The sequence below is a fragment of the Lactuca serriola genome, chromosome 4, assembly GCF_051521515.1.
Source record: "Lactuca serriola cultivar US96UC23 chromosome 4, Lser_US96UC23_V15, whole genome shotgun sequence".
Classification (NCBI taxonomy): Eukaryota; Viridiplantae; Streptophyta; class Magnoliopsida; order Asterales; family Asteraceae; genus Lactuca; species Lactuca serriola.
In genome coordinates this window covers 352,430,087-352,488,660 of record NC_136411.1, presented here as the reverse complement: position 1 = coordinate 352,488,660, position 58,574 = coordinate 352,430,087, and the positions used below count along the sequence as shown (strand labels likewise).

The following is a 58,574-nucleotide window of genomic DNA, read 5'->3' as shown; positions in this document are numbered from 1 at the left end:
CCATGATGTATTATGCCATGAATTTACTTAATGTTAGATGAAGGTTCAATGCTTAAGCTTAGCAAACTATATTATTTTCAACATGTCTTGATAACTGAATCATAGTCACCATTAATGGTACTATACCACATTAATATTTTCAAAAAGTGATAAATGGAGACATGAATAAGTTATATCCTCGATATAAAACCATAAATATTTTGTTTTACAGATAATGACTTAGAATTAGAAGGGTGATGATATTTGGTTTGTGAACAAAAAATATCATAAATATTTTTTGTACACCTACTAACAATTTAGGCTAGTGTCTGTAACATTCCAAAATTTTAAATATTTTAGGATGTTATAATAAAGCAATATAATGCTTTTTAACTTGATAAGTTAGGATAAAAAATCAAGTTTCGTTAGTTTCGAGAATGGAGACTATGAAGGTGTATGTGTGTAGATGGGTTTTATAACCTAGTTCCAAATAAATTAATATTAATTATATAATGTACAAAGTTCTTGAAGGTTAAATACAAGTATAAAATGCATGTAATGAGGATATTGAAGTTAATGAATGTTAATAACAAGTGTAGAATGACAAGTACCTGTGTTTATGGAATTGGAACTATGGAATTTAGATTTAGAAGAAGAATATATTTGTTTTGAATATTTCAATATGTAGTTGGTGTTTTGGTTAAAAATGGTAAACTAATTTTGTAACTAAATTAGTAAGCGTAGTGTGATGTTTTTAGGTATGCTCCGGTTGCACGTATTTCTGCTATTAGATTGTTGATTGCCTTGGCAAGTATCCACAATCTGGTTATTCACCAAATGGATGTGAAAAAAACACTTTTTAAATGGTGATCTTGATGAGGAATTTTACATGGAACAAATAGAAGGTTTCATTATGCCCGGTAAAGAGCATATGTTTTGTAAACTTGTCAAATTTTTGTATGGGTTGAAACAAGCGCCTAAACAATGACATCAAAAGTTTGATGAGGTTATTTTGCCTTCTGGTTTTCAAGAGAAACCGATGTGAAAAATGTGTTTACAGTAGATCTGATGATGTTACCAGAGCTGGAGTGATCATTTGCTTATATGTCGATGACATGTTGATTTTTGGTACCGACCAAAATCAAGTAGATGAAACAAAGAAACTGTTATCATCTAATTTTTCCATGAAATATTTAGGATAAGTTGATTTAATTATTGGAATGAGAATTAAAAGGATGAACAAAGGTTTGGTAATGACTCAAAGTCATTGTATTGAGAAAATTCTCAAGCTGTTTAATTTTACCGATTGTTCTCTTATGAGTACTCCTATAGATCCAAGTGTGAAATTAATGCTAAATAATAGGGTTCCTAATTCACAATTGGAATATTCTAAGGCTATTGGTAGCTTGATGTATGTCATGACAAGTACCAGACCTAATATTGCATTTGTTATGGGCAAGTTGAGCAGGTACACTAGTAACTTAGTGCTTAACATTGGCAAGCAATGAATAGAGTGTTTAAGTATCTTAAAGGAACCATGGATTATGGTTTGAGTTACTTGAGGAGTCCTTTGGTTTTAGAATGTCATTTAGATGCAAGTTGGATAACCAACATGGATGACCATTCCTTAACTTCTAGTTGGGTATTCTTGCTTAGGGGATGTGCCATTTCTTGGGCTTCCAAGAAGCAATCTTGCATTACAAACTCCACAATGGAATATAAGTGTGTTGTGTTATCAGATGCTGGTAAAGAAGCAGAGTGGCTAAGGAATTTAGTCTATGAGATTCTTTTGTGGTCTAAACCGATAACACTTATTTTTATCATTTGTGATAGTGCATCCGCTTTGGATAAGGCATATAGCCAAGTTTATAATGGTAAGTCTATACACTTAGGTGTTAGACATAGTATGATTAGAGAACTACTCATGAACGATGTGATTTTGGTTGAGTTTGTGAAAATCGCAACAAAATTTTGCAGATCACTTGACTAAAGGTCTGACAAGAGACTTAGTGTACAAGTCTGTAATCGAGATGGGATTAAAGTCCATTTAATTCGATAATGGTGAGACACCCAATTCCCTCATAATTTAATGTTAAGAGTTGAATTCAATGTGGAAAGCTCACACTTATAGATTAGAACACATGAAGTATTCATCCCAAATATGTGTTCGGTTCAGCAAGTTAGCAAGGTTGAAGTTTAACTTCTTAATAATTTATTTGATAAATGTATGTGCAGATACATAGAAAGGAGTTACATACGTGATTGTGAAGTGTAGCCGCATTTCAATCGTTTCGTTATTTTCATTATGTACTAGTTTGGTGTCTTGATATGGTTATGTTTGTTCAAGGGTTACACTAAAATAGGGGAGGATTGTTGGTGATTTTAGTGTCACCATGTCATTTTATGTAATTAAAACTAACATGTGAGCTAAAGGGATTCATAATTTGTACTCTAACATATATATGGGGTTGTGCAGAGTGCACACATGTATAAGATCGAATTAGAAGCCGGTTCGACAACAAGTCGGGGGTCTGGGAGCAGCGCCCCTGGGTCCGGGGTTTCCAAAGGGATAGAGCCCCTAGCGGGGTCCAAGGGCCAAAGCCCCTGGCTGGGGTCCCGCTACCAGGTCAACAAACGGGGTTGAGGGGTAGCGCCCCAAAAGGTCTCTAAATTTTACATATGGGAACATAGTGAGAAATTCAAATTCTTGAGGGTGATTATGATGAAACTAACGAAACTCGTTAGTTTTGGACTGTGACATCCCCAAATTCACGGTGATTTTAAAAATTTTACTTATGCTTATTTTTAAAATCAGAGTATCCATTTTAAAGAATAACATTGCGGAAATTGTTGCCAAAAAACATGATAAATACATTATCAAAGCATTTCCAAAGAAATGTATTTTGTTTATATTAAAACATTGGGATGCCATCGTCAATACAAAAACATAAGCATTAATAGACCTTACATTCATTTACATTAATGAATTATATCCCCTTTAATCTCTCAGTGTAATGTATCTTCGCATCGATACCTGTGATACAGATAAACCGAATGAGTCAGGTTAGGAAACCTAGTGAGTACATAGGGTTTTCAACCCATAATAATATAATTATTATGTTTAACAATTAACCAGCTTCCAATCCCCATTATCTTCTTTATTCTTAAGGATCTACCCTAAGAATCATCTATTATTCATTCGTTCGTTCCTAATGATTGTCCTAAAGAATATGTAACACCTGGTTCCTGGTACGTATTTTTAAAATTAAGTGTCTTGCATTTTGGCCTGAGACTCAGCGAGTTGGTGGCCCAACTCGTCGAGTAGAAGCGGTTTGGACACGGGAGTTAAGTGGATGACTCGGTGAGTCAGAGACCGGACTCGACGAGTCCGTGCTGTTTGGACAACAACCCTAAAATGAGGGTTTGCACCCTATATGTTATTAACTCATCCTCCATTGTCCCTAACACTCTCCTAGAGCTGCATATCGAAACCCTAGCCGTTTGTGTGTGTATTAAGGCCATTTTGGTGCTTTTGTTGACTTGTGAAGCTTGGAAGGAAGAAGAGGAGCTTGAGTATTCGACGTGGGGCTTGCAGATCAAGAAATCTCATTCCACCTTCAGCTTAATCAAGGTAAAATGCCCCTTCTTTGGTCTTTCTTTTAGTGGTTCATCTTTAGATTGTAGATCTTGGGTGCATTTAGGGCTTTTCAAGCCATTTTCGGATTTAAGGAGTGTTATATGGACTCTAGCTTCAGATATGGGTTTTAAAAGGGGTCTCATGGCATAAAGGTGCCAACTTTAGGGCCATGAGAGCCCCATGCACCTTGTAGGACACTTTAAATGGATTTTTGAGCTAAAAACCCCATGCATGTGCATCAAGTTTGGAACTTTTCATATAAAATGGACACTAGGAGGCAAGATCTATGGTTTTGGTGTGTTAGACCTCATTTAAATCGATTGTATGGAATTGGTCAAGGTTGGACTCGGCGAGTTGCTCTTGGCACTCGACGAGTCGATGACCATTGTGCACCAAACCCTTTCTGTGAATGGGTAAGTGTAAGGAGGGAAATCCCTTGTGGGTTTAGACACGAAAAGGGGCCTGGAAGTCATGAGACTCGACGAGTGGTATGAGCGGACTCGGCGAGTCCATAGCAATCTCCCAATCTTTGAAGATGGACTCAACGAGTTGTTCATACAACTCGGCGAGTCATAGACTGGAAAAGTTCTTAAGTTGAAAATGAACTTGACGAGTTCAAGGAGGAACTCGGCGAGTCGGATGAAGATGGACCCGATGTTATGATTAAAGGAGAACCCGTCGAGTTTTGCTAGACTCGACGAGTTGGTAGGCCAACTCGACGAGTCAGGTCAACTGAATGTTGACTTTGACTGAATTTGGACTGAACCTGTTTAGGGTTGTATGTGATGTGTGTTGACTTGAAGGTTGTCGTGTAGGGATCGAGGAGTCGTAGGGAGTTGACTTGTGCGTCGAGGCTAGTTTAGACATTGCACGACATTGAGGTGAGTTACCTTCCAGTATTGGTGGGTCTACAGCCACAATGTCGGCCCACCAGTAGGAGTTGTATGTTAGATGATTGTTTTTGTGATATCATCTAGATTTGCTACTACCTGATATGTTATATGTTGGCATGATATGTTATATGTGATAGTGATAGAGTTCGGTCGTTAGGACCGAAGGGTAGGTCAGGCACCCCAGATATGTCTGACAGTTTGTGATTATATGTTATATGCTGACATGATATGTTAAATGTGATAGCGGTAGTAGGAGGGGAATAGTCCCCAAGTCCGGTTGTTAGGACCGACGGGTAGGTCAGCACCCCATAATGGCTTGACACGGGTAGTACGACACCCCAGAATGGCTGCACGGGTAGGTCGGCACCCCAGAATGGCCGTACCGTGTAGGTCGGGCGCCCCATAATTGCCTGGCAATATGTATGTTATGTGATTGTATGGTATGTGGTACGATGGGGGAACTCACTAAGCTTTGTGCTTACAGTTTTCAGTTTTGGTTTCAGGTACCTCTTCATCAAAGGGGAAGGAGCTGGCGCGGTAGCGGCGCATCATACATGCACGTTGTTTTCCGCACTATGAGATTATTCTGGGATTTGTACTTTGACATTATAGGTGATTTTATGTTTTGGTTTGCAGACACAAAATATGTTTTAAGAAATGAAATGATCGAATGTTGTTTATTTACAAATGTTTTACAAAGTGTTTAATTAAAAATGAAATTTTTGGACTTCAAAATTGGGTCGTTACATAATAGGTAAGAAGTCCATCGCTATCAGGGTTTATCCAACAGACACTAAGTTCATAGCTGCCGATATTATATATTAGTCATACCTGCCAATATTATCCTTTAGACACAACTGTCAGGATTATGAGGTTATCTATTAGGCATAACTGCCAGTATTATCCTTTTGGCGCAACTGTTAGGATTATGATGTTATCTATTAGGCACAACTGTCAATATTATCCTTTAGGCGTAGCTGCCAGGATTTTTAGAGTACATTTGGTGAACACGTAGTTCAAAAACACATACAGGTTGTGGCGCAACTGCTAATGTTCATTTACATCATCTTTAATCTCTCATCATTCAGCTACCCATCTTTACCCAATATTCTTATAGGTATAAAAATACGTATACAATTTAAATCAAGTAAAACATGTATAAATCGTTCATTCAACATAGATATCAGGAACACATGTAATAAGCACATATAACATGTATTAATATTAAATACTTCATATCTATGTGTAAGATGAAAGTAACTATGCACTCACTTGTTAAAGTGATGACTTGAAATTTAGGCAACGCTTTGCTTCTAACAATCGTCTTTTCCTTCGACGAAACCTAGCATTATTATCACTAAGTTTTTAGTTTAATATTTATTGCGACTAATTATTAGTCTAGATTCATCATTAAATCAAAGTCTACTTCAAGATCTATCATGTAAGGAACAACCAGGTAGGATCATATTGAAGGTAAGGTCCGTTTGGTATACGAAGTATACTGTTTGGAAAACTTTAAACACCTCACTAAATCACAACCTATACATCATCCTCGTAAGTAGATCAATCTGTGTAACTACTTGGAATCATTGATAAATCTTGTTTTAGGTTCATAACAACGACAATGAACTTAAACATAAGTTATACTTAAATTAGGGTAAACATAACTCACTTACAAGGGGTTTTAGCGAAGAACCGGGCTTTGCGATGACAGAACTTCTGAGCGGAAAGCTCTTCTTCTTGAAGCCTTATGGCACTCCGGGACTCGCTTCTAACACTTAGGAAGTGCTAGGGAAAGGGGAAGAGGGTTTGAGATTATTTGGGAGGGAAGTTCAGAAAAAATGTGAAGAGAAATGAGGAAAAACGCCTCTATTTATAGGCTGAGGATTGCGCGTACGCGGGGCATACTTGAGATATACGCTGGGAGAACCAGTATGCGGAGCGTACCAAGCCTTACGCTGGGCATACGCTGACATGTGTCGAAATCGTATGCGAAGCCGTGGGGAGGAAGGTGGGGATGAGATTGTGCCACGTGTCAGCTTCACATCTTAACCCATAATTTAATTATCTTCTAAATTTCGTAACTTTTGCATACGAGCTCCGTTTTTAATGTTGTTTATATCCACATGTAGGTAGCGACGCGATCTACAACTTTCTTCGTCGGCTAATTTTGACTTTATTTTAAAGTTATATTTTAATAGACTTAAACAGTTAAAGTCCGTTAAAAATTCATAAATTTGTCATCCGATGTCTGTTTTCGTCTGTCTTTATATCGTTGAGCTTATATTAATGAGATATTCAATTCTCATTTAGATTGTGTCGGCTAAAAATCGATCGATCTAAAATTTGATTTTCGGGATGTATATTGTTATGCTAAATCTTAGAAAAATCATAACTTCCTCATATGAAGTCAGATTTGGACGTTTTCTATATATACGCTCTCGATTTAACAGATGCTACGATTTTGTTTAGGTCGCCAAGGCTAAAAAGTATTTCGTTAAAAATTCACTTTTCACGATACGCGGAGCCGTGCCGGTTTTGTCTCAAAACTTTGATGGGTCATAACTTATTCGTTATAAGTCGGATTTCAGCGTTCTTTATATGTACCAAGTCCGTGTGACATATACTATACTTTGGTTAAGATTATTTATTCTAAATATTCTTCTATCAAAAAGTAAATTTTAACGCTTATTGTCTCTAAATTGACTAGCCCGAATCTGCGGGCGTTACATGGAAACCCTAAATCCTCATTAAAATTCGGATTTCCATGGCTTGCTTCCTAAGCAACCCATGACGACCAACCTTAAGAGGCAAACCCTAATCTCGTTTATATATAAACGAATATTCTCTTTGAGAAGTAACACACGAAAATCATTAGCTCTCTTCTTTTTCATACGAACATAGAATCCTTATTGCAATTTGGATGACAATTTCTGTGCCTAGATTTGTAAGTATCATCTTGAATTATCGTAAGCTGAATTTATTGCAACCCATGTATATGATAGAAATATCAGTTTGGAAAATATTCACACGATCCAAGGGGTATCCAGATCTCTAACATGAACCCTTTTCCTCCTACATTTACAACTAAAACGAAATATTCACTAAAACTTATACTATTTTAGTACAAATATAATAGAAAAATATAATGACAAAAATATTGATATTGATGTTGTGGTTAATAGTTTTTATTCTCTAATTTTATAGAAAAACTAATGAAATTTACGAAATTATAATCAACATTTCAAAAATCACACTTAAAATGTATAGAATCGTAATCAAATTGACAGACTTTTATTGTTAACATAAACAAATTACTAAAGTTATTGGTCAAACAACAGGAAATCTTAGATGGCTCTTAGTCTACTATTTCAAAAAAATTATAAAAAATCTTGTTTTTTATACTTACATGTTATAGAGTTGGATATGAGCCGATTTCATGGTCCATTAAAAAAAGTGTAGACTATATAACTAAATTTGTTGATGGCCGAAATTATTTGATGAAAACCCTAATTATTTCAGCTAAAATTGATTAAGTCATTAATTTTTTTTTTCCGGCTTTGTTTCGGCTAAAATTAATTAAGTCATTAATTTTTTTTTTTTGGCTTTATTTGTAATTTCCAAATATTTAACTATTAAATTGCCGAGGGATACCCAAATCTAATCGAATTGTATTGATATGATCACCGGACATACCAGCCCATACGCATCACCGGGCGTCGCGTCACACCTCTTCTGCCCTACAAACCTTCAAGCCATTCAGGTTCACAACATCTGCTCCGGCGACGGTAAAACGTCGCCAATCAGCTCCACCGGAGACCGAGCCAATAACTATCTGTCTTGATACCTTGCTTTCTGTAAGGCTAAAAATCCATGGCTTATTTTCTTTGATTTTCATAGTTAAACACACATTTAAGCTCACTTTGAAACCCTAATGATTGACTGATGTTTATAGAAACCTCTATATTGACCATTATTATGCATATTGATAATGATAATTTTCATTTCATCATCGTGTTAGGTAGAGCTCAAGTTTAAAACATACGTGATTTGATTAAGTAGCATTTCTGTATCAAATTTGAGTTACTTTGCGTAAGAGTTTACTTTTTACTTCATTGTTCACTTTGTTTATACCAGTGATGTTCATAATTCAATTGGAGGTACTAGAGCCTTGTGGATTTTCGGATATTAATCCAATTTTCATACAATTTCCCTCTTTCTCTAGTGGCTTTGGATTTTGGAACTCCGATTGCACTATATTTTTCATTCAACTTACAGAATATTTGCAATCTTGCAACAAATCTGGATAAACAATTAAATTCATTTGCTAGCAAGTTATTATAATGCTGAACTCTTTGTTTTATATAGGTAAGTAAGAAGGAACAAATGGCTTACTCCTCATCTACTCAATTGGTAAATATATCTTCCTCTGTTCTTTTAGTAGCAATTGTCATTGAGATAGTAATGCTATAATGGAAGCTAACTTTTAGCTTCCTAAAAGTGACATTTTTAACCTAATTATCTATTTTTTCTACCCAATTAAGCTGTTTACAGTTTTACACAATCTGTCATCTTATGTTTACACTGATATTGTTTTTTCAATTGTTGTTTGTTCATAAGGTATTGCACTGGTTTCCATCTAAAGACTTAGTGGGAAAATGTTCTGAAAACTGTAAGTAACCTTTTGAAATATTTGATCTGAAACAAATGAAAGTAAGATGCTGTTATAAACAAATCAATGAAAGTACATTGCTATTTCTTGCTTTTACTTTTTTTTTTTAATGCTTGGTGTTTTTTTTTATGCAGATGGCATTCAACAAAGCCTTATGTTTGATAAAAGAAAAAGAGCCCATTTGTCTCACCGGATTTTATATCAGGATGAAATCTTTTCTTGCAAAACAAGTCATCATCATAAATTGCATAATTTCTGTAAAGTAATGAGATCTGTGATAGTTAGATCAGAAATTGCTGGAAATGGATCCACTTCAGCTGCATATCATTTGCCAGGTATATTCCTATTTTCCTTTCTGGGTTACAAGAAATTGCAATGTACTTTCGTTTATTTGTTTATTATATCATCATAACTGTAATTTCTTCCTATTTTGTGTTTTTTCCAGATTAAATCTCAATTTTATTTTCTTCCTTGAAAAAGACATTGCATTTTATCATTTTTTTCGATTTTGCCCTTTTTGTCTTTTTTTTTTTCTTGAAAAACTTGTAAACGCGAGGGTTTTTTTCGGAAAAAAAAATAAAAAAGTGTTATGAACTTACTGACTTGATAAATAGAACACAGTAATGACAACAGAATCAACTTTCTATCACACAATGTTCAAGAAACAACAGGGACAATTAAGAACAATTGGAAACAAATGAAGAACAGGATAGATATAGCGATTTGAGATGCTATGGTCTCCTAAAAGAAGATGAATCTTCTAAAAATATTCTGCCTGCCTAAAATGCAATGCTCTGCCCCCCCCCACTTCTTATAACCGCACTGCCCACTTTGGCTGTTAATTCCCAATATACCCCTGCTCTTCCTCCACCTCAGCAGGATCACTGTGATTGGTAGTGGTCCCCTGCCCTTTGAGCATCTTTTTCTGTTTTCTCCTTTTGTACGTGAATTGTATTGGTGGGTGCACCGCATTACTCTGCCCCCAAAGAAGGACCTTGTCCTCAAGGTCAAAATCGGGAAATGTGCCATTAACAGTTTGGAAATCCTCCCAGGTGGCGCCAAAATAAGCTCATAAAGACCTTGTCCCGGTCCAAGACAATGGAAGATGGGAACCCGTGCAGGCGAACGATTTCTTTAATGAATATTGATGCTATGGAGGTGGCGGTAAAGGGATGCTTGATTGCTATAAAGTGAGCGTATTTGGTGAGGCGATCCACCACCACCAAAATAGCATTGTAACCGTGCGAATTAGGAAGGCCTTCTATAAAATCCATGGACAACTTGTCCCAAACTTGGGTTGGAATGGGCAACGGTTGTAGGAGACCTGCTGGGTGGGTTGTTAAAGCCTTTTGCGTTTGGCACACGGCACATGTCTGGATATGCTTTTGGACACTCTTTTTCATTCCAGCTGCTAGCCTGTGATACGTCCGAAGTTCTCCTGCATGTCCGCCTACTACGGAGTCATGGAATTCATTTAACAACTTAGGAATCAACTCAGATTTTTGGGGTATGACCAACCTACCCTTATACAACAGCCTTCCCTTGTCCACGGTATAACCCATGTGATGTTTCCTGTTATGTCTTTTTTAACTTGTTGAATGAACGAATCTTCCGCTATTTCTTGATTTAATTCATCAACAGGGAAAGTCCAACTAGAGATAAGATTGTACATTTTCATCTTTGATTTTGTACATTCTCGTGATAGAGCATCGGCAACTCGATTGGCAACTCCTGGTTTGTACTGAATCTCAAAGTCAAACCCCAAAAGTTTATACATCCACTTTTGGTATTCTGGGCCTACCTCCCGTTGTTCCATCAAGTACTCGAGACTGCGTTGGTCCGTTCGGATTTTTGACAGCCAAGACAATGGCCATCAGCTCCTTTTCATAAATTGATTTCAATCGATTTTTAACCCCAAGAACTTGGTTGTAAAAGGCAATTGGATGTCAATCTTGTAACAAAACTGCCCCTAAACCTTTTTCAGACGCATCTGTTTCAATGATGAAGAGTTTGGAGAAATCCAGCATGGCTAGGATTGGTGCTTGGAGGTGGGCTGACTTGAGGTTGTTAAAAGCCTCTGTGGCTGGTGGTGACCAATCGAAGCAATCCTTGTGTAACTGATCCGTCATTGGCGCCGCCATGCTAGCATAACCGGTGATAAACTTCCGGTAATATCCGGTGAGGCCCAAAAAAATCCCTGAGTTCCCGTAGAGTTTTTGGGACTGGCCAATCTTTTATCGCCTTGATCTTCTCCGGGTCTACAGCCACTCCATGCATTGAGATGATGTGGCCCAGATATGCTATTTCTTTTCTGCCCCATTCACATTTATCTGGATTCACATAAAACTCGTGTTGTTGTAATGTTTTCAATACCGTCCACAAATGGGAAAGGTGTTGACCTTCATCACGACTATAAATTAAGATGTCGTCAAAGAAGACCAACACAAATTTCCGAAGATAGGGTCGGAAAATTTCATTCATGACTGACTGGAAGGTGGCGGGGGCGTTGGTAAGGTGGAAGGGCATGACCCTAAACTCATAGTGTCCTTCGTGTGTTCTGAAGGCTGTTTTTGGGGTATCTTCTGCTTTCATGCGGATTTGATGATAACCTGACTTCAGGTCTAGCTTGGAAAAAACTTGTGATCCATGTAATTCGTCTAGCAACTCGTCTATCACCGGTATTGGGAACTTGTCCTTAACCGTGACCTTGTTAAGGGCTCGGTAATCCACGCAAAACCTCCAAGAGCTATCCTTCTTCTTCACCAACAACACCGGACTGGCAAACGGACTACGGGATGTCTGGATGATACCGGAAACGAGCATATCCTGAAGCAGTTTTTTGATTTCAGCTTTTTATGCATGTGAATATCTATAAGGACGAACAGAGATAGGTTCTGTTCCTTCCTTAAGGTTGATAGCATGTTGATAATTTCTTAACGGGGGAAGTCCCCCCAACCAAGAAAAAACCTGGGCAAATTCTTGTAGTACTGGCATCAAGAAAATGGGGCAATCCTTTGCCTGTTTAGCTAGTGATTGTCCTTCCAATTGGTTGAACCGAACCAAATAGCCTCCTCCCACTGACCCAATAGCTCTAATCATGGTTTTTAAGGACACCTTGGCTCTCTCAAGGGAGGGATCTCCCTTTAGAATCACTCCTTGCCCACCCACTTGGAATTTCATAACTTGGGTCTTCCAATTTGTTGTCACTGCCCCTAACTTTTCCAGCCACTGAATACCAAGAATAACATCCGAATTTCCCAATGGAAGAGGTAAGAAATCCTCCTGAATGGCCAGCCCCTGAATGTGTAGTATCACTCCTTTGCAATTTCCCTGTCCCGTTACCGATTCCCCAGTGCCCAGTGACACCCCGAACCCCGGAGTTGGGCTAACAGGTATGTGGAGTTGCTCTACAGTTGCCAGGGAAAGGAAGTTATGGGTGGCACCAAGGTCAATGAACACCACCACCTCTCTATCATTAATCATTCCTTTGAGTTTGAGAGTTTTTGGATTGGTGTATATTCCGGATAGCACTGGTGATTCCGGAGTGATTAGAACAGGTTCATCATCAGTTTCGTCTGGTCTATCCCCTTCCTCCAAATCCTCTTCCTGAATTAATAGCACACTGAGTTCTTTCTTTTTGCATCTATGCCCCACTCCCCATTTTTCATCTCATCGAAAGCAGAGCCCTTTGGCTCGTTTTTGCTGCAACTCCCTGTCAGTTAACCTCCTCATCTCTCCACCCAACTTGCTGGTAGTCTTTGGCTCAGTGGTTGCGAGGTGGGAAGATGTTGGTGAAGAGCGAGAAGAAAAAAAAGTTGTCTTGATCGGAGTGTTTAAGGGCGTGCCGGTTAGGGTTCCCGGAGAATTGTTCCGATGATTAGTGGTGGGAGCGGATTTCCGATTTTGCTGGGATTGGAGCTTATGCTCAACCTTAATGGCCAAGGCCATGGCGTGGTCCACTGTGATTGGGCTCAAGAGCTGGACTTCCGACCTAATGTCCTCCTGTAGCCCATTGATGAATTGGCCCAGAGTAATATCATCGGGTATGTTGTTTAGCGGGGCAAGTAACTCGATAAAGGATCGCTGATATTCTAAAACCGACCCGGTTTGTATTAGGGCTAACCATTGTTGGTGCAACGTACCTGCATTTGTTGGACGGAATTGACGTAAGAGAAGGGACTTCATCTCTTGCCATCTGGTCACCGGACGTCGTTTGTGCTCCCATTGGAACCACAATAGAGCGTCGCCCTCAAGGGCTACCACCGCCGCTTCCAGCTTATCGGCTTCAGAAAGTTTGTAAAAGTTGAAGTAACGTTCTGCTCGTAAAATCCACCCATCCGGGTTTTCGCCGTCAAACAATGGCATATCCAATTTCCGAAATCGCCAATTCGTCACCCCACCATACTCGCCTCCCGAAGTTCGGCCGCCTCCGTCCCCATGTCCACCGAATCCTCCCATGCTGCCCTGTCGTGAACCCCCGCTATCATCCTTCGGTGTCTCCAACACGGAGAAAACGGGCTCATCCACAATCAAATCTTCTCCCGTTTTCTTTCCTTTGATGATCGCACTCAAAATCTCTTCAAACTTCTGGTCCATCTTAATCTGCATCGACGCCAGGGAGTCCGCCTGATGTTGGATCTGATGCCCTTGTGTCTCCATTCGATCATTCAGGTGCCACAACTCTTTTTCCAATGATTCCACCCGTTTGAGTGGAGCTCCTCCCGTCTCTTTTCCTCCAGCCATGACCCCAGGGAAGGGCTCTGATACCAATTTGTTACGAACTTACTGACTTGATAAATAGAACACAGTAATGACTACAGAATCAACTTTCTATTACGCAATGTTCAAGAAACAACAGGGACAATTAAGAACAATTGGAAACAAATGAAGAATAGGATAGATATAGCGATTCGAGATGCTATGGTCTCCCAAAAGAAGATGAATCTTCTAAAATATTCTGCCTGCCTAAAATGCAATGCTCTGCCCCCCCACTTCTTATAACCGCACTGCCCACTTTGGCTGTTAATTCCCAATATACCCCTGCTCTTCCTCCACCTCAGCAGGATCATTGTGATTGGTAGTGATCCCCTGCCCTTTGAGCATCTTTTTCTGTTTTCTCCTTTTGTAAGTGAATTGTAGTGGTGGGTGCACCACAAAAAGTTGAGGGTTTTTTAGGAAATAGTTAGAAGGATGAGGGTTTTTTTTGTAAAAAAAGGGTTAGTGTCAAAAAAGACCTTATATTTTTGAGTTTTTTCTGGATTAAACCTCAATTTTTTTATTTTTTTTTCTTGAGAAAGACCTTGTATTTTTTTTATTTTTTCCTATCTAAAACCCTTTCAGTCATTTTTTTCCAAAAAAATTATAAAATCTGAGGGTTTTTTCGAGAAAAACTAAAAAAGTTGAGGGTTTATCTGGAAGCATTTGGAAAGTTGAGGGTTTTATCGGAAAAAATACGAAGTCTTTTTCAAGAAAAAAATAAAGCAAAGGTTTAATCCGGAAAAAACACAAAATATAAGGTCTTTTATGACATTAACCCTTATCTAAATAAATACAAAGCAATTTTCACTGCTATGATAAGAAAAAAAAATAATTCAAAATAGAATACAATAACTTTAGTAAAATTTCCAAACTACATTGCTTCAATAAGAATAAAAAAAACCGAAAATACAATGATACAAAAGCACATTGCTATTTCTTTCATTTAATAATTTATTTTTTTGAAAATTCCTTTGTATGCAGAGTTCCAATTGATCTCAAAAGTTAGAGGGGTTTGCTTTTATAGCGTGACATCAATTATTGCTTTATTTTTATTTGTGTTAATGGTGATATCACATCCATTTGTGGTGTTAAGAGATGGATACCAAAGAAACTTTCATCATTTAATTGCCAAAATTTGGGCATGTATGAGTGTTTATCCATTTTTTAAAGTAAAGATTCAGGGATTAGAAAATCTACCCCCCAAGAATTCTCCAGCTGTATATGTCTCAAATCACCAGAGTTTTTTGGACATTTATGCCCTTCTGACTTTAGGCAGAAACCTCAAGTTCATTAGCAAGACTGCAATCTTCCTTTTTCCTGTTGTTGGGTGGGCCATGTTTTTAATGGGTCTTATTCCCCTTAAGCGTATGGACAGCAGGAGCCAATTGGTATTATTATTATTATTATTTGACAAAATTACGCGATTGGTCCCTGTGGTTTACCGGATTTAACACATTGAGGACAACTATGGTGGTCTGTGGAAACCTCTATGCACTTGGTTTACATTTTGTTACCAAAGTGATCTGAAATTGCTCTTTTACCCCTAATTTGATTTTTTTTATTAATGCAGAAAAGTTCCAATATTTTGGGAAATTTTTTGATAGTCTTTTTTCTGAACTGAAAAGTCCAGATTATTTAATATTTTGCCAAAATTAACGAAAAAGTCATTATTTTTATTTTAACAAGAAATGATAGACTATTGTGTAAAATTAAATTATTGGGAGTATCTTGTTCAAAAATAAATTAGGACTTTATCAAAAGATTTCCTGAAATAATGAGACTTTTCTGTATAAAACCCTTTTATTATTATTATTATTATTATTATTATTATTATTTTTGGTTTTAAATTAATGTTTTATTTATTAGAAAATAAGCCCATCCGCCATCTACCACCACGAGGGGGGTTGGGTTTATTTATTTGTTTTTCAATTAAATTAAAAAAAGATTTAAATTAAATTAAAAGGGTACAACAGTCATTTTACATGGGTAAAGGACCAATAATGCAAGAAAATGAAACAACAGGGACTAAGCGTGTAGACGTTTCCATAGTTGTCTTCAGCATGGTAGATCTGGCAAACTACAGGACCAATCATGTAATTTTGTCTTATTATTATTACTTTTGAATTATGTTTAATTGATTTTTTTTTTGTGAGCATAGCAAACTTTAAAAAGATGCATGGAGCTTGTTAAAAATGGTGGATCCGTTTTCTTTTTTCCCGAGGGTACTCGGAGTAAGGATGGACGTTTGGGCACATTCAAGGTGTATAATTATAGCATCTTTTTTGTTTATGTGTAGAAAAATAAATAAACAGAAATGATTTTTATATTTTTTTGCATTTAATTTTAATTCTTAAAACTGATGAAATTTTTTAAACCTTTTTTTGTTTATGTGTAGAAAGGTGCATTCAGTATTGCAGCAAAAACGGGAGTACCGGTGGTTCCAATCACTCTTGTTGGAACTGGGAAAATAATGCCAGCTGGCATGGAGACAATATTAAACCCCGGATCAGTGAAAATTATCATCCATCCATCTGTACAAGGAGATAACCCCGATACACTATGCAGTGAGGTCAAAAACGTAATTACAAACGAGCTTATTAACCAAGCTTAAATTTTCTCATCTTCTTCTACTGTCGAACTAAAAATTGTACTCTATTATTTTCTTTATTTCAAAATTGAGAAAAATATATTTGAGCAAACGTTCTTTAGGTTCCATTCCTTTTTTTTTTCTGGTAAAATATATCTGTGCAAACGTCGTTTTGTAAGAATTTATAGGCGATTGTACAAGTGCTAAAAGTAGGAGTAGAATGTGTTAGACTGACATACATTAAAATTGTTTCTAGTTTATCAAGGATAAGATAATGAAAAGGGTTGATCACAATTTTCCTTTTATCTTTGTGGTCTATTGGTTTTTATGGATATAGTTTACTAGTTTGGTTTATAACTTTTGGATTCCGAAAATATAGTGTCATTCTTTGAAATCTTTTAGATGTCAACATTTAGCGTATTTGATAGATATATTATCGAAGGAATCAGGTCTCACCCTAATATTTTGGAAACCTTGAGCGAAAATCAAAATGAGGCCACATAACAAATTTATTGTAAAATATTATTAAGTAAATTTGCTATTGTTAAATTCAACACATAAAATTTGTAACAAAAATCTCGTAAATTCACTGTCATCATATCATATCTTTGTTGGAACTTTGCTCTATAAAATTACAATATGGGACTTATCCCACATTGGTGGAAGAGGAAACCTTTTCCCACGTTATAAAGCTTGTCCCACTCATTTATTCAAATGGACCAAGTAATGGGTTAAGCAAAGTGGGTTTGGGTTGTGGTGTTGGACTAATCTAATTGGGCTAGTAGTAGGCTTGGATTATTAAATATTAATGGTCAAAGATAGGGCCTTGGGCCAATGTGGATCATAGTGAATTTCGACAGATTCAAGATTTGTTCTTGAATTGGATGATAAAGCAGGCCTCAATCATCATCAAACAAGTATGTTTTTTGTAAATTTGATTCTTGTATATTGAATATATCTGAATTTAGTTTGTTTTATTTCATTACTTTGTTGATTGTGTACTTATGTATTAACATTCTAAGACAAAAATCAAAGAGTGAAGAATTGATCAAAATTCCATCATCAAAACACATGTGGAAAAGCCTGAGAAATTCAAAGGCTCAGATTTCCGGAGATGGCAACAGAAGATGTTGTTTTATCTAACAACTCTTCATGTTTCCAATGTTCTCACTGATGACTCCCCCTCTCCTCCTGTTGGTATAACCACTGCAGAAGGAACAACACCACCCAGTGAAGCCCAATTGACAGAACATCAAAGGGTAGTGGAAACTTGGAACATAAATGAATATAATTGCAGAAATTATATTCTGAATGCCCTGGATGATTCTCTCTATGATATCTACTCTACCATGACTACTGCAAGAGAGATATGGGAATCACTGGAAAAGAAATACAAAACAGAAGTGGCATGTTCCAAGAAATTTGTGATTGGAAAATTCATGAATTTCAAGATGGTGGATACCAAATCTATCCTCAAACAAGTGGAGGAAATTCAAGTCATTGCACATGATCTTGAAGTTGAAGGTATGGGTATAAACTCTAACTTTCTTGTTGGTTCAATCATTGAAAAACTTTCTCCTTCTTGGAAGAATTTCAAACTATATCTTAAACACTTAACTGATGACATGAGTTTTGAGCAACTTGTGTTGAGAATTCGTGTGGAAGAAGATAACAAATTGAACGAGAAGGCAGATGCAAATTCCTTGGAACCAAGTGCAAACTTTGTTGGAGAAACAAGTACTTCAAGGACAAAGCACAACAACAAGAAAGGGAAGCAAGGCTCCAAAAACTCTTCCAAAGATGGCAAAAATCATGGCCCTAACAAGAAGAATTTCAAGAAGAATTCTGGTCCATGTTATGTTTGTGGCAAAATGGGACACAAGGCCAAAGATTGCAGATTCAGGAGGGGTCAAGGAGGAAACAATGGAGGAAATAATGGAGGGAACAATGGAAACAATGGTGGCAATTCTGGTGGAGGAAATTCTGGTCTAGCCAACATGGTTGAATCACCAAATCAGTTTGTTGCTGTGATTCAAACCAACGTGGTTAGCAATTGTGTGGATTGGTGGATTGATACTGGAGCCACAAGGCACATTTGCAACTCCCGAACCATGTTTTCTACATACCAGAAAGTCTCAGATTCTGAACCAATGTTTATGGGAAATGACTCTACTGCAAAAGTTGAAGGAAAGGGAAAAGTGAAGCTACAACTGACTTCTGAAAAAGAACTCATTTTAAGTGATGTTTTGCATGTTCCTGAAATTACTAAGAATTTGATTTCTGGTCCTATTCTTAGTAACAAAGGTTTCAAACTTGTATTTGAGTCTGATAAGTTTGTTCTCACCAAGGGTGGGGTGTATGTTGGAAAGGGATACCTTAGTGAGGGTCTCTTCAAAGTCAGTGTCTTACCTTTGTACTATGGTGTTGAAACACCAAACAATGATGTAACCAATGATAATGTTAATGCAATAATGGGCACTACTAGCCCCTCTTCTATGTATATGCATGATCCTTCAATTTTGTGGCATTCTCGTTTGGGACATGTCAATTTTCGTTCTATTCAAAGAATGGCAAAACTTGGCATGTTACCAAAATGTTCATTAGATAAAATTTTAAAATGTGAGGTTTGTGTAGAATCAAAATTTTCACAACATCCTCATAAATCAGTTGAAAAATCTAATGAAATACTTGGCTTAATCCACTATGATTTATGTGATTTTAGAGCAACACCTATAAGAGGAGGAAAGAATTATTATATATCCTTTATTGATGATCGTAACAAGTATTGTTATATTTATTTGTTAAATACCAAAGATGAAGCCTTGAATTATTTTAAGAATTACAAGGCTGAAGTTGAAAATCAACTTGACAAAAAGATCAAAATTCTAAGGTCTGATCGAGGAGGAGAATATGAATCCAAAGACTTTGCTGAATTTTGTTCTTTAAATGGTATTATACATCAAACAACTGCTCCATATACTCCCCAACAAAATGGAGTGGTAGAAAAAAAAGAATAGAACATTGAAAACCATGATTAATTCAATGTTAATTACTTCTGGAGCACCATATAATCTGTGGGGATAAACATGTCTTGCAGCAAATTCAATACTTAATAGAATTCCTCATAAAAAGAGTGATAAATCACCCTATCATCTATGGAAAGGGAGGTTACCCTCTTATAAAAAGGATGAAAGTGTGGGGTTGCCTTGCTAAGGTACAAGTACCTCTTCCTAAGAGGACTAAACGTGGACCAAAAACCATAGATTGCATCTATCTTGGCCCTGCCATGAATAGTGCAGCCTATAGGTTTCTTGTGTTTAAATTACATGTTGATGATATCCATAACCAAACAATCATGGAATTAGCAGAGGCTGAATTCTTTGAAAATATTTTTCCTTTTAAGGATAAAGAGAAAGAGGTTACCTGCTCTAGGAAAAGACCTCTGGATGATGGACTAAATGATACCATTTCAGACAAAAGTTTACAATCAAATGAAGAGAGTTCTTCTAAGGTTCAAAAAGAGAACTTAGAACCCAGAAGAAGCAAACGGGGCAAAATAGCCAAAGATTTTGGACCTGATTACATGACCTATGTATTGAATAAGGAACCACAAACCTACAAGGATGCTATGGATTCGTCTGAAGCTCCCTTTTGGAAAGAGGCAATCAAAAGTGAGATTGATTCCATTGTGCATAATAACACTTGGAAATTGGTAGATTTGCCACCTGGGCAAAAACCAATTGGGCACAAATGGATATTCAAGAAGAAGTTTAGACCTGATGGTACCATTGAGAAGTACAAAGCTCGTTTAGTGGCTAAAGAGTATCGTCAAAAAGAGGGTCAAGACTTTTTTGACACTTATTCACCTGTTACAAGAATTACATCAATTCGCACATTAGTAGCAATTGCAGCCATTCACAATTTAGAAATACACCAAATGGATGTGAAAACTGCCTTCTTGTATGGTGAACTAGATGAAGAGATATATATGAACCAACCTGAAGGGTTTGTGGTTAAGGGTCAAGAAAACAAAGTTTGTAAGTTAGTTAGATCACTTTATGGACTAAAACAGGCTCCAAAGCAATGACATGAGAAGTTTGACAACACATTACTCTCTAATGGATTTAGAATTAATGAATGTGATAAATGTGTTTATGTCAAACAATACAAGAATGCTTGTGTCATCATATGCTTGTATGTGGATGATATGCTTATAATGGGTACTAATTTGGATGTGATCAATCAAACCAAGAAAATGCTACACTCCTCCTTTTCCATGAAGGACTTGGGAGTAGTAGATGTGATCCTTGGTGTAAGAGTTCAAAGAAGATCCGATGGTTATACTCTAACTCAGTCCCATTATATTGAAAGTGTACTTAAGAAGTTTGGACACTATGATGACAAGCCGGTAGTCACCCCTTTTGATCCTTCAAGTCATCTTAAGAAGAATAAAGGTGATAGTGTAGCTCAGTTAGAATATACTCAAGTTCTTGGTAGCTTAATGTATATTATGAATTGTACTAGACCGGACTTGGCTTACAGTGTAAGTAGATTGAGTCGTTACTCCCACAATCCTAGAAAAGATCATTGGTATGCACCAGTGAGAGTGCTTAGATATTTAAAGCATACAATGAATTATGGACTGCATTACACAAAATATCCTCCTGTTCTTGAAGGGTATTGTGATGCAAATTGGATTTCCAATACTTCAGAGGCAAAATCCACAAGTGGATATGTGTTCACTCTTGGTGGAGCTGCTATCTCTTGGAAATCATCTAAGCAAACTGTGAATACTCGTTCTACAATGGAAGTAGAGTTCGTTGCTTTAGACAAAGCTGCTGAAGAAGCTGAATGGCTTAAAAGCTTCCTAGAGGGTATTCCTCTGTGGCCTTAACCTGTTACTGCCATTGCCATACATTGTGATAGTATGGCTGCTCTTACTAGAGCACAAAGTCATATATATAATGGCAAGTCGAGACACATTAGGCGCAGACATATTACAATAAGAGACTTGCTGAAGAATGGAATTATTTCCATTAGTTACATAAAGTCAAAGGAAAATATAGCTGATCCCTTGACAAAAGGCCTTAGTAGAGAGCAAGTTCTCTTCACATCGAGGGGAATGGGCTTAAAGCCAACACAATGAGTCACCACCAGGCGGAAACCTAACCTAGCAACATTGGAGATCCCATGGTCTAGGTTCAATAGGACAACTAGTTGGGGAAGACTCAAAGAACCACCAACACCAAGGTATGCTCACTCCTATGATATCTATTTTGTGTTTTTTCGTTGATGATATAGGGATGAATTCTTTATTCTTAATAATGCTGATAGCTTCTATAGTGGAATAGTACGGATTGTTCCAGATTAGCATTACCTGTGTGAGATGGATGTGAGGTCGCATATTTGGGAGCTGATATGGCTAAGCTCTCTAAAAGTCTCATGAAGAAAGGATTGTTCACGACCGAAAAGAACACAATGGTAAGAAATGAACCATGCTTAGATATGATATGTGTGATACTTCTTGTTTTTGATTCTACTATAAAAAGTAGTTAGTTTAAGACTCTAGTTCACTACCCACAAAGTAGATCCAAGTAGTACTCACTATGAAAGGTTCAAGTTTTCCAACACCTATTCAGATGCATGTCATATCTTACTTCCCTTATTTGAATATCAAAGTTCACTTATTTTCTATTCAAATGTGGGGTATTCATGGAGTTTGAATAGAAAATGTGGGGTATTGTTGGAACTTTGCTCTATAAAATTACAATATGGGACTTATCCCACATTGGTGGAAGAGGAAACCTTTTCCCACCTTATAAAGCTTGTCCCACTCATTTATTCAAATGGACCAAGTAATGGGTTAAGCAAAGTGGGTTTGGGTTGTGGTGTTGGACTAGTCAAATTGGGCTAGTAGTAGGCTTGGATTATTAAATATTAATGGTCAAAGATAGGGCCTTGGGCCTCTTGGGCTCTTCTTGACTAAATAATATTTTTTAATATATAATTCGAAATTAATTAGTCCTTAATTAATCTTTTTATTAAATCAGTGAAAAACAAATTCTGTTAAATAAAGGATTAACTGCAGACAGTTTTTGGCAGTTAATTTCGGTTGGTGGTTTACAACCACCATTAGAAGCCTATAAATGAAAGGACCTGGACAGAATTTGGAGGCTAATAAACATACAATCTTTCTCTCAAAAAATCGTCTATCTTTCCAAAGGGATCATGGTGAATTTCGACAGATTCAAGATCTGTTCTTGAATTGGATTGTTGTATCCTCAAGACAGACCCATCCCAGAGAAATTTCTGTCTTAGGACACTGCTAAAGCAGACCTCAATCTCTACAATTTCGTGGTTATATTTCTGTGTAATCATCAAACAAGTATGTTTTCTGTAAATTTGATTCTTGTATATTGAATATATCTGAATTTAGTTTGTTTTATTTCATTACTTTGTTGATTGTGTACTTCTGTATTAACAATCTTCACTTATTAATACTTTTCTAAAAAAAGAGATAAAAAGCCAGCACATTAATATTTTCTAAATACCGACTTTCTAGCATTTTAGAAACAAATGTATCTATTAAACTTTTGATAATCAATATTTTCAAAAAAAAAAAAAAAACTCCATCCTCAATAAAGAATCTGATCTCTATTCAGGCATGGTTGAGAGCAAACAAGATTTTAAAAGCTTTAGATTTCAAAAGTGTAATAGGAACAATCAACAATATTTTTGCAATAATTTCAATTTGTTGAATAAATCATCAACATCGATGTGTGAGATATAGCTATTTTGCAACCTATTTTCAATATATTTTGCAACTTGCCTTTAACTCAATAATATTCACCTTTAACTCACTAATATTCAGTGACTTCAAATTTTCTGTTGTGAATAAGAAACCAAAAGTGTGTGATATTATTTGTATGATTCAAACATTCGCTCAAATTAACCCATAGCTTAATGAAATATGTACACAAAATATTATGTACATAAAATATTGAATCCTGAAACATATTTGTATTTTTCTTTAGATATAGATAATTTCATTAAATTATTGTTAGATTTTAGAATTTATGATTAATTTTGATTTTTTTTTTCATAATTCAATTGACTTCAAGATTGCAACCAAATTCTACAATGTGTATATAAGAAACTGACGACCAATTTTATTTAATGATAACTCATAAAAAATATTTATGAATACAGAATATACCAACTTCATAACTATATATCTGTCCTAAATTTGGAGGCCTCTTAAAATCGGAGGCCCCATACAACCGCACATCCCCAATGCAACCACTGAAACGAATCAAAAAAGAAACTTTTGTAAACCGTTAGTTCTTGAGTTTTAAAAAAGAGGAGAAAAAAGAAAATAATGAAAAGAAAAATAAGATTTTCTTTTGTGTTCCGAAGTTGAAGAAAATTGAAAGAAAAATAAAATTTTTGTTCTTACTTTCCAAGTCATTTTTATTTTTCGGAAACGCAAATTACTTACTTTTTTTTTTTTTTTTTTTTTTTTTTCAATTCCATCAATTTCCTTTTTTAATTGAACTCTGGATTAGAATATTAATTAAACACTAATGATTCATGGGCCTTGAAATTGGGATTAAGCCCAACTTGATTTTATTAACCGGTTCATTACATATCTATGCATCTTTTATCCACAGCCGCGACGACAGAAAAACGAACACTTGGTTGTGAATTTTGGTTCAACTTTTAAATCCGGAGGAGAATAATGAAAGCCGGCGGTGGATTGGTGTTTGGAGCTCCACGCGCCGCTGCTCTGCCTACGCTATTTCTCAGTCGCCGCCGCAGTGCCACATTTCGATGCTACTCTTCTTCTTCTGGTATGGTGATTCCTGCTCTTACTCTAAGCTCAAACCATCTATGAATCATTTTCCTGATAATGTGCACATCGGAGCTATAGTTATCGTTTCTATCAGCGTTTCCGAAGCTTTTACGATCGATAACGGAGTTTGTTAGTTTAATTTATCATACTTGTCATTGTTGGCGATTTGTGGGTTGGAAGTTTGGAATTTGCATTTTGTTTCGCCATACTCGTTACTGTTTGCGAATGGAGATTTTCCAATACAAATTTCCTCAATAGAAGTAGTGATATTTGATATGATAGTTAACAAGAGGAATGATTCTTCCATTCATGTGGTTTATGTAGTTATTTGATATATATTGATCAGACTCAGATTCTGATCATTAATTGTCTTTTTCATCCAAGTATATAATTGATTCGTATCTAGTTATCAAATCTATGGTTCATAATGTTTTCTTGTGAATAAAATGGCAAATTGGGAAGACTTCTTTGATCATAATTTTTATCCCAATTCAAATGTGCAGACCATGTTTCGTTTATAAAGGACATTGCTGTAGCTCAACCTCCTGAACACCTGCATCACCTTCTAAAGATGCTTCAGGTGAGAGGTAAAAGTAAAACCTTTGGAATCATGAATCATCATATCTGAATTCAATCACTTATCAGAAACCTTAAAATCCTGCCATTTTCATTGCTTTATGACAGGTGAATCTATAATCTCCCCTGCTATGAAACATGGGATGATTCCCCTAGCAATCCCTCTATCAAAAAACAGCCTAGGTTTGTATTTTGTATTTGTATCAAATCTAAACACTTAAAAAAGTGAAATCTCATAAAACTAATATATATATATATATATATATATATATATATATATATATATATATATATATATATATATATATATATATATATATATATATTTTTTTTTTTTTCTTTTTTTCAATTTCTAGGTTCTGTAACAGCATTATTGAGATGGCCAACTGCTCCACCTGGGTAAGGAATTTTACAATTTTACCCCTCGTTGTGGGGATTGTTTTCTTCATGTAATTGAGCTTCTTACATACAGAATGGAGATGCCAGTGGTGGAGGTCCGTAGTTATGGAGTCTGGCTTTTGGCCAAGAATGTGAGTTTTCCCAAAATGCCCTTTTATTATAAGTTGGTAAGACATAGTCAAGTTCTTAATTTAAAGATAGATTATTTGACATGATTAATTTCAGGTAGACCAATATATTCACAGACTATTAGTTGAAGAGGATGCTAATGGAGGCATCAATGAACTGTTTCATGCTTCAGGTGAAGTTGGTGAAAAACTCTACACAAAGGGCGATTTTGGTAAATCACGCAATCCAAATTTGGATGTGTACCTTCTTCAGAAGGTACTCTTACTATGAGACAATAGTTTTTGGTATGATGGAATCAGGAAAGGAATGGAATGGCTCATTCCATTCCATCCAATTAAAACAGATCCTTAATCTATCGACAGGTTGGCCTTTTTCCAGACATCCTGGAACGTAAAGTGATGGATCATTTCAAGAAAGGAGATCATGTAAGATACCCTTTTTGCCCTTGTCTGTAACTATATATCCAAATTGACTATTTTGCCATTGGTAAAAGGTTTCAGCAATGGTGACTGGAGAATTCTACACCAAAAAGGAGCATTTTCCTGGATTTGGACGCCCTTTTGTTTTTAATGCTGAGATTTTGCTCAAGTATGAGAAAATTTTATAATAATTTTTGATTTTGTTTTATATGAAAAATTTCCCTACAAATTTCTTGTGTTATTTTTGGAATATTTAGGGTTGGACGTAAAATAGAAGCCAAAGATGCTGCAAGAGGTGCATTAAAGTCGCCATGGTGGACTTTAGGTTGTCCCTATCAGGTTTGGTTGAAAGAATTTTTTTTGTTTTTTGTAAATATAACAATATATATAATTGAAATTTTTGTTATTTTGTTAATTTAATATATAGGAAGTTGCTGACATGGCGGAATGGGATGATGAACAAATTGAATTTATAAAAGAAAAGGTGTCAGAGGAAGGGAAACAAGAAGATTTAATGAAAGGCAAAGATGCTGCCCAGGTAACAAAACCCTGTTATAAAAAAATGAAATGTCTAAAATACCCTTTTGAGTAAATTGAATTTTGAGAAAATTGTAAGTGTAGATTTCGTTAGATGAAGCTGCTTTTCTTCTGGATTTGGCATCGATTGAGGGCACGTGGGACCAACAAATGGAACGGATTGCTGAATGTTATAAGGAAGGTGGCCTCCCAGAAATTGCAACATTTATCAAATATAGAAATTAATAATCAAATTCGACTTTCTATATTTAGAATGTAGAGTCATGTTGTAAACCTTGTTGAACTTTTTTTTTTGAGGAATATACATAATGATAGTCATGGTTGAGAGATCTTTATATTTATTTGGAGTAATGATGCACATTTTATTTCTCAATATAAGAATATCATTAGATACATTGCTTGTTTGTTTCCACCTTTATCAAAGTAACAATTATGTATTTTAAAATGTAGAAACCATTAATTTATGTAAAAGCTTTAGATCTTCATTCAAAAGCAAATCCCATTTCTTTAGGTTACAGTTATATATACACACATCACATTACAACAAAAATCCATCTCTCTTCTTTCTATATCTTTTAGGGATTCCAACCAAAAGCCAAATCACATTATTCCCAAATCCCAACCCACCACACAACTAAAGTATATCCTCCTAATTACATTCGATTTGACATAATCTACTGTTATTATAATTTTTTTTTACATACGTGTCGTATAATAATATTCAAACCATATGCCAAAAATGTCAACTAGGAGGACAAAAAAGTCATTTCACTTGTTACTTTTCTTCCTTCTCCAAAGCAATTTCCTCAACACTCCACTTTTCTTCTTCTTACTTGGAACAATTGACAAAAAATTCACCAAAGCATCTTCATCTTCTTGATGTTTTATTCCATTAATCCCATTTACACCTACAAATGATGATTTTGTTTTTGTGGTTTCGATAGCTTTTGCCGCATCCTCCGCCATCATTTTATCGAGAAGAGAAATCCGGTGGTGGTTCGTGGCGGCGGTTACGGGGGGCGGCGGTGATGGTGGTGGTGGCGGAGCTTCATAAATCGGGTTGCATATAATTTTATCGGGAACGGATGCATTTGTTGGTGAAGCTAATGCTTTTAATTGTTTCCCGAGGTTTAAAATTGTTTCTTGGCATTCGGCTAATTTTTCTGAAGCCGCTATTATTTCACGCTCCTGCACGCAATTTTTTAGTGTTATAAACTTATAATTGTTGCCGACACGAAATTTGAGGTTTCCTCAAAAGAAATGATGATCTGATCTGTGATCTGATCACAAGATCAGATCATCATTTCTTCTGGAGATTTGATAAATAGGACTCACGAAATCACCTTGAGTCCTAATTTGTTATAAAATGAATGATAACTTACACTTTGAAGTCTCTTTTCATCTTCGTTCAACTCAATTGTTTGTATATCCCGTTCTATCACACTGAAATTAGTCGTTTTTAAACGTTGTTATGTAAAATTGGAAAACAAAAGTAAATTATATTTGATATATTATTTTCTAGTAAAAAAAATTACCTTTCAGGCATGAAATGTTGATCAAGATTTTCGGATTCAAGTTCTTGATTACAGCTAGTGTTATTACTTTCTTGCCCTTCAACAGACATAGATTTTTCAAAAATCTCATTATACTCACCAATCGCCTCAATCAACTGTTCATCAAGATCTTCTTTCACCTTCATATCCAATTCCTTTGACACCTTCAAAGATTCCAATTCCAATTCCAAATTTTCAATCACTTTTTCCGATTCCTTAACCTTCATAACCAACAACTCACTCTTCCCAACTTCCAATTCCAATTTCTGTTCCAAATTATCCAAATCATCTTTCAATTTCTTAACCTCTTCAAACTCACCACGATTCTCATCCCCCCAATCAAATCTTTTATCCATTTCATGCCTCATACTTGACACATCTTGAAGCGAAAAACAATGGTTCACAATCCATTCCAAAGTCAAAGTCAACTCTTTGACAAATTTCTCAAAGTCAACGTTCCTGTTCAACAAACCATTACAAGTTTTTACAAACGATTCAACAACAACACTAAGCTCACATGTCTTCCATTGAAGAACACGAACTGTGTATCCTTCTGTTGTTGATGTTTCTGAAGCTTTATCACATAATCTCATCCCTTCAATCATCTCAATAAGTTTTTCAATTGACTTTTTATCGAATTGGGTTTCTTGATTTTCAACTGAAACTATTGCTAGCTTTTCCATTTCAATGAAATCATCCATTAATCCGATATCTGAAGCTCCTACTGTTTTGCAAGATGGGGCCCACGATTCAGCCATGCTTCCCTTTTCATCAATGTCAGAAGAGGCTGATAAATTTGTTTTTTGGGTGATGAATTCTTTAAGAAGTTTGTTTTCTTCTTCTAAAGAACATAATTGTTCGGTTAAAAAGTTGATTTGTTTAATTGAAGTGATTGAATCATGGTCAAAGTTTGACTTTTTGCCAAGCAATTCTACTTCGGTCTTCATTTTTGCAAGAGAAGCGGGACCCGGGAGACGTTTTCTAACAAGAACACGGAGTCTTTGTGCTTCGGTTTCCAGCTGTGCAATCTTTTTCACATTTGCTAAGTGTTGTTTGTGTGCCACGTCAGCAGTTCTTCGATTGAAATCTCTCTCTTCGTTTCTGATTTCAAGTTCTTTCTCCATGACTCTGACTTCATAGCTTAAAGAAGTGTTGTCTCTCTGAGTCGACTCGAGTCGACTCATGAGTGAACTCAGATCAGAATCCAGTTGATTCTTTGATGAATGTAGTTCGTCTATGAGTTTTTCTTTTGATAAAAGAGCTTTAGTCAAATGGGTATTTTCGGAAATTAGTTTCGAAAGTTTTTTATTCGATTCTGATAACTTTTCCTCTAGAATGATTCTTGATTTTTCGTACTCTCGTGATGTTTTCATCACAGCATCATGAATCCTTTTTTCTTGTTCTTCACGAACGAATCGAAGCTGATGCATACACTCTTTTAAAGCTGCATCAACACCATATAATCTTTCCTCACTTTCTGCTGTTTGTTGTGTAGCTTTTTCTAGCTCTTGTTTTAACGCTAAAACTTCTGCTTCTGCTTTCTCCCATCCTGTATAAAAGTCAAACTTTGGTCAATATAAACAAGAACACCATAAAAAACCATAAATTCATCTTAAAAACATATTATAAAAGACCTTGAATGGCTTCACGTGCGATGTTTGTTTGTTTCTTTGCAATGTCATCTTTGGTTTTAATCTCAGCAAGTGCATTTGAAAGCTTTTCATTTAAAGTATTCAAGTTTCTTTCAAGTTCATCTTCATAAGCTAAAATTCCCTGTAACTAAAAACAAGAGAGATGTTAGAAACATGTATGGATTTATTTAGTCAAAGATCTGTAACAAAAAAGTCAAACCCTTGTACCTCATCTTCATTCCCTCTGTTGACCTTATCAGGTGTAAACATGGTCTTCTCAATCGACTTTTTCTTCCATAGCCATGACTTGTGTTCCATTGCTTGAAAATACCTTTTTAATGTTTGGTAACTTAAGTCACATAGGACCTGTGACAATAACAGAAAAAAGGTGAACTTATTAGAGATTAATGAATTGCACATTATTATTTAATCTTGATTAATCGTTAAACTTAGACTAATTGTTGATAATATGAGGAAAACAATGATGAATAGATGATTCATCTCGTTTACAAATTCCAATTAGGTTTAGGGATTGAAAGAGGAAAAAGGATCGTTTCATGGTAATTGTTCCGACTTACTGTGTTAAAGTCTCATATAAGACAAATTACAATTAATATGATTCACCGACAAAGTATTTTTCATTTCTTCCAAATAGTAAAAATCGCGATTCAGGTAAAAAGGGGAAAAATTAGTCTACAGGATTTAGTCAATACGAGTTGCTAACATATCAAATTTCAACGAAATCAGTCAAAAATAATGTCCAAAAAGGAAAAATAACACTATACTACAAAGAATAACAGAAACAAAACACATATATTAAATCAAACTAACAATGTAAAATCATAATAAAGATGGAGGCAGAAGGGATCAAACAAAGGCATTAATGATCACAGCTACTATGACAAAGCTTTTTCGCTGTGACATTCATGAATCATGAATCATCAATTTTTTCAGTAAAAAAATGAAACTAAAACTCAAATCTGAACTTCAGAAAAAGTATGAAGAAACGAATCAAAAGAGGAGCATGCACATCAGTGGATCTCATTCAAACAAACTAAAAATGATAGTTGCGATCTTACCGACGGACAACAGCAGGACACCGACGGTCAACAGAACACCGACGGGAGCATTAACTGAAGAAAATAAAAGGTGAGCAGACGAGAATAATGGAGAAGAAGAAGCCACAACTGAAGCTAGTTTCTAGAGAGAGAGAGAGAGAGTAAATGTAGCGTTGCAAGCTGTACTGTACGATATATAACACTCTCACACACACAGAGGTATATATATATACTTATATATGTATCTATAGAGAAAGTATTTATATATTATTATTTTATTTATAGTGAGAGAGATTGCGAATCGAGTGCATCTGACAAGTACGTGACGAAGTCGGGTCGGGTCGGGTCGTCCACTTCTGATGCAGATCGGCTTTACGCGTATGCTGCTTAGTGCTTACCTCATTTATGGTTAGAATCTACTAGCAAACTAACCAAACTAACCAAGCGTATTAATAAAAATATACTTTTTTAAATATACAAAATGCAAAAAAGTTATCAAAATCGAGATCTTATTTAAAATTATTTTATGTTTTGTAGATCGTGATCGTAAGATCCTATCAAAATGTATTTATATTCAAATTTGCCCATAAGATAGTGTTATCAACTTTAACTTCTTAAACATCATCTATAATTTTTGTTGCTACAAACCGTAAACATTAAGAATAAATTATCTTAATTAGAAATAAGATCATTTTGATCATGTACAAGTAAGGCGTAAGATTACAAAATGATTATGTCTAACTCGAGATGAAGTTGATAAAATGTGATGCTCTAGAAGATTTGTTGCAACTCGTGACACTTGATTTCAAGTTGAACATACAAAGTTTTGATGCTCAACTATATAATAAAACTACAGAGGTGAAATCGGGATCGTAGTGTAACCAGGATCGTTTTTCACTTGTAGAATCTTAAAATCGTAAGATCGTAAAATCAAAATCGAGATTTTAACAACCTTGAAAATGCCTATCAACTTCGTAATATTGGACTTAGAATAGTAAATGTCATTCTAGAATAGATGGTGTTCGGTGGAATATTCAGAATTTGACATCTGTACATTCTAGAATGAAAACATAATCAACGAAATAAGGTATTGAGATTTATGTTGTATATCTTATACTTTTGAGTTGCTAAACAGATTCATGTCTTTTTTATGTCCTAGATTAAACCAAGGTATACATAGTGATGCTGGAACAAATTGTTTGTAATAATATGTAACTTCTTAAAATTTAAGGAATATCTTCATTTGTAACTTGTTTATATTACACCACCAAAACAAATTGCTTACAACATACTCAAAAGCAACGCATTCAAAAGGTAAACCAGTCGTGTTTATCCATGACCAATTATTAGTTCGCCACAAACCACCACACTCCTGGTCAATAGGTTGTACGATCTCGATCGTAATATTCTACACAAAAGAATAAATAAAAGTTAATAATATCATATTCCCCTGTAGCATGTTATAGAAAATGGCACACTAATATGTATACCACAATAACATCAGGCACACACACATTCGACCGACCCTAAACGTCTAATCCTTAGTCATGCAATTGTTCGAAGGATCACACCTCATCTGGGGGTATGAGTGTTCAAAAATACAAAAACATCTCCCCGATCCAAATTTATAAAATCAAAATGTCAAAAAGGTAGCAAACATAGTTATGATTTATTTGCAAAATAATCCAATATTTTCACCTTAAAGGCATATATAAAGCCATATACGATATACGAAGGTCTCTGACCAGTTCTTGGGCGATTCGGGTACAAATGGACGATTCGGGTACAAATGTTCCTTAATTTTATCAAAAACATGAGACAACTGTTTATACATGTAATCCCATATTATTCACCCCTCAGGGTATCAGTGTCGCCAAAAAATTGGTAATTTATAAAAAAATAAATACAATATAAAATCATAATTTGATTGTTAATTACTTGATGCATGTTGAATTGTTCAAATCTAAGAGCAATGCAACATATTTGTTATGCACTTACGGACTAGTGTATCTATAACAAAGTCCAAGGTGTAACATATACAACAAGAACACTCAGATAACATCTTCATCGGATAACTCATTAAGCGAGTTATTTAAGACATGCTACAAGTCAACATCTTTCAACACAAAATACTCCATGTATTGCAAACCTGTGACAACACATCAAACTCACTTATCAAAATAGAGACGATAGTGTCTATAGGAAATATCAACTCCTTTACATATGCTCTCTCTCTCTCTCTCTCTCTCTCTCTATATATATATATATATATATATATATATAATATGTCCTATTCTTTTAAGAATATTACCCTAAATTCTAAAAATGTAAGAACCTATGAATTGTTATTTTTATAATATGTTCATTCATTTTATACTCATTCTAGCCAAACTTCTTTTGCATATATCTTATTCCACTTAGTGGGTAAAGGTGCATGATATAAAAAATTAAATCATTGTCACTTATATATTCCTTTTATTTCTTATTAATTCTTACTCATTATCATTATCAACCATTTAACATTATTAAAAACTGCATTTGCATATATTATGTGAGAATGCCCATATTCTCAAAGAATATAGTGTGCTTTATGAAATTCTTATTTGTGTTACTTTTTACATGATTATTAAAAAAAATGTGTCAACATTACAGTATGAATGATTATTATGAGAATTATGATTCTTCAAGAACGTTTTATGTGAATGCCAATTTAATTATTCTCATCATCAAAAAAGATACTTTAACTAAAATAACCGATTCTTAACCATTCTTATTATAACACCAGTTCTAGGAAAATATTTCTTTTATATTTATGGAAGTTAAAGACTTCAAATGGGGGAGTTTGGGGTGGCCATGACGTAATGATGGGAGCACCATGATGTAGTGCTGGCTAAGAATGGAACGCACATCTTGTAGACGCTACGACGTGGCAAGGTCCATGCCACGAAGTGGTAGCGGCCAACTGTTGGATATAGTGTCTAAGTCCATAACTTTATTTGGTATGTACTTGATCCGACCCGGCATGGTCCATTTGGGTTGCATGACATTGCAATACTTGGATAGACTAAAGGAGAGAATATGGCACTTATGATTATTAATATATTATAAGTTCTAATATATTAATAATAGTGTTATTTAATTAGTATTGATCAAGTATTAATCTAGTATTAATTTGGTGATCAAAGTGAGACTAATCAAATAGATAGGGTTGATTATGACAATCATCAATTCTTTTATGGTGGATTAATGATCCATGGTTTATGGGTTATGGATGTAACCATTTGGAGCTCCATGGATAGTCCATGGGAGTTACAAACCCATGGGTCATGAGAAATGAAGAGTCGTGACAATTATGGGTCTTCTTAATGAAACCCTAATTGTGACACCACTATAAAAGGAACCCTTTGGCTAGCAAAATCGTGACCTAGTGTTACTAGAGAGGGCATAACCGATTTTGAGTGCTAGAAGTATTCTCTCAAGTTATTCCAAGTTTTGTGGTGTTGTGTGAAGAATTTGAGGCACAACGTTTGGGGTGCTAGGCTCACAAAGTCTTGAAGGAATCCAAGCAACATCAAGGTATGTATTTCTACTAGTTTTATATTTTATTTATTCCCCATGCCATGCTAGTTAGGAAATAACCTTGAAAAAGAAATTTGCATGTATATAGAGAAAACATAGATTCAAAGTTATTAGGGTTGCATGTACACTTAGGAAGTGTTAGAATGCTCAAAACCCATCAGTGGTATCAGAGCCTAGGATTGTTTTCTGTATACTTGATGCAAAACTGCTTGAAAATCGAAAATTCTGCTCACTGTCGACTGGACTCGCCGAGTTCATGGGGAGGACTCGCCGAGTCCATGTACAAATTCATCCTACTCGTCGAGTAGGATGATGCACTCGACGAGTAGGTGCGTGCTGGGCAGTCTTTTCGCGTTTTGTTGCTGGAAATGGATTAAAATCATTATCCCAATCTGTTTTGGACTTATAAAAACTGTTTTTCAAAATGATAATGATTATGTTAACCCATTTTCACATGACTTTTATCAATTTTCAAGAATTGTATATGTTAATATGATTCATGAAATTACTTGGGATGAATTTGTGTTCTTATGAGTTTTTAGAAGATCATAGGAATTATATGTAACCTCCATGTGTGTTTAATTCATGATCTTAATTGTAATGATGATGTTCATAACTTGTCCTCAAGTTATGGATAACCAAAAGTCACTTCTTTAAATTATGATTAAAGAACTAAAGAGGTTTCATAAAATGAAGAGTCTTCATTTTTATGAACCATTAAAACTCATAAGTTACAAATTGAAGAGACTTGGAATAGTTTCAATTCTTGCCCTTAAGTTTTGGAATTTGAAAAGTCTTACACTCTAATACTTTAATTCCAAATTAAACCTTAGATTTTTAAAAAGTTTAAAAATCAACACTTATACTATTATTATAATTTTATTATATGGATATGTATAAGAATATGTCGTTCTTACCGTTAGTAGGCCTCATTCACGAAGCCGGTCTATAAGGGGGGTATAAGGTTGTTGCCTATAAAATGGTGACTTAATGGGTGTCCACTCTCACCCACCGCTTCCTTGATCGGTGGAGGGTCGTTAGCCGAACGGATAGGATATGACTTTAAATTCTCATTAAAAGTATAATGAATTATAAAGTAACTATACATTATAAATTCCCAATCTTAGTTACTTTAGGAAAATGTGAATTTGGTGCTAGCCCATAAAATTACACTTTGTACCTTACCAAGTCGTTAGTGGAGCGTGTGTGGTTAACCGACACACTAACATGGACTAGTGAGAGTGGCAAAGGGTAACTTGACTTTATTATAGATCGGTGGAGCGTGTGTGGTTAACCGGCACATCGATTAGGTAATATTGTTAAGGGTACCAAGTCAATTTGTATGGTTATTCACACCTTGTTTGTGATCCTCGGCATCCCAGTCACAAACTAGAGAGGGCACATTCGAGATTCAAACATGCCATTGAAAAGTTCAATGTATCTTAAAAGATCTAGGAGTTTCAAAACCAATAAAACCTAATAATAAAATATTTCGTCTTATGGTGGAAATCAGCAAATCGTCATTTACCTACCTTCAAATATTTTATAGTGTGGATTACGACATCCCTCTTCCACCTATAAATAGTTTGTTGGATCCTAGCCTTAATATTTCATTTGGGTGACTTATTAAGGACTTTTAATCTAATGAAACTTATCTTCCTTTTATTCCAGATGTCTTCCAATAACGCTGCTGGCTCAAACCCGACATGCTCCTTTTCCCTAATGAACTTGTGTGGTAAGGTCATCTTTGATGGATCCAACTTTAATGAGTGGATTAGAAACATCAGGATGATTACCCGCTACAAGGACAAAGAATATGTCCTTGACAGGGAGCTTAAGGTTGTTAATGAAGCCACTACTACTCCAGAAGAGCTTGCGGAGTTCATTGCACATGAAAAGGATGCCACCAAGGTGTCCTGCATCATGATGGCCACAATGATTCCGGAACTCCAAAAATCTTATGAAGATTTCTACCCCTATGAGATGAACCTAGATCTGATGGAAAGGTACCATCAGAGCGCGCGTCAAGAGAGGTATGAAAGCTTTTTGGTGGTTTGTGGCGAACTAATAATTTAGTCGTTTCAGGTTTTCTCACCCTCAGCCTCCACCACCTTTTTTTTACCTAAAGCAAAGCCTCCATTATTGACCTCTTGAAGCTTTTTGGTGGTATTGAAGAAGAATAAGGTGTTCTTGGTGCTTAGATCCACCAAGAAAATCTCCTCATCACCTTCTTGCATACATTTTGGACTTTTATAAGTCCTCAAGTTTCTACCTTTGTGTGCCATCCTTCTAGATATAAGATTTTATGCAATTTTGTTCATATTTAAGGTGGTTTGAGTGGATGGATTCCATAAATCTGGTAGCTTTATGGATCCTTAAGGTATCTTTTTGGCTTCATGTTTAAGATTAGAAGTTTTGTAGAGTTTTGGTCCCATGCATGAGGTTTTGACCTTATTTTCTACATCTTTAACCTAACTAGAGTTCAATACATGCATTGGATATGCATGTCTATAAAACAAGGATTTTTATGAGATAATTAGGTGTAAGGAAGCCTTATGGAAGTGATGAGTGAGTGACTTAATGGATTAAGTTCTTAATCCATTAAGTTGTCCGGGAACACTTCCCACGACGTGGTGACATTCTCACCACGTCATGGTGAAGGGGGTTTTCGCGACTTTTTTGTCGTGAGACTACCATGAAATGGTTGATGCTTGTCCATGACATGGTGGCAAGTTGAGTTAGTTTTGTTGGGTTAGTGTCTAAGCCTGTAACTATATTTGGTAAGTACTTGACCCGATCGTGCATGGTCCTTTTGGGTTGCCTTCACCATAACAACTTGACAAGGTAATTTATGGAGAGAGAGTAGATATTATGGTTCATTAATATATTATAATAATAATATATTAAAAGAGAAATCATATTATTTGATTAATATTGGTCATAAATTAATTAGAAATTAATTTGGTGACTAAAAGAAATTAATTAAATAAAAGGGCTTAAAATGTCAAATGTGTGATAGTTGGATTTAGGGTTGGGAAACCTTATGGATCAAAGGGGGAACGAAATTATGATGGGGATACATCAAAATTTCGTCCATAGGCCCTATTCCAGAAGGTTCCATGGGCTGCTTGGTGATTAAGTTGTCCATTAGGGTTTTGGTAGAAACCCTAGTAGCCTACAATATAAATAGAGACCACTATATGCAATTTTCGGACACTTGATCTCAAGAGAAACCCTAGGGCCAATTTTAGCATCCTCTCTTCTCTCTCATAGTTTCCTTCTTGCTAGTTGGTGTTTGTGATCCATTAGAGGAGTGTCAATTGTGACTCTTAGCTCCAAGACAAGAAGAATCAAGAAGGAATCAAGCAATCAACAAAAGGTAATCATCTAGATCTGATTTGTTATGTTATATTTCGAATTCATACTACTAGATCTAGGGTTTGCAAGTCTTGGATTCATTGCATGTACAATAGAGAAGCCTAGATCCAAGCATTAGGGTTTGCATGAGCACATAGGATGTTTATTTGTGTTAAACCCATAAAGTTTGTGATTGTTGACTTTGACCGTTGATTGTTGAATTTTTTTACCAAGTTAACTTCTGGTCAACTTGAGGGTTTTAGAATGTAGATTGAGGATATACCTCTGATTGTTGTATGAGTGGCTCGTAGGACCCGTCTTTGCTTCATGAGAGTTGTGTTGTTATCTGATAGCCTGCGAGGTGAGTTTTTCTCACTATACTTTGTACTATAGTATATATCCTTGTTTGTAGGATGTTGTTATGTTGTAGTGATCTATTATTCTTGTAGATATGTTATGATTACCTGATGAGTATAATAGAATTGTATACCCCAAGTTACCATCACTGTTATTTGTTATTGATGAGTATAATAGAATTTTATGCTAGTGATAGGCTAAGGATCTTTAGGAATTACAAGATTGAATTACCTGATGTATGATGCTTGATAGCCTAGGATGACATCTTGTATGTTAGATGAAATCGACATCATTACTGTAGGTGCTTAGTGTGTGCATCATGGTTGTACATAACTATGATTCTATAGCCTAGGAATGTTTTATTAGCCTTATTTCTTGTTCCTTGTTTAGTTGGGCTTAGGGTAGGATCAAGTATTTAACTGTATGTAGGATCCAACATTATGTATGATTAGCATGCATGAGTGGCTATAGGGTTGGTGGAAGTTTCATGAGTGAGTATGTGGATGTAACAGGCCTGTTGAGGAATGATTATCCACTCTCGAGATAGTAAGGATATGATATGTATGTATCTTAGTTGTGGGTTTATTTTCAAGGCAGTTTGTGATGATCTTTGAGACAAATACGGGTAGGTAGGGAAGGTCGTATGGGCTCGTACTACTAGACGCACATGACCCGTATGCTTAACAAGGAAGTCATAAACCCCGAGGGTTTAGCCTCTCTGTGATGATTGTATAGTATGTATGGTGGCATTTCCAGATGTATTTATTGGTTCACTTTCAAAATTGTGTTCATGAGAGGATTTGGTTCTGGATCTGGAGCGGGTGGCTAGGATAGTCGGGGTGAATGATGATCAGATTCGAGAGCTAATTGCTACTGAGGTGGCTACTACTATCTAGAGTTCTATCCTAGAGCTGTTTGAGTCTATCAAGATCACCATGATTGAGCTATTTGACGATCATTATGATGTGCTGACTGAGGCTGATGTTGCTGCAGCTACCACAATTGCTTTTGTTGCGGGGGTTTGAGGGGATAAATCATTCCAATATAGGGACTTCGACAACACGAACCCTCCAATATTTGACGGGGCCAAGGACCCGATAATGGAAAATGATTGGTAGGGATTGGTGAATGGCTCGTATACCCTTGAGCAAAGGGCTACTGTTACTTGGGAACAGTTCTCAGAGATGTTCTGGACGAGATATATTCTCCTGGTGGAGAAGGAGACATTGGCTCAGTAGTACCTGGATCTGAGATAGACGATTGAGACTGTGACGGAGATCACCAAGATGTTTACTGAGAGGGCTTTGTTTTGTCCTGAGTTTGTTGATATTGAGAAAGCTCAAATGACATGGTACTTGAGCATGCTCAAGACCAATATTTGATAGTATATATCCACCTAGTGTTACAGTACTCTCACCGAGCTTCGAGGCCGTGGGGAGGCAAAAGATTGAGTTAGAGACCGAAACAGGGAAGAAGCGGCAGGTTCCAGTTCAGTCCCGGCCTGCAACCAAGCAGCTCAAGCCTGCTGACACATGACCTGGGGGACAGAGGGGTCGCACTTGTGGCAATTACGAGAGATCTTATTAGGGGATGTTTCTGTCATTGACAGCATGTCGTAATTACGGCACGAAGGGAAACATTGTGAAGGATTGCCGCCAATAGGCTCTTACGCCGAGTAGCAGGATTTGTTATCATTGTGAGTAGGTGGGCCATGTAAATCCTAGTATCCCTGTCTTTCTACCAAGCCCACGCAGGCGCCAACTACTTCTACCCTTCGGATCACGGATGGACGTTAAGGTAAAGCGGAGCCCTAAAGGCTCGGGGTCCCTCTTTCTAGCTTATAGCAGAGGAGGCTAGGGAGGCACCAAACATCGTTAGTGGTATGTTTCCATTTATTATTCTGTCAGTTATTTTATAGTATGCTTATATGTATGATTCTGCTAGGTACCTTCTTAGTGAACTCCATGCCTGCTTTGGTGCTTTTCGACTCGGGTGCGAGTCGGTCTTTTGTGTCTCAGTCTTTTAGTAGGAGTTTTGATACGACTCTTGAAGAGTTGGATTGCCCGTTGCATGTGTCCATTGCCAGTGGGCATGGGGTTTCTACATCGAGTGTTTATTGGGATTGTATTATAGAGAGTTTTGTGGTGTCTTACGCGATTGATCTGATTCCTATTCCCATGGGGGATGTATGCATTCTATTAGGGATGGATTGGTTGAGTAGGTTTGGTGTGACAATTGACTATGAGGGACAGTGAGTGGTGGTTCGAATGCCAAGTGGGGGACAACTTGTTATTTATGGAGAGGGTACCAGGGTTGGATTAGCTTTTTGTTATGTAGCCAGGGAACAATTGTATATACAACATGGGTGTATGGGTTATCTCGCATATATGGGTGACACTCAGGTCAGAGAGGAGGTTTTGGTTTCAAATGTTCCTGAAGTTAGGGAGTTCCTAGATGTGTTTCCAGAGGAATTACCCGGTGTGCCTCCTGAGAGGCAAGTTAAGTTCAGGATCAATTTGGTCCAAGGTGTGGCCCCGATTGCTAAGGCACTGTACCGATTGGCACCACCAGAGATGTAGGAGTTTTCCTATCAACTTCATGACTATTGGGTAAAAAATTTATTAGAATGAGCAGTTTGTTGTGGGGAGTACCGATCTTGTTTTTTAAGAAAACTGATGGTTCACACCGGATGTGCATTGATTATCGGGAGTTGAACAAGTTAACAATGAAGAACCGTTATCCACTTCTGTAGATTAATGACCTTTTCGATCAGTTGCAGGGTGCATCTTCGTTCTCCAAGATTGATTTGAGGTCCGGATATCATCAGATGAGGGTTAGAGAGGAAGACATGGAGAAGACCGCATTTCAGACTCATTATGATCATTATGAGTTCGTCGTGATGTTGTTTGGGCTCACCAATGCGCCAGTGGGATTTATGGATTTGATAAATTGAGTGAGCAGGCCGATGCTCAATCAACCAGTCATTGTTTTCATTGATGATATCCTGTTCTACTCCAAGACCAAGGAGATAAGGAACACATTTGAGAGCTTCTAGGACTTTTGAGACGGGAGCGGCTGTATGTCAAGTTCTCAAAGTGTGAGTTTTGGTTACATGAGGTCTAGTTCTTAGGACACCTCGTTAACTAGAACATGATTCTGGTCGACCCGGCCAAAATTTAGGCCTAGATACAGTGGGAGGTTTCAAAGTCTCCATGAGATATCAAGAGTTTTCTGGGATTAGCCGGGTATTTTCTGAGATTCATTTAAGATTTCTCCAAGATTGTTGTACCCCTCACTCGTCCGACGAGGAAGGGAGTGGATTTTTGCTGGGGACCTGAGCAACAAGTTGCTTTTGAGACACTGAGACAAAAGTTATATGAGGCCCCAGTGTTGCCTCTCCATGAGGGTGTTGAGGATTTTGCCGTGTCTTAGGATGCGTCCATCACTGGTTTAGGGGCAGTTCTGATGCAAAGAGGGATAATGATTTCTTATGCTTCTAGGCAGTTGAAGCCGCATGAGGTTCGATATCCGACACATGATTTGGAGTTGGGGGTAGTGATGTTTGCTCTTAAGATTTGGCGGCATTATCTATATGGGGTCGGGTGTACCATTTACACAGATCACAAGAGTTTGAGATATCTCATGGAATAGCTAAATCTAAACATGAGACATCGTAGGTGGCTTGACGTGGTCCAGAATTATGACTAATATTTTGTACCACCCATGAAAGCGAATGTGGTATGTAATGCTTTGAGCCACAAGTCGACTGATTCTTCTGTTGGGAGCTTATGCATGAGAGTTTCAATTTATTTGCCACTGTTGGATTTAATTAGGGAGGCTCAGGCCAAGGGAGTCAAAAAGGAGAATTGGAACCAGAAACGAATTAGGGGTGAGATAGACAGGTTTTCTTCCAACAGTTGAGGATTATTGACCCGGTGCGGTCGGGTTTGGGTACCAAATTCTGGTAGGATGAGGCAAACTGTGCTAGAGGAGGCACACAAGTCTATATTTTCGATTCACCTTGGAGCCATCAAGATGTATCGAGATTTTCAACTCAGTTACAAGTGGCCATGCATGAATAGGAAAATAGCATGGTATGTCGAGAGGTGCTCGACCTATAGGATGGTCAAGACCGAGCACCAGAGGCCGCATGGCAAGCTTCAGCCTTGGGAGGTTCCCATGTGGAAATAGGAGCAAATCTCCATGGATATCATCACCAAATTACCTCGGACGACCAAGGGGTTTGATACAATTTGGGTGATAGTGAACTGTTTGATCAAGAGTGCCCACTTCTTAGCTATTCGAGAGAGTTCCTCGGCTGAGAAATATGCCGATGTTTATGTGCACGAGATTGTTACTTTGCATGGCATCCTATTTTCCATTGTATTTGATAGGTATGTGAGGTTTACTAAATCGTTTCAGGTAGAACTTCCTTAAGGAACTATGTATGAAGTTTCACTTTAGCACTACTTATCATCCACAGACTAATGGCTAGAGCGAGAACACCATTCAGACACTCGAGGATATGTTGAGAGCTTGTGTGATAGATTTCGGTGGGAGTTTGGAATCTTACCTACCCCTAGCTAACTTTCGTACAAAAACAGCTACCATTCATAAAATGTCATAGTATCATGTCTTTGTTTCACAAAAGTTAAAACAATTTTTCGCATTTTCAAACACATTTTTACAAACTCATTCATTCATAAAATGTCATAGTATCATGTCTTTGTTTCACAAAATATCTCCCAAGATCAAAATACATAAAATCCCATGTGTGTGTACGAATCAAGTTGGCGCCTTCCCGCAGTCATCACTGGTACCTGAAACACATAACACGTAACATTGTAAGCATAAGCTTAGTGAGTTCCCCAAAATACCACTCTAACTATAATAGCCACTCGAGGCTGTAAGTCTGTCGACCCTCTGGTCAATGTTTCTCAGTGGGGCCCTCTAGCCCCAACTCTCTGTGGGCCCTCTGGCCCTAAGTCTAGGGACCTGAAAGTCCCAACTCTGTAACTCTGAATCATGCATATCACATATCACAATAAATCACAACACATAAATAACATGCGAATACATTGGCATATAACTCTATAGTACTTTGTCACATAACTCTGTTACCACACTAGGTAAAGTATAGTGAGAAGACTCACCTCAAGCGTCTCGGTAAATCTCTGACTCAATGGAAAATATTGCCTAGCCTCCGCCTATTCACATAAATAAATACTCTTATAAATATAACTCTCGAGACTAGACTCAACATGCCATTGGCACCCTCAGAAGGGTAAAAGACTATTTTACCCCCCTCTTGTCACAAGGACTCCATTGATGACCAAACCCTAAAAGTCAACAAAAGTCAATGGTCACACTTTGACCCTACTCGCCGAGTGCACCCTGGTGACTCGGCGAGTTCACACATGTCCTCTAACTCTTCGTCCCGCTTGACACGCTGAGTCCCTCCCTATGCTCGACGAGTCATACCATTCATGAATCGCGGGGCCACCCCGACTCAACTCGCTGAGTCTCAAGAACAACTCGGCGAGTACAGCCTTGAACTCCAGTCCTCTAACCCCCTCCTGACTCACTGAGTCATCCCCCAACTCGGCAAGTCTACTCACTGAACAATTTACGTGAAACCCTAACCCTACTCGCCGAGTCTCAAGAACAACTTGGCGAGTTCATGCCATGCACAAACTCTACTGACCTCCTGAGGTCAAATCTGTTTCCCCAAACCATAGATCTGGCCTCCCCAAGCATGAATGTCACGTAAAGTTTGAAACTTGATGCTTGTATAACCACAACAAGGCATCAAAAGGAGATTTAGTCCCAAAAATGGCAACCTAAGTCCAATCACCCCAACTATGATCCATAAAGCTCCAAGGGTTAAGGTCTATGGACCTCTTTGAGTCCAGATCCAAGGCACAAACTCGAAGAGGGACCATTTGCTCCACATAATCACTCTCCAAAGGGGTTAGAAAACCCTAACTCTAATGATCAACACCAAAACTGAAGGAGGTTCGAACTACTACCTCAAAATGAAGTCTCTGAACTCTGGAACTGCTTGAATCGCACCTCCACTTTGCTCTCGTCACCTTCTTCTTGCTAAACCAAAGGTACAAGGATCAAAAGTGACTTCTTCTCCCTCACAATGATTTGGCTCACTTAGGGTTCTCTCAAGGGACTGGTAGCCGCAATGGGAGGCTATAAGTGCCCTTAAATTGGCTCCAAACCCGGGGGATTAGGGTTTCATTAAACAACGTGGACTCGCCGAGTCCACTAATGGAATCGCCGCGTCCGAACGTGAACCCGGATGAACATCCGCGACCCTACTCGGTGAGTCTTGGCTCCAACTCACCGAGTTCCTCCACAAACTCCAAAATAATTAAATAAAATAATATACCTGGGAAATCAGGATGTTACACCATACCCCAATCTGCTGCGGAGAGGTCGGTCACAGGGTTATAGGAAGGACCGAGGTAGTCCTTCAGACGATAGAGCTTATACAATAGATCAGGCAAAGACTGCAGACACTATAGACAACACAGAGTTGACAGAAGGGTTATGCCAACAGGCGTCGATCTGAGTTGGATTTCCAGGTTGGCGACATGGTCTTACACAAGGTATCACACTAGAAGGGTCTAATATGCTTCAGGAAGAGGGGCAAGTTAGGTCCACTGATATATTGGGCCGTTTCAAGTGATTTTCAGGGTTGGCAGGTGATATGGGCATATTTAATCATAAAATTCATGCATTATCTTAATACTTTATGTTGATTTTATCTTAAATAATGTACAAAAGGTGCTTAATTACTTTAAAATCTCATTTCAGCAACAAAGACATGCTCGGATGTGAAATGATGCGGATCTAGAAATTGGAAGCTTGGAAATTGGATTTTGAAGAAAGAAGGCAAAAATAAAGAAGAACTCGATGAGTTTGTCTATCAACTCTACGAGTTTCTTAGAAGATTCCCGAAAAATTAGTGTCTTGCCGTACGCGCGATTTAAGTCAAAAACTCGACGAGTTTAGTCATAAAACTCGATGAGTTGAAGCTGTTTTTCTGAATCTATATATAGATCATTTTCACTCGAAACCCTAATGTTGGCTGGAGGCTTTTAGCGACTTTTGGAGGCCAGAGAGGTTCTTAGAAGCTGTGGTTTTCGAAATTCAACTAGAGGCTTGGAATTGAAGAGATCTAAAGGCAAAATCATTAGTAATTTACTTAATTCTCTTGTTTACATTATGTCTACATTGATGAATTTCATTTTTATGAATTTATTTGCTGAAGTTATGAGCTAAAACTCCATACTTCTGTTTACACTAGATAATCTTATGAATATGGTTTGATTAATGACTTTGGATTATATTTATTTGGTTATTTATCTTGTTAAGCTTGTTAAAAGATCCTTATGTGTTAATGATAATTATTTTCTATTAATAACTAAGTTAACTACATGAACATCTTCTTAATTGCTTGAATCTTGTAGTTTTGTGAAAACAATATTATATGCCTAGTGTTGTGAACATAACCAAGGGTGTCATACCCCAAAACCACGAACGGCGGAAACGTTCAGGAGTGGAGGACGTCATGTACAGTATCACAACAGTGTAAAATAGTAAACAAGCAACAACATCATCCATTGCATTATAAGTAAAGTTCTAATACATGTGTGTTCTTTCATTGTAATAAGACACCAAAAATATACAATCAAAATAAAAGAAGAGACTTGTCTGCTCCGTCTTCTCAAAACCTGGCCACCGTACCTGTCTACCGATGACCTGAGAATACAAGTTATTTTGAAAGAGAGTATCAGCTTTAAAGTTGGTGAATTCATAAGTATTTAAGTGTCATTGTCTTGCTTACTAAAAGCTATTTTAAAAGTCATGTAAACCTTTAAATGAAAATGTTGATGTAGGTATTAAAAGCCCTAGAAAATCCTTTATTTTCTATTAGTTTGATATGTAGTCTTCTACCAAGACCCGAATGTTTCGTTATGACAATGTAGTCTTTTACCAAGACCCGAATGTTTTGTTATGACAATGTAGTCTTCTACCAAGACCCGAATGTTTTGTTATGACAATGTTTTGTTATGACAATGTAGTCTTCTACCAAGACCCGAATGCTTTCTTATGACAATGTAGTCTTCTACCAAGACCCGAATGTTTTGTAAGTAAAATGATAGTTTTTCCTTCTTTTTGACTACTACTAACAGTAATTAGTCTAACTCATCGTTTATGTGAATATATCACAAAATAAAGTAAATAGGAAAAATATAACCATGTAAGTGTTATCCCTGGATACCAGGACTAACACGCCATCGCAATAAGCGATATGAATAACCTAATGAACCTCCGAAGATGGTCCAATTGTCCTCTGTAGCAGCAGCAGGTTGGAGGAAGGGTTAGTCCCGTAGCCGACTCCTAATACAAGTGGTACCCTCCTTTCTCCTCGGTTGACCGGCTTATGAGAATTCGAGTAAACAGATTCATGACGTTAAACAAGAGAAGTCAGGGTGGTTGGATTATGTGAGTAGTATGGACGACGCCTCAAGGATCATTCGTAATTTGTAGTTATAAACTAGTCATTTTCATTAATGCGTGATTGTAACAACTCACAAACCTTAATTAATCCAATGTCACTTGGGTAATAAAAAACAATCGTCATATCGGTATAACAAGAAACAAGTCATGTAATTTACGTATTGGGAAAATATCGGGTTTTCCCGAGAAGTTCAACATTTTCACCTATGTGATGTAAACAAAATTCAACAATTATACATGTTTTCAAAATCGACAAGCATATTTACGGATCTTCACACTTTTTATAAACAAATACCCTTTTCAGAAAATATCGGATTTTCTGGGTTTTTCAAACTTCACAAAAATCATTTTTCCATAACATTACTTATGAACTCACCAACATTTCATATGTTGACGTTTTCCAAAATAACTTGTATTCTCAGGTACCAGGTAAGCCGAAGAATAAGTATCAAGTTATGTCATGGTGTTTTGCTTAGATTATTTATCGAACGGTTTATGTTATGAAAATTGTAATGTTTAAAACAATGTACTGAATGTAAACAATATCAGTTGTAATATTTCAATGCATGGTGATGAATGATGTTATGATTCATGTATAATCATTGTGATGGTATTCAATTTAAGTCACAAGAGCCCTCGGACGTTTCCGCCGTCCGGTTCGGGGGTGTGATAGGTTGGTATCAGAGCTCTGTTTATAGTGAACTAGCATATCTAACCACACATTGATATGCAACTATAAACCAAAAAGAGGGACTAACACAACTCTGAACAAAACAAGTAAAACATAACAATAAAAACATCCTTGCTTGTATTAGGAAAAAGAACATAATACCGAACCAAACAAGATAATGCTAGTATCTCGGTTAAGCCAGGACTGTTCTTAGTCGTATCAAGGAGTGGATGTAGCCTGATCAACTACATTTCCTCTAAGGTACAATTGCCACATGTCCTGAGGAAATCGTGATAGCTAGGGAACGTAAAAACATACCCCTTTATCACCAAGAAGAGAACATCTGTTCAATCTATGCAATAGTTGTAGAGTCATAGGAGTAATGATAGTTTATTCGTATACCTTCTCCCAGTCTTCATGGAGGGAGAGCAGCAGGGCATTCAGTTTCACCAAGTCCTAGTAGCACATGGGAGGGTCAAGGATGAGTCAGAGGTAGATCAAGGAAAGGCACACGACATTAGACCTGAAGAGGAACAGGACGGTTACGTGATGGTTGATCTCGATTATGATGAGTTGGACCAGGAGCCAAATGAAGAAAAGGGCATAAAGGAGGCGTGTAGTGAACCTCACCAGTTGGAAGTCCCGTCAAATTTCCGCATGTTTCAAGGGGTGGATACAGACTACTTACGCGCTCTCGAGGAGGCAGTTATCAGCCTGAAGCTTCAAGTCATCATGGCCAAGGCGAGGGCTATGCGAGCCGAGCGAAAAGTAGAGGTAATCACCCAAGAGGCGGATGAACTGGCTGAACTTCTGGTGCGTCACGTCGACGATTGAGTGTCGTCGTCATCCTTAAAAATAGGATCTACTCTACTACCTGCTAGATAGGTTCCACCGTACGAGGAACTAGTTATACTCGTCTTTAATACTATGTCATTAGGATCTATGCTATGTACCCCGACTCTATGTTTAAGTGACTACACTACTCATAGAGTCGTTATGTTGTCAAACTAGTACCGCTTATGTATGCTCTTTCGAGGAAATTTTTCATGTATCAAAGTGCGGGTAATAGTAATGAAAGATTTTACATGTTTTATTGTGACGTTATAATCTGTTATGTGTTACGTATCCATGATTGTATGCTAAATTGTAGAAGTACTTAAGTTTGTGCCACGCACCTAGTCTATAGGATCACAACCTCACAAAAACCACAGACACTCAACATCTTTCCGTTCCATGACAACAAGATGCCTCAACGACCCACTCACGGAAACCATGGACCAACCCTACCCGAAGTCGACTCAGCTGCATTCCAGGCAGCTGTATCTGCTGCGGTCACCGCAGCAATGGCACAAATTCACCAAGGGAACAATGGAGGAGTCAACGGACAAGGGGCTGGAAGTTCGAACAACGGGATGAATCAAGGACCCACCAAAACATGTTCTTACAAAGACTTCACCAACGCCAAACCATGAACCCTTAACGGCACTGGAGGGATGATCACCCTGAAACGATGGATCGAGAAGGTGGAATCGGTATTCGAGATATGCGATTGTCCTGAGGAGATGAAGGTGAAGTTTGCCGCATGCACTTTCGTTGACCAAGCGCTTACTTGGTGGAACGGACACGTGGAAGCCATGACACTCCCCGTAGCCAATTCCATGCCATGGACAGAGATGAAAGAAATTTTGATGGCCGAGTATTGCCCTCATGGTGAAATTCAGAAAATGGAACAAGAGCTGTGGAACCTCACCGTCCGAAACTCGGATATAGATGCATACATATCAAGGTTCAACGAACTGTCTCTGCTATGCCCTGGCATGATTACCTCAGAGGGTAAGAAGATCGAGCGATTCATCCGGGGACTAACCTCCCCGATCCAAGGAAACGTGATAGCTGCAAATCCCGAAACTTTCGACAATGCCAAGAGATTTGCCAAGAAGCTGTATGACCACAACAACAAGAAGGGTGAGAAGCCAGTGGAGACTGAAGTTAAGAAGGAAAATGATAGCAAGAAGGGGAAGAACAACAAGAGGAAGGGACGTCAAGGCTCCGAATCGTCCAAGAAGCAGAAAACAGTGGCAGTTAATGTTGCAACCACTCAAGTTCCATCCACACCACATGCTACAGCCTCAGCTACTCCAAGTGCTCCTAGACCTTATTCCGGTAATCTTCGCAAGTGCAACAAGTGCGGTCTCCATCACAATGGAGAATGCAGAGAAATGCAGTGCACCAGTTGCAATCGGAAGGGACACACGGCAAGGTATTGCAGGACCTACTCTCCTCAGAACCAACAATAAGGAAACAAAAACAACAATAACCGCAACAACAACAACAGCACCAACACTGGCGGCAACAATGCAGGACCTAGCCACACCTGCTATGGATGTGGAAGGACTGGGCATTTCTGTCGAAATTTCCGCAACAAACACAATCCCGGAAATGGAGGAACAAGAAGGGTGCTGACCATGGGTCAGGGGGAAGCGATTCAGGATCCCGCTGTTGTTACCGGTACGTTCCTCCTAAACCACACTTATGCATGCATTCTATTTGATACCGGAGCAGAGCGAAGTTTTGTGAGCAATAAGTTTAAACAATTGTTAAAACAACAACCCCAGAAGCTCAATGAAACCTTTACGGTGGAAATGGCCAATAAGAAAACCGAATGCACTGGGGAAATCTACATCGGATGTACCCTAACTCTAAATCAACACGTCTTTGGAATAGACTTAATGCATGTTTCCATTAGGAGTTTCGATGTGATTATTGGCATGGACTGGTTAAGCCCCCACCATGCTGAAATTATGTGTCACGAGAAGGCTGTTCGCCTTCACCTTCCCAATCACGAAACCCTAGTTATTTACGGAGACAAACCTAGCACAAATATTCGCCTCATCTCGTGCATCCAGGCATAGAAGCATCTGCGAAAGAACAATTTGACGTTCCTAGCTCATATAGTGGATAAAACCAAGGAACAAGTTAGCATTCAAGACATTCTAGTAGCACGTGAATTCCCAGACGTATTTCCTGAAGATCTTCCTGGAGTACCCCCAGAGAGACAAGTTGAATTCCGAATTGATCTTGTTCCAGGAGCAACTCCCCTTGCTAAATCGCCTTACCGACTAGCTCCTACTGAGATGCAGGAATTGTCCAGCCAACTCAGCGAACTCCTGGGCAAAGGATTCATCTGACCCAGCTACTCGCCATGGGGAGCTCCGGTACTCTTTGTTAAAAAGAAGGACGGATCTTTTAGGATGTGTATCGATTACAGGGAGCTAAACAAGCTCGCTGTCAAAAATCGCTATCCACTCCCATGAATCGACGGTCTATTTGACCAGCTCCAAGGAGCTAGTTACTTCTCTAAGATAGATCTACGATCCGGATACCATCAACTCAAGGTCCGGGAAGAGGATATTCCCAAAACCGCTTTCCGAACTCATTATGGACATTATGAATTTGTCGTAATGCCCTTCGGTCTAACAAATGCCCTTGCCGTATTCATGGACCTAATGAATCGAATCTGTCAACCATTCCTCAACAACTTTGTTATCGTTTTCATTGACGACATTCTAGTCTATTCCCGAAGAGAAGAAGAGCATGGCCAACATCTCCGACAAATCCTGGAAACCCTGCGAACGGAGAAGCTATACGCAAAACTCTCCAAGTGTGAGTTATGGCTCCGTAGCGTGAACTTTTTAGGTCATGTTGTTAGTCAGGAAGGAATACATGTGGATCCTTCTAAGGTCAAAGCCGTTGAAGGATGGGCAGTTCCAACGACACCCACAAAAATTCGCCAATTCTTAGGCCTAACATGAAGGTAGAAATTGCGACCTATGTTAGCAAATGCCTTACTTGCGCCAAAGTAAAGGTGGAATACCAGAAGCCCTCGGGGTTATTACAGCAACCAGAAATCCCCGAGTGGAAATGGGAAGGGATTTCTATGGACTTTGTGACCAAGCTACCCAAGACGTCAGATGGATTAGACACAATATGGGTAATAGTCGACCGACTGACGAAATCCGCCCATTTCCTGCCAATAAAAGAATCCTACAAGATGGAAAGACTGACAAGAATATACATTCGAGAAATCGTGAGGCTTCACGGAGTGCCAGTATCTATCATCTCAGATAGAGATAGTAGGTTCACTTCACGTTTTTGGCAATCACTTCAGAAGGCACTTGGAACCCATCTCGACATGAGCACTGCTTATCACCCACAAACGGACGGTCAAAGCTAACGAACCATCCAGATGCTCGAAGACATTCTTCGCTCATGTGTGATAGACTTTGGGAAGTCCTGGGATACCCACTTACCCTTAGTTGAATTCTCGTATAACAACAGTTACCATTCGAGCATCAAAGTCGCTCTTTTCGAAGCGCTATATGGACGTAAGTGTAGATCACCGTTGTGTTGGGTTGAGGTGGGCGACACCCAACTAGCAAAGGAACTAGCATCAGACAAGACATTAACGGGACCGGAGATCATACGTGAAACCACAGAAAAGATAGTTTAAATCAGAGCTCGACTACAAGCATCGCGCGACCGACAAAAGAGCTATGCTGATAGACGGCGAAAGCCATTGGAGTTTCAGGTCGGGGATCGAGTGCTGTTAAAAGTTTCTCCCTGGAAAGGGGTCATTCGTTTTGGAAAACGGGGAAAACCGAACCCATGATACATTGGACCTTTCGAGATCCTTGCCCGAATAGGTCCAGTGGCGTACAGATTGCAGCTACCCGCTGAGCTCAGCAGTGTACACCCCGTGTTCCATGTTTCCAATCTAAAGAAGTGCCTATCCGATGAAACTCTCGTCATTCCCCTTGACGAAATTGAAATCAATGAGAATCTCCTGTTCGTTGAAGAACTAGTCGAAATCGTGGACAGGGAGGTGAAGCGTACTAAGCAAAGTCGCATCCCGATCGTGAAAGTACGGTGGAACGCGAAGCGTGGGCCAGAATTCACGTGGGAACGCGAAGACCAAATGAAGCAAAAGTACCCTCATCTATTCTAGCATTCTCAAATCTAGCTTTCAAAAGAATTTCGGGACGAAATTTCCTCTAACGGGGGGATGATGTCACAACTAGAAATTTTTGTGCCTTGTAACTACAACACTTATGTCAATTATGAATCAAAAACATGAAAGCATGTATGATGCTTACTCTATGACAACAAAATTTCAATCAAACACTTCATACAAGCACTGCAAATAGTCAACAAACAATTGGAAACCTTAGAAATCCTTGTTTAAGTCCATTATGGATTAGGATTTCCTTATTGGGCCCAATGGAGCAATAAGCTTCCAATTGGACTATCTTGGGCTTAGAACTCTTGAATGGGCTCTAATTGGACCCACTTCCATTTATTTCAATATTTTGGGCCATATTGGGCCTAGAATGAAATAAATTATTTAAATGAACCATATTGGGCCATAATTAACCTAATTTAGCCCTAGTAGGTCATAAAAATCACATTTATATTTATTTGGACCAAAAATACTCAACATAACCATGTAAATTGGGCTTAAGCATTTAAGGCCCAAAACTCTCTTCTTTTTCCTCCAAATCTCGGCCCAAGCCCAACCAAAGAAGGAAGAGTTGACTTGTGAGGTTGCCACCTCATTTATAGATCACATACCTCCATACATGGACCAACATGCATCTAAGTTAGTCACCTCAACTCTCTCTCTCTCTTCTTCTTCTTGATTCTCGGCCGAGAGCCTCCCAAACATACACACTTCATCCAATTTTCTTAAACAAACTCTCTCAAAGAACATCCTCACTTTTCTTCATCAAATTTTCGAGAATCAAGAGCTTTTCAAAGAGACTTTACACAAAAATCATCATCCAAGGTAAGTTTATATTTAGATTTATGATCTAGATTCTTTGTTTTTTTTATCAAACATCTCATCTTAACTCATGCAAATTCATGATCTAACTCCCTAGAACCATCTAAGTTCGAAAAATTCCTCAAAAAGTTGCTAGGGCCGAAATCTTCTCTCAAATCTTCATCAAAACCAAATCCAAACCACAAGGTGAGTTTCATACCCCCTTCTTTTCGGTTTTATGAGTTTTTATGGGGGAGAATACAAGTAAATGTGTATATCTATGTGTAAATGTATGCTATGTGTGATTTGATGCATGTATGTGTGTGATATCATGTGTTTGTGATGAATATGTTATCCAAAAAGTGTGTAAAAACCGAGATCTAAAACATGGGGAAGGAAATAAACATAACTTAAACTATTTTACACTAATCAAGTCAAGAAAAATAGTTTATATGGTTAGGATGAACATACTTGAACATAAAACTCATTTTTGGGCTTAAATTGTCAAAAATACAAAACTTGGGGTCCAAACCGACAAATTATAAATTCTGGAGGATCAAAAGGGTCCAAACAGTTTCTATGTTAATTTTTCTGGACAACAACATTTTTGAGGGGTCCAAACCAACAACATTCTTGACATCATTCTACATTCGCTGACACCCTGGTTCAACCTGTTTTGGATGACCTACCACATGAATAAAGAGGATGTCACATTGAGCAAGTTGAAAGGTCTATTGAGGACTGTCGAGAGTAACCTTAAGGACAAGTCTCTTGCACAAACTCCTACTCCTGCTGCTGCCCTAGTCTTGGCAATTGGGCAAGGGAGGGGTAAGAAGAGGAAGGATCCCTCAAAGAGCCACCATAAAGGAAAGTCCCATTATGGCACCTCTTCTAGTGGAACCAAGGCTGGTTCTGCTAAACCCAACTCCAACCCCAAGGATGCAGAGTGTCATCACTGCCACAAAATAGGGCTTTGTAAACGAAGCTGCCCAAAGTATCTGCAAGATATCAATGATGGAAAGACCAAGCCGTCCTACGCAGATACTTACACTATTAAATCTAATGATTCATCACAGGCTATTTATTGGGTACTTGATACAGGATGTGGTTTTCACATTTGTTCTGATTTGCAGGGCCTAAGAAGAAATAGGGATGTGGAGCATGGGAAGATAAACTTGATCATGGGGAACAGAAGATCCTCGCCTGTCACCAAGATTGGAGTTTAATATTTAGTGCTTAGTAATGGATTAGGAATAGATTTAAATAATTGTTGCTATTCGCCAGATATGGTAAGAAACATCATTTCTTTTCGTGGTTTGTATAGACAAGGTTTTAGATATTCGTTTGATAATGAAAAGGGTTCTATTAATGCTTATCTTAATGGTGTTTTCTATTTTGAAGCATTGCCTTGTAATGGAATATATGAAACTATGATGGTTGTAGACAATTTAGGAAATGATGTGTTATGGACATGTCAACAAGAAACGCATAGCCCAACTCCAAAAGGATGGAGCATTGGATTCATTTGACCTTAGGGACGATGACGTGTGCGAGTCTTGTTTGCTTGGAAAGATGACCAAGTCACCCTTAACTGGTACTTGTGAAAGGGGTGAGGGTTTATTGGATCTCATACACACCGATGTGTATGGGCCCTTTAGATCCACCATAAGGGATGCGATCTGCTTCTATGTGACTTTCACCGATGATTATAGCAGATATGGGTATATCTACTTAATCAAGCACAAGTCAAAAACCTTTGAAAAGTTCAAAGAGTTTAAACAAGAAGTGGAGAATCAGTTGGGCAGGAAAATAAAGATGCTTCGATCCGATCGAGGTGGAGAGTACCTAAGTCTTGAATTCCACGACTACCTCAAGGAATGCAGAATCGTTTTGCAATTGACGCCACCTTGGACACCACAGTTGAATGGTGTGGCTGAGAGGCGTAATCGAACCTTGCTATACATGGTTCGTTCCATGATGAGTCGTGCTTCGCTACCTATCTCATTCTGGGGGTATGCCTTAGAGACTGTCGCCCATATCCTTAACTTAGTCCCTATGAAGAAGGTTGCCAAAACACCTCACGAGATGTGGACATGGAAAGCTCCCTCGTTGGAACACATCGAGGTTGCGAGGCTTTCATAAGACGGGAGACTCACGACAAGCTCAAGCCTCGTAGTGAGCGGTGTATTTTCATCAGCTATCCGCATATGTCCTTTGAGTATCTCTTCTCTAGACCGAGTGATAATGTTGTCTTCGTTGCGAGGAGAGGGGTTTTCCGAGAGCGAGAACTCATAATCCAAGGGGATAGTGGGAGGAAAATCGATCTTGAAGAGCTTCAAGATTCGAGCGATGAAGGAACCTCTAACGCTGGTGCTCAACCCGAGGAGGAAACTCTAGTTGAACCGATTGATGAATGCTTACCTCTTAGACGTTCCAGTAGAGTTAGTGTTCCGCCAGTGTTGTATGGTTTTCATATAACAAGTGAGGGTGATACGTTTATTAGTGATAGTACATTAATAAATTTGGATGAACCTAACAGCTACAAGGAAGCCATTAGAGGCCCGATTTCTGCAAAATGGAAAGAGGCTATGGACAACGAGATTCAGTCCATGTATGCCAACCAAGTTTGGAATTTGGTTGACAATGTGCCAGGTCGTAGGACAGTCGGGTGCAAGTAGATCTTCAAGAAGAAGGCCGACATGGATGGGAAGGTACACACTGATAAGGCGTGATTGGTTGCGAAGGGCTTTACTCAAACTCCCGGAGTTGTCTATGATGAGACCTTCTCACCAATTGCAAAGATAAAATCTATTAGGGTGATGTTGGACATTGCTGCATTTCATGACTATGAGATATGGCAGATGGATGTCAAAACCGCTTTCCTTAACGGAAAGTTGGCTTGAGATGTTTACATGAATCAACCAGAGGGTTTTGTCGATGCAAAGCACCCCAAGAGAGTGTGTAAGCTTGAAAAGTCCATTTATGGATTGAAACAAGCATCTCGCTGATGGAATCTTTGTTTCAATGAGAAATTTAAAGAGTTTGGTTTTCTACGAAGCGAGGATGAATCATATGTGTATGTCAAATCCAATGGGAGTATAGTTAGCTTCCTTGTATTGTATGTCGATGACATACTACTCATAGGAAACGACATCCCGACGCTGTAGGAAGTCAAGTCCTAGCTTGGGAAGTTTTTCGCTATGAATGACCTCAGAGAGGTTGCCTATATTTTGGGAATAAGGATAGTGAAAAACAGAAGAAAAAGACTAATAGGACTTAGTCAGAATACTTACTTGGACAAGATACTAAAATGTTGTAGTATGGAGAATTCTAAGAAGGGGGAGTTACCAATCCAAAGTAATGCCAAATTGAGTAAGAATCAAAGCTCGAGTACCGAATTCGAGATAGCAGAGATGAGCTGAGTACCATACGCTTCCGTAGTTGGCTCGATTATGTATGCTATGACTTGTACTCGCCCTGATATGGCCTTCGCTTTGAGCATGGTTAGCATATATTAAGGGAACACTGACAAAGCACATTGGACTGCAGTCAAGAATGTTCTTAAGCACCTTCGGAGGACCAAGGAATGGTTTCTAGTCCTCGGGGGGAGTGATGACTTAAGGGTGTGAGGGTATAGTGACGCCAATTTTCAGACCGACAGGGACAACTACCGTTTGCAGTCTGGCTGGGTCTTTACCCTAAATGGAGGAGCAATGACTTGGAAAAGTTCCAAGCAGGAGATCGTGGCTGATTCAACGTGCGAATCAGAGTATATAGTGGCGAGCGAAGCATCAAAGGAGGCGATATGGTTGAATAACTTCATTGGAGACCTTGGATTTGTGCTAGCCATAAAGGAGCCCATGGAAATTTTCTGTGATAATGAAGGAGCGGTTGCCTTGACCAAGGAACCGAGAGATCATGGTAGATCTCGATATATCGGCATATCACACCCCAAAACGAAGAACGACGGAAACGTTCTGGGGCGGAGGACGTCATGTACAGTATCACAACAATGAAAAGTAGTAAACAAGCAACAACATCATCCATTGCATTAATAATATAATTATTATACAAGTGTTCTGTCAAATTTTGATAAACACTAAAGCATAAATCAAAATGAAAGATGAGTCTTGAACAAGCTCCATCTTCCCTTCTCCTTGCATCGGTACCTGTCTATGATGACCTGAGGATACAAGTAATTTTGAAAGCGAGTATCAGCTTTGAAGCTGGTGAGATCATAAGTATTTTAGTGTCTTAATTTGTAAGTAAGTATTTGTATGTAAGAATTTATATATGAACTGTAAGTATGAAGATGTTTGTAAAACAACTGTAAACGTTTGAAAAACCCTAGAAATCCCTATGATTCCTACTATTATAACAGGGAGTCTTCTACCAAGACTTAACTGATCTCTATGTAGTCTTCTACCAAGACTTAACTGTTCTATATGTTCGTCTCTTGTAAAAGTGTGAAATTTTCCCAAGTGTAACTATCATTATCAAAATATAGTTTTTACATTTATAGTTTAAGTGAAAAGATCACTAAATATATGTACGGGGAAAATTAATGTAGTACTAAAACGTAGCTCTATAAGAACTACTGCTGTACTAACTACCTTAAACCGGATTTATATTAAGGTATCATGTGATAAATTGCACCATACTATAGACTGGTAACAACGACAACGTATAGTTGAAAAATAAGATATGACGTTTGGCACCCGCAGACCTGCCGGTCCTGCTGTAGCTAGCAGCAAGGTGTAGGATAGTCAATCCAGTATAGATCTATACGCAAACTCACGCTCTCCCTTCAAGAGACTCTGGCTACAACTCGGGTCATGACAATTAAGGCATGCTCCCATACAGTGGATCACAATTTTATTAGCGTATTAATGTAAGTGTAATGTAACGAACTGTTCTAGCTCTAATGTACGTGCTCTCTACCTATCAAGTATAGTAATGTAATCATTCTAGTATAGTTGTATATGTTCTTCTAGTAGTAAGTATTGACTCATGAATGATCTGACTCATAGTATGATATCGCGTTCTAGTAATAGTTCTAGTATCTTCCTAAAGTATCCATATGGTAGTTTACTAGTAATCTAATTGGTACGTATGAACATGGATGTATACCCTTGCTACCCAAGGGCATGTGATGAACTGGAAGGACCTTTTATGACTATATATGTACACATGATATATAACTAATATTAAACGACTTTCGGACAAGTACCCGATATCCCACCAGACCACATCTCAAGCGCGAAAAGGAAATAGGGTGGATAGCCTTCCTAAGTCTTTTAAACATTTCTTATATAACTATACATATAGAGGCATGCAATTTATAATATAAAAGCATAAATAAGTTTTGTAAAACATTTGAACATAATTAATATTTTCAGAAAAGATCGACTTGATGTCAACCAATAAAACAGTTTGAAGGCATAGGTTTGATAAAACCGTTTAAATATAAGGAAACATTTGTTTGGAACACAATTATAAATAAGTTTGAAATGTGATATACAGAGTAAAATGTACAGTGTAATAAGGAGTTTAAAACATATAAAATGTTTATAAA

At 37.7% G+C, this 58,574-nt stretch overlaps 3 protein-coding genes across 5 annotated transcripts; 2 read left to right on the top strand and 1 right to left on the bottom strand.

Annotated features, from left to right (window-relative positions):
* The first annotated feature begins 8,168 nt into the window (after positions 1–8,168).
* LOC145097576 (1-acyl-sn-glycerol-3-phosphate acyltransferase BAT2, chloroplastic-like) lies at positions 8,169–16,831 on the top strand. 2 transcript variants are annotated; one of them, XM_079035160.1, is made up of 8 exons: positions 8,169–8,366; positions 8,531–8,601; positions 8,878–8,922; positions 9,130–9,181; positions 9,316–9,516; positions 14,921–15,327; positions 16,098–16,199; positions 16,335–16,831. In XM_079035160.1, the coding sequence occupies exons 3-8, from the start codon at positions 8,896–8,898 to the stop codon at positions 16,548–16,550; spliced, it is 1,005 nt and encodes a 334-aa protein (XP_078891286.1). In that variant the 5' UTR covers positions 8,169–8,366; positions 8,531–8,601; positions 8,878–8,895; the 3' UTR covers positions 16,551–16,831. The 2 variants fall into 2 exon arrangements, with proteins under 2 accessions (XP_078891286.1, XP_078891285.1); XM_079035159.1 differs by lacking the exon at positions 8,531–8,601.
* Positions 16,832–24,188: 7,357 nt separating this feature from the next.
* Positions 24,189–26,831, top strand: LOC145097575 (protein IN CHLOROPLAST ATPASE BIOGENESIS, chloroplastic-like). The gene is made up of 11 exons (XM_079035158.1): positions 24,189–24,376; positions 24,882–24,965; positions 25,063–25,137; positions 25,311–25,353; positions 25,427–25,484; positions 25,579–25,737; positions 25,845–25,907; positions 25,976–26,070; positions 26,159–26,240; positions 26,329–26,439; positions 26,523–26,831. The coding sequence occupies exons 1-11, from the start codon at positions 24,265–24,267 to the stop codon at positions 26,661–26,663; spliced, it is 1,023 nt and encodes a 340-aa protein (XP_078891284.1). The 5' UTR covers positions 24,189–24,264; the 3' UTR covers positions 26,664–26,831.
* A 67-nt stretch (positions 26,832–26,898) lies between these two features.
* On the bottom strand, positions 26,899–30,885 carry LOC145097574 (filament-like plant protein 7). Of its 2 annotated transcripts, none has more exons than XM_079035156.1 (6): positions 30,702–30,885; positions 29,851–29,988; positions 29,626–29,770; positions 27,974–29,540; positions 27,821–27,881; positions 26,899–27,626 (listed from the first exon to the last, which is right to left on the bottom strand). In XM_079035156.1, exons 2-6 carry the CDS (start codon positions 29,938–29,940, stop codon positions 27,207–27,209), a joined length of 2,283 nt encoding a protein of 760 aa, XP_078891282.1. In that variant the 5' UTR covers positions 29,941–29,988; positions 30,702–30,885; the 3' UTR covers positions 26,899–27,206. The 2 variants fall into 2 exon arrangements, with proteins under 2 accessions (XP_078891282.1, XP_078891283.1); XM_079035157.1 differs by having other exon boundaries at positions 29,626–29,764.
* Between the last annotated feature and the right edge of the window lie 27,689 nt (positions 30,886–58,574).

Coding starts and splice junctions, on each gene's coding strand:
- LOC145097574 (XM_079035156.1), bottom strand. CDS start 29,940: ATGGAACACAAGTCATGGCTATGGAAGAAAAAGTCGATTGAGAAGACC. Junction 29,541..29,625: donor CGCACGTGAAGCCATTCAAG/GTCTTTTATAAT, acceptor ACTTTTATACAG/GATGGGAGAAAGCAGAAGCA. Junction 27,882..27,973: donor CAACATTTCATGCCTGAAAG/GTAATTTTTTTT, acceptor GACTAATTTCAG/TGTGATAGAACGGGATATAC.
- LOC145097576 (XM_079035159.1), top strand. CDS start 8,896: ATGGCTTACTCCTCATCTACTCAATTG. Junction 9,517..14,920: donor AGCTGCATATCATTTGCCAG/GTATATTCCTAT, acceptor CTTTGTATGCAG/AGTTCCAATTGATCTCAAAA. Junction 15,328..16,097: donor TGGACAGCAGGAGCCAATTG/GTATTATTATTA, acceptor TTGTGAGCATAG/CAAACTTTAAAAAGATGCAT.
- LOC145097575 (XM_079035158.1), top strand. CDS start 24,265: ATGAAAGCCGGCGGTGGATTGGTGTTTGGAGCTCCACGCGCCGCTGCT. Junction 25,908..25,975: donor ATTTCAAGAAAGGAGATCAT/GTAAGATACCCT, acceptor CATTGGTAAAAG/GTTTCAGCAATGGTGACTGG. Junction 26,071..26,158: donor AATGCTGAGATTTTGCTCAA/GTATGAGAAAAT, acceptor TGGAATATTTAG/GGTTGGACGTAAAATAGAAG.